This window comes from Gracilinanus agilis, chromosome 3, assembly GCF_016433145.1.
Source record: "Gracilinanus agilis isolate LMUSP501 chromosome 3, AgileGrace, whole genome shotgun sequence".
NCBI lineage: Eukaryota > Metazoa > Chordata > Mammalia > Didelphimorphia > Didelphidae > Gracilinanus > Gracilinanus agilis.
Window position 1 is genome coordinate 312,141,970 of NC_058132.1, and position 72,089 is coordinate 312,214,058.

Consider the following 72,089-nt stretch of genomic DNA (forward strand, 5'->3'; position numbering starts at 1 on the left):
TCAATCAATCCTGAACTTAGATCAATGTAGGCTCTAATATAATAACCAGAGTGTATGTTATTAACATAATACCTGCACTGAGTATGCATTTAAATCTATCTCACTGTTTTTGTTTTGAGTAAGTTCTTTGTAAATCTTAGGCATTATAGGCTGGGACTAGGTAAAATTGGGAAGTCAATGAAAATTTATATTTGGTGCTTTCCCATTGGGTACTTTTCTTTCTCTGTACTAACTTCTCTCCCCAATTTCTCATGGAATCTACTCTGTGTCTCATGGCAACATTTCTGTGTTCAGCTATTATCATATGTTTGTGTAGTGACTCTTGGACATATCTTCAGTCAGAAAAAGTCTTCAGGGACTTGTTGCATACAACATTGGGAGAGGTGGTCCAGGGTCTTACCAGGCTGTTCTCTCAGCCCGGGCATCAAAAAACATGGATTGGAATGAGGATGGGGAATGGGGAGGGAATTTGGACTGTCCTGTAGAAAGCTCAAAGTTGACTGAAAGAGGAGAGAGAATAGAGTTTGGCAGCGTGAGACTTGAACTAAAATGGGGATGGGAAGGGGGAAGACATTTGGAATCCCTATAGGAAGCTCAAATTTCTATGAAAAAGGAGGAAGAACAGAGTTAGGCATGAGACATGAATTGGAAGGAGTGGTGTTGGATTCTGACTTCACCAGGGAAGCTTAAACTGGTGTAGAAGAGGAGTAGGGAAGCCTTTTGGGCAGCAATGACAGTAGTGGGGGTCACTGTGTCTTCCTCTTCTAGGCATTGGAGAGAAAGGAAGACAATTGTAGGTAGAAAGATTTAGAGGCTTCAGTGATGAAAGAGGCTCTTTTCCTGGCTTGGACTTCTGATCATGAGGAAATACTTCTTCAGGAAAGAGGAATGAACTGTATTGTTTCTCTGTGAAAAGATGTTGAAGATCAACAAAGCTCTTCTTTCTCTAACTCTTCCCCCCACCCAATGTGTTATTAATGATCTGTATATGACTTTCCTTGTTATGTTCTGGGATCTTCCTTGATATTGAATTTATTTTTCTTACTCATGATTTTAAAGCTGATCAGGATGTGCATTTCCCAAGTGTGATTTGGTTGGTTGCCTCCACTGAGTACAAATAGGGAAGACTTTGGCTTTTTGGTTCCTCAGAATTTAACTGCCTGGGAAGTTTGTTTGCCAGCTTGGACATTAGATGCTTTTTGGGGGAGGATGATGAGCTATTATTTTATTTCATGACTAATTCTATAAGCCCATTCCAGATAAAACTTTAAGTCGAATCCAATTCCCCTTTACTTCTATCATTATTGTTTTAATAAAAGTTACTAGATAAAAATCTTCAACTCCAAATGTAGAGTATGTGTGTGTATGTGTGGAGTGATGGTGGATTTTGAAAGTATGGTCTAATACCATTAGGCAAAAACTCTACCTTCTGTCTGAAGGTAAGTGGAGAGACAGAGAATTCTGATACTAGAAAAGAAAGTCCTGCTTCTGATCTAGACTATGGACAAAGACAAGTGTAGGAATATAGTTAGGGAGGGTCTGGTTTTCTAAGGTTATACAGGTATTGCCTGAGAGGATTCAACTCCTCTGCCCAGAAAGGAAGATGGAGGAAAATACTCCTTAGCTAGCTAACCTTGCTTGTCATAATGATAGCTGCCGGTTTTAGTGGAATTGAGATGTAGCTTTAGTGTATTATAGTCATCACTGGCTATAAGTAAGAGTTGTTTTCTTTTTTTTTTGTGGGGGTGGTACAGACCTGTGATTTCAGAGATGTATAAAACTCCAAATCCTACGTTATGATGCTGAAAATAATTATGCTTTGTTTGCAAATAGCCAATTTACTCACAAACAGTTATTGGGCTCCTACTGGGAACAATTTAGCAACTATTCTGTAACTTGTGGTCTTTGGGAGTTACCTCTGGGTGCTGAGGGGTAAAGGAAAATTTAATTTAGTTTGATAATTATGTATAACTGGCATATATCTGGAATTTCCTAGTAGGCCCAAGATTCACTCAATCTTATCATATGACAATCCTTTGTATTTATGTAGTGTTTTACAATCTATTTTTGCTTTCTCTGTGTCAACTCCCTCCCCCCCACAAAGGTAGATAGTACAGGTATTATACTCATTTTACAGATGAGAAAACCAAGACTTAAAGAGATTAAGCACTTTACTCATAGATACAGAGTAAGACAGGTGTCAGGGCAAGGACTTGAGGCTAAGTTATCTGAATCCAAATTCAGTAGACTTTCCAGTATTCCACAGGGTCCCTCTATAACAACCCAAGCACCTTGTCTCATTTTGTTATTTATCTCTGTATTATTGTATATCTCTCTTCCCTCATCTGTTTTATGAGACCATATTATCATTGTCATTTTAGTCAAGAAGACTTGTGTTCAAATCCTGCCTTAGACTATTATGAGCTATGTGGCCGAGGGTGTATGAGTGTTTAGGGAGGACTAGCATCTCTGGTGTGAGGGCTTGCTGAGCCCTTTTCATGGCTGCTCATCCACCCTTAGTGTCCACCTGTCACCCAGCTCTCATCTGAGGTTCCCAGGAGTTGGAGCATAAGCAGCAGCCATGCCTCAATAAACTGTTCCAACAGATAGGCGAAACCAGGTTGAGGATAACTGAGAAGGCACAAACGTGTTGGTGAATTAGGGAGGTGTCTACTCTAAGCATGTGAAGTTTTCCCTGGTAGAACGAGTAGATAAGAACAATCTATTCTAATGGCCATGGAGGTGACTGAAGCAGGCACTATGGAGTGCTTAGAGCTTGGTCAGACAATGAAGATGCCAACATCATCTACTGCATCCCAGGCCATTGGCAATCATCCTGACTTTTGTCTTGCCACTGAATTTTAATGCCTGGAAGAGAGAGTGAGGCTGATAACTTTGTGAAAATCTGAATTAAATCCAATTCATATGCAAGTCAAGACCATGAGGTCACTGGTCCTCTTCAAAAAGGAAAGACAAACAACAGCCCTGTGATTCAAGGAAAATTACCTAACTTCTTTCAGTCTCAGTTTCTTCTTCTGTAACATGGGGCTAAAAATAGCCCCTATGTCACTGGTTTGCTGTAAATAAAAATGAAATTATATATAAAGTGTCCCAAAAGTTTTAGTACATTTTAAACTTTAACAAGCTTATTAATAATGAATCATAATAATAAAAATGCATTGACTTTTTAAAGCTTAAGACTGCACTAAATTTAAGATTTTAATTAAGCTTTTAAAATGTGTTCAGACTTTTGGGACACATTTGTGAGTACCATACACACATATACATCTATCTATCTATCTATCTATCTATCTATCTATCTATCTATCTATTATCTCTATCATCTATTAACTATCTATCTATCTTGGCTACTGTATAAATATTCTTTTTATATGTTTTTCCAGGACGTGCTTATTTGTCCTCTATCAATTTGTTACAAGGCTTTCCATATTTCTTTGCATTTCTCATGCTCATAGTTTCTTATAGGAACAATAATATGATATTAAATGAGGCCATGCACAGAAAAAGCAACATGGCATAGGGAAAAGGGGCTGTACTTGGATTCAGAAAGACCTGGGTTCAGTTCCAGTCCTTGACACATACTAGCTGTATGACTATGGGCAAATCACTTGATTTTTCAATAGCTGAGGCAGCTTTTGAAGACTTATGTCAGAGAGTTCCTGATTTTGCTTCACTGGAATGATTTCCCACACCACAGAGTGACTGTTTCCTTTACCAGGAAATCAAAGGACAAAAACATTTCATACAATATAAAAACATTCCTATATGTCAATTTGTTCATCCATTCCCCAACTGATGGATGACCATCTAATTTTCAGTCTTTTTGTTTTCATTTTTGCTACTATAAAAAGGACTACAATGAATCTTTTGTAGTGCCTTTTGGGGGACATGTGATGGAGGGTATTCCCCTCTGCTCCCCTCTAACACACACACACACACACACACACACACACACACACACACACACACANTGCTCCCCTCACACACACACACACACACACACACACACACACACACACACACACACACACACAGAGCAAGGGAGTCTTGTCTGCCACAAGGACACTTTCAATTGACTGCCGAGCCAAGATTCTTACTTAAGGGGAAATCTTCATCTCTCAGATTTCTCCTGCCTACTAGCCTTGAGATGTAAGGACCCTCCAGTAAGCTCCAAACCTTAAAAAGCTGTTATTATACTTGAGATAGACAGGAAGGAAAGGCCTGGGAAATGGAGATTTCTCCTTTAATCTATTATTAGAGTTCTGGCTCAGCAGTTAATTGAAAGTGTCCTTACTGAACATAAGATACAAATACAGGCATTCTCAAGTTGCTGCTACATATATATGGAACCCTTCTTTGTGTCTTTGACCTTCAACAAGTTCATGTACAGTGGTGAGTGGTATAGATGAGTGAAAGGTGGGCATAATTTAGTGACTTTTCTCATTGTTTTCCAGAATGGCTGGAGCAATTCATAGCTCCAACAACAGTATATTAGTATGCATGACTTTCTATAGACCTTATTGACTATGTCATCTTTACTGACTTGATGTATATTATAGGAAACCTCAGAGTTGTTTAAATTTACATTTCTCTATTATCGATTTGGAATATTTTTTTATATGGCAGATGGTATTGTGCATTTCTTCATTTAAAAACTATTCATATCCTTTGGTCATTATCCATTGTGGAATTGATTATACCTCACCCTTCTTCCCCCTCTTGCTGGGGCGAATGGAGTGGCTTGCATTATGAGGTAAATATTACCTAGAGGGCTAATCCCTTCCCAAATTAGCAGGTATTAGTTTATTTTACTAAATCATTAGAACTTATTTTTACCTCTGGAGAGGAATGCTCAGAGGACATATGAGACAGGATTGGTAGGTTTTGACAGAGGAGAAGAAGATACGGATGGATCTTTGACCAGAAAAGGAGGGAATATTAGAGTGTGAAGTTCTAGATAGTCCTAGTACCAGGAAAGACACAGACAAGTTTGGAAATTTCACAAATTTAACAAACTTTTTTTTTAAGTCAATATTCAAAGGATTTCTTCTTCCTTCCTTTCTAACTACTCTGCTTCAGTTCTCACCACAATAGTTACTTGATTATCATGTTAGCTTTTGTTATAAATACACCTCCAGTCAGGTTTAGCCCAGTAACTTTGTGTTCTGATGAACTTTGCTTCAATCAATCCAATCCAGTCTAGTTCATTAAACACTTTTTAAGCACTTACTTTGTGCCAGGTGCTGTACTAAGGACTGGAGATACAATTAGTAAAAAGAAAAACAGTCCCTGCCTTTTCAGAGCTTATAACCTAAGCGAGGGATACAATATACAGGAGTCAGGAAAAGAAGGAAAGAGGACACCAGAAGGTACCCAGTGTGGGGCATGTTGTTCCATGGAGTTGAAGCCAAGAAGAGCAGCCTATGCAAAGTGGAGTAAACTCATAGGCCAGTTTCTGACCTTTTTAAAGGAGGGTATTGGGAAGATTTTGATACTCCAACTTTAATCAGAAAGGAAAGGAGGTTGAGGGAGATGGTATCAATAAAGGCTTGAATTAGTAGCATGATGATGAGTTTATCCTGGGAGGGGTATTTTGTCCCCTAGAGTTGAAACCAGGTGGGGCAGCAGATGCAATCAGAACTATGGAAGGTTGGTGAAGGTAAATGGAGTATTGGAATGGATAGAATGAACAGGATACACAGAAAGCTTTTATCTGACCTCTTGAAATGAGCTGAAAAGGTACTTCTGCTTCTTAGGTAGGTCATAGGGCTCAGAAACAGCTCTATGTAAAATTGTGGATGGCAAAATTTGTCCTTGCACTCTCTGCTTCTTTCTTGACCTTACTTCTCATTTAAATTTCTCCTCTATTTCTAGGCATGGAGAACTCTCAAGGTACAAAGAACTCTCATATGAACTCCATCCTTCCTGTCATGGATGAAAGTGATCTGCGAAAAAGGATATCCCCTAATAGGGACATTTGCATTTTAAGAAGAGCCCAGAGAGAGGACACTATTTCCCTCAAGAGTGAACTCAAGTGACACCTTCATCACAATCCCTTTCCAATTACTTTCACTTCTTAGTGCTTCCCCTGTCTCTCACCAAATTATAAATCTTTAGTATATATTTTATATCTACTTATCCCCTTTCTATCAATAAAATATAAACATTTTGAGGAGTTTTTATTGTTATTGTATACTTAGAATCTGGCATATAGTGGGTGCTTAAATATGTTTATTTAATTGAATTAAACTAAAGGAATCAATTGCAAATAGTGGCAATTCTGGCAATAGTATGTGTAGTATATTTTGGGGCAAGAGTTTTCTTAGCTCCAATCACATTATAACCTATGGCCCAGGGTCAGCCATGATATGACTTCACACAAACCAAGTCCAGACTTGGGGACTGATCCAAAAACTTCATAGTCTTTTCCTTTGTATCTTTATTGTTCTTATCTAAAGTTTATACTGAGAATAATTCTGAAAGGGACTTGTGCCTAAGTTTCTATAAATGTGTGTAATATGGTGCTTCCATAAATTCTTTCAGCCATATCAAGTCTAGATAGTCCATAGACACAAACCCTCAAGGCTGTCAGAAAATTTCTCTTTTCTTCCTGTCTAGAAGGCTAGTTTCTGGGATCATGCTGCCTTAGGAAATATAAAAGAAAAAAACCCCTTTCCTCTACAAAGTAGACTGGATTAGAAACATTGTTCTTGGAGCCACAGGTGAGAGTTGGATGAAAGGTGGCTACCAAAGGTCGATGAGCAGTCCTGAAAATGGTTTGGCAAGTCTTACACCAGAGATGCTAGTGTATACAGTATATAGATCCTACCTGTATACCTCATACACCCCATATACATCTATATCTATATCATCTATATCTATATCTATATCTATGTGTGTGATATGCATATACATATCTAGTATTATTTCACATTGGTAAATTGATGGCTATGGGATCCCTCTCTCTCTCTCTCTCTCTCTCTCTCTCTCTCTCTCTCTCTCTCTCTCTCTCTATTTTCTGTAGCATCAGTCAAGAGAAGAAAACTTAGATGAAAAAATGATGGGAGGCTCAGATTTAATGCAATCAGGAAGGAGAACATCCACAGGGGACCAATCATTGAGTCAATTACCAAGTATTTATTAAGTGCCTACTAGGTGCACTGGGAACACAAAATCTAAAAAAAAGTTCCCTGCTCTAAAGGAACTTAAATTTTTTCAGATAAAATGGAAGTACATGCATAAGTAGGTCATGACTGAAAATAACTAAATAACAACAAAGTATAAGCAAGTAGACAAATAGTATAGATAAATGGAGATAGAGCTAGATAAAGCATATATTAAGAATTTTTGTTTGGTAGGCTAGTGGATAGAGAGCCAGATGTAGAGATGGGAGGTCTTGGGTTCAAATTTGACCTCAGATACTTCCCAACTGTATAACCCTGGGCAAATCACTTAACCCCAGTTGCCTAGTCCTTACTGCTCTTTTGATTTGGAATCAATACTTAGTATTGGTTTCAATGCAGAAGGTAAAGGTTTAAAATAAAAAGAATTTACCATGTTCTAGGTACTGTGTTATCTGTAGGTTTTTGTTGTTGTTGTTGTTGTTGTTGTTGTTGTTGTTGTTGTTGTTGTTTAGTTGTGACCGTTTTGGCGATTTTCTTGGTAAAGATAATGGAGTGGTTTTTATTTCCTTCACCAGCTCATTTTTCAGATGAAGAAATTGAGGCAAATAGGATTAAGGGGCTTTCCAAGGGTCACACACATACTCAAAATGCAGAGTAAATATTTAATAGAACCTTGCTTTCAGTGGAAGAGAATAGTTTGATAGGAAAGTTGTATGTCGAGGGCAACCATTTTCCTGCTCTGAGCATAGGCAAGAGGGAAAACACCCTGATGTAGTCTAGTAGGGGCAGGATCACACTGGCCTATTATAGGAATGAAATCGCACTGGGCCTGAGAGGGGATATCATAGGGTCCAGGTGTAATAGCAGCTGGCTAGTTGGCCATTAGGACCAAATGTTTTCAATTATCCCTTAGTGTTACACATTAGGAGCAGGGTTATTCTAGTTAGAATAGGAGCCAGGACTGATGCTGGTGATCAGGACACTGTAGTTCTTTGGAAATCAGAGCCATTGCATTATTTCACATTGGTAAGGTTGATGGCTATAGATTATATATAGGTCATAGTTGTGGATCCTGGAGAGCTCCTATTCTAGTACTAGTCTTGGAGTTCCATTCTTTTCTTTCTCTGTGTAAGAGGTGTAACTCTTCCAAATTCTTCTTTTAGCATCCAGAGGCCAGGGTGCATGTTTGTCTTGTGGATTTTTGATGGGAAAAACAGAGACCTTAAAGTTAGGGGCTTCTGTGTCTTATTTGTCCAAAGGATGCAAAGAAAAGCTGGGTAGGTGTGAAAAGATTCTAGGTTTTTCTAAATAACTTAGCCTAAGAAGTATCAGGCTAGTTTGCCCCTCTCTTGCCATAAGACACAGTGTTGATTTGGGAAGGCAGCCCATGACATTGTAGGAGAAATATTGATCGTTTCGTTGTAGAATTTGTAAAGAAAAAAATGCATTTTGAAAGAATGAGAAGGTAATTCACTTTCCATTTTGTTCATATGCCATCAGTGATAAAAGTCACTTAGAAAAAAATGATGGAGTAAAATTTTTCTTGCAGAATTGCTAAGCAAGTCTCAGGAAATTGGGAGGAGGGAGGAATTCTTTCAGAAATACAGCAGCAGGTCTTCCAATCATTTTAAAATTGCTGAGGTGACTCCAGTGGATTAATTGAAGGAGTTTCATGGCTTTGTCCAAACCATGAATCATATATTAATCTCATATTTAAAGAATGAACCACTCTTCTGTTTTGTGAAATGATTTTCCATTTGGGGGCTGAAATATATATATTGAGAGAGGTGAAATTTAGAGCTCCCTGATCTGATAGAAAATGACCAAAGTTTCACATAATTCATGTTGGTTGAGCATTTGCAGCTGCACCTCAAGGAGAAATGAAGTGTGTATTGATTAGTTCTTTCTAATAGAGCTTCCATGAGTTCCTAATGTTTGAAATAGGCATGCTACTTAAAGGATTATGGATGGTGTGATTGTTGCTTAACTTTGGAGTGGGATCTTGGCTACTCTGGCATTCAAAACCAAGGCAATATTGGAATGATAGAGAAGAGAAGCACATATTAAACATCAGGAAATCACATCCAATGTGTTTCAAAATATTCTTATTTTGAACAGAAATGACCATCAACTTGATAAAAAATGGTTTTTGTTTTGTTTTGTTTTTTGATGAGCTGGAAGAGATATAGTATGGTGGAGAAGAAAAAAAATCTGGACTCAGGAAAGACCTTGGTTTTAAGTCCTGGTTGAAACACTTAATGTGCTATATCAGCCTGGGTAAGTCCTCTCTAAAACTGCTTTGTCCTTTATAAAATGGGGAATATGATACTTGTACTACCTGCTTCATAGAGGTGTGGTAAGGTCATATGCACTATAAACATCTTTTGATTGTTATTATTTCACTATTTTTAATATTATTGTCTTAAATGTCTCACATAGTTTTGATGGATTTTAGACTAAACACTCCCAGGGTAAGTAATTATCTTGCTAGTATTCTTTTATATTTAATGTTCTGTATACTATTAAGCAGATGGTTAAATGACTACTTTTTATATTTAAATAAAAGTATTGAAATATGCCCTCCACCTTCTTATTATTCTTCTTATTATTTGTCTCTTGCAGTGGGATTCCCAGTTTGCCACCAACTTCTCTGTCAAGACTATCTGTCCTAGGTGGAGAGAGTCTCTATTTGGTGGCCATATTGTCCCAGTGATCAGAATATCATTCAGCCTATATTCTCTATCACAAGAAACTTGGCAAATATCTTTCTAAAATATAGATATACTATATAGCGGTTGTCCAAAGTGGGTTTAATAAGTTTTCCACATTCTTATTTCTCACACACATGTTTTTAGCAAGGAACCAACCTTAACTTCATCCTTGACTCCTTATTGCTCTCATCCCGCCATATTTAATTTTGTGCTAAGACCTGTCAATTTCTCCTTTACAACATCTTTTGACTATACCTACTTTTCTTCTTTGACACTACTACCACTTTGGTGGAGACCCTCATTCTCTCATTCCTTAATATTATGATAGTCTGCTCGTGTGTCTCCCTGCTTCAAGTTTCTCTTAGTTTTACATAATCTGTGGGTCAAGATGGATGCATTTGCCTTCCTCCTCTATTGAGAGGTGTGACTGTGAACAAATTTGTTTTCAGCTCTGATGTCCTGGTTTATTCCCAAGGAAAGGGATCCAGCACTGTTTTTTAGCTATGAGCCAGGAAAGATTATGCTGGCAGTAAGGAGGGGGTTCATACACCAATCTCATTTTAATAAAACACAAAGAATATAGGAAGGAGCAAGTGGTTTGGGGAATGGAGAGGAAGGATGACAGGGTTTTGGGGTCCCATTATTATAGGGTTCTGTTGAGGGAGGGAGAAATGGTTTAACTCTACCTAATATTTGTGACCTTGGAGTTCATTCATTAACATATTGATATCATCTCAGAGTTTTAGTGCCAGATTGGGGTTTCTTAATCAGAATAAGGTGTCTCTGGTTTTACTGGGTATGTTTGGAGCTTATCTGCAGGTTACAGATTGCCATTATTGGGGCCTAGTTAGCTTTTCCTAATTTAGACATAGTCTCTGGATGTAGCCTTAATTTAGGAGGCAGTTTAAGACAAGTGGTTCTATGCTCCCATTTATATTCTTAATTCCTATTTTCTATTGATCGTTAAGGTACACTGACTCTTTATATATATTTACTAACTTTATTAACTGATGGAGTGGTGGTGGTGGAGGGACTGTAATGCCATACAATTCAAACATAACTTTAATTCTCTTAGTGCTTATCTAGCATAGAATTTGAACAAAAGAGGGAACCCCCAATGAAAAAATGCTGTATTTTGATAACTATTTTAATATGTTACATTAAAAATTCCTGCATGTTTTATTTATACATTTAAAATTCTTATTCTGAGAAGGGGTCCCTCTGCTTCACCAGATTGCCAGAGGGCACTGTGAGACAAAAAGGTTTAAGAATATCTTTTATAAGGGGCAGCTGGGTAGCTCACTATATTGAGAGCTAGGCTTAGAGATGAGAGATCTTAAGTTCAAATCTGGCCTCAAACACTTCCTAGGTGTGTGACTCTGGGCAAGTCACTTAACTCCCATTGCCTAGCTCTTACTACTCTTCTGACAGCATCAATTCTAAGACAGAAGGTAAAGGTTTTTTTTTTTTTAAAGAATCCTTGTTATAAAAGTAAAGCACTTCTAGATATTCTTGTTTGTTGATGACATTGTGCTAATTATATCAAACCTTAGAACATTGTGGAGCCACCTAAAATGAGTTCAATAATTATTTAAAAGAATTTGGCTTAACTATCCATACAAGAAAAACTAAGTGGATAAAAAAATGACTGTTATCCAAACTATGATGTACAGTTAGATGCATTAGTATATTAGATAGGAACTATATGGACAATGAGTTGGGTCTTGAGTTAAGTAGAAGGAGGAAGAGAAGGAAGGCAGGCTTAAGCCTTGAGAAGCAAGATAAGCCTGGGGAAATGTAATTGTGCTTTTAGTCCCCAGTGCCTGAGATAAGGCAGATTACAAATATAAAGAATAAAATTGTTTCCAAGAGAAGCATACATTCTAGTAGAGGAAACAACAATTAAATACATAATTAAATATGTAGAGAATAAATTCAAATGGTTAAATATAAGGTAATTTAGGGAGAATGGACATTAGTCATTGGAGGAATCAAATGAGCCTTCATACAGAAGGTGATGCTTGAGCTGCATCTTAAAGGTAGAGAGGGATTCTATAAAGCAGAGGTAATGAGGTAATATATTCCAAACATAGGAGAGGTTCAATGAAAAGATATGAAGATGGAACATAGATTAATGGACATGTGTGAGAAATAGGGAGAAAGCCATTTAGGTTACATCTCTGGGTGAGGAAGGAGTGATAATATTTAGTGAGATTGAAAAAATAAGTTGAGGCCATGTGGTGAAGAGATCTAAGAACTTAATGGGGAGTCTATATTTTATCCTGGAGTCAAAAGGGAGTCACTGAAGTTTATTGATTAAGGGAGCAGCATGGTCAGATCTGCCATTTGAAGAAAATGACTTTGGCAGTTATGTTTAGGATAGCCTTAGGTAGTGAAAGATGAGGCAGGGACACCCATTAGAAAGCTGTTGAAATAATCTGGGCATAACTGAGGAGGGACTGAATTAAAGTGGTGGCTCTATGAATATAAAGAAGTGGCTGGATCTGAGAAATAAGGAAGTAAAAATGACAAGACTTTTGTAATTGACTAAATGTTTGGACTAAGAGAGAGAGATGAGTAGGATAATGCTAAAGTCATGAACCTCAATGACTGGGAGGATGGAAATGTTTTTATGGAAACAGGGATATTTAGAAGGATAGTGGGTTTGATGGAAAGACAAATAAATTTTGCTTTGGATATATTGAACATGAGTTGTCTCTGGGGCATCTAATTTGAAATGTCTAACAGATAGTTGATGTGGGACTGAATTTCAGGGCAAAGATTGGGACTGGCCATATTATTCTGTGGATCATCTATATCAAAATGGTGAGTGGACCCATAGGTACTGTTGGGATCAACAAGTGAAAGTACAGGGAAGAGAAAAGGACCCTGGATAGAATTTGGGAGGACACCCATATTTAGAGAGCATGTTATGTGGCTGATGAAACAGCAAAGGAGATTAAGCAAGGATCAGATGGATGGAAGGAAAGCTAGGAGAGATGAGTGACATGAAAATCCAAAGAAGAAAGAATATCTGGTGGAGAAGATAGTCAACAGTATTAAATGCACCAGACAGGGCAGGATGTATTTCCCTGGGGCATCTAAGTGGCTCAGTGGATAGAATGCCAGGCCTGGAATTGAGAGGAAATGGATTCAAATATGGCCTCAGAAACTTTCTACATGTGTCACCCTGGGCAAGTCACTTAACCCTCTTTGCCTAGTCTTTGCCCTTCTGTCTTATAATTGTTACGAGGACAGAAAGTAAAGTTTTTTAAAAAAGATATACTGTCCCAAGCTTCTCCTTAGAACAAAAATGTATCTTTTTAATATTAATATTCTTCCATTGGTGGTATTTGGCTGTGAGTCATGCAATCCAACAGTCTCCAAATAATTTACTATTAATAACCATTAATATGAATAATATATATTACTATTGCCTCTATATCAATATTAGGCATAAAAGTAATACTTAACTTTATATAGCACCTCAAAGTTTATGAAATGCTTTCTTCACAAAAATCTTGTGAGTTAGACAGTGTAAGCATTAAAAGGCCCATTTTAGAGATTGGAACACATGGCTCAGTGAGGTTAGTTCTTTGCTTATGGCCATATGCTTAGAGGCTCAGACAGATACAGATGCTCTGGCTCCAAAAACAGAGGTTCCCCCCCCCCCACTATACTATGCTGCAAAACCCATTCCTGGAATATTCTGTCAATTTAAGGAATCAAATAAGAAGCATGAGTTCATTTAAAATCAGACAGTCACATTTTAAAGGCAATTTGTCTTTTGGTGAAGATATGGAGGGTATGATGGTGCCATGGAAAGATGGAGGCATTGGGTCCAAATCCGATTTCTTCTATTTACTGTGTGACCTGAAAGTCACTTAACTACCTGAGCTTTAGTTCCTTCATCTGTAAAATGAGGATGTTAGACTCGATGATATTGGAGTTCTTTCTAGCCCCAAATATGTGAGCCTACTTCATTTGTTTCTTTTTAGAAACTATGATTTAAGGGTGGTAGGAAACCACTAGGATATATTACTGAGGGGCAGATTGGTTTGGTGGTTGGAGAGCTGGCCTTGGAAATTGAGACCTACATTTAAAGCTTGTCTCTGACATATACTGACTGTGTGACCTTGGACAGGTCACGTTTTATTTCCAAGATTTCCATGAGCCTCTCAGTTGCAGAGTAGAAATTGATCTGCATGCGTGGGAGGAGTTCCTGCTGATTTCTGGCAGGAATATCCTTTATTTCCAGAATTTTGCCTCATAACTCCCTCTGTGAGTCCTAGTTTTGGAACTGACATTTGATTCTATTTGGTCTTCTTAGTCTGTCAGATAGGAATCTTATAGACCATCATTTGGAAATCTATGGCATATCTAAGGAATGTGGTCCCAGGTCATATTTTTATTGATTTGAAGAATTGTTCTCTCAGCTATGCTCACTCCCTCTGCTTTTTGGGAGAATCATTCACTTGAAGAGTTATCAGCCAGTGTGAACATAAAAAGGGTCAAACCTTGGTACACTTCATTCAAAAGGTTGCTGATCACTTCACATGCATTGTTGACATTGAATTGTTTGCCTTCTCAAGGAGCAGGGATGGGTGGAAAGGAGGAAGAGAATTTGGTACAAAAAAAAAGATTGTTAAATTTTCTACATGTAATTGGGAAATATTTAATGAAATAAAAATAATTTATAAAAAGGATGGTTGCTCATTCCTGTCATAATCTCCCATGGATACCTGTCTGGATTGATCCTGGGGGCCAGATGGTGACATTCACAGTGTCCAAGGGACCAGTACCTCAAACACACATTTATTCTTGTTGTCATGATATAATTAGAATCGTTAATTCCTTGAGAAAATTCTGCCATCTCAGAGGTGGAAGAGGGAGGAAATTGCTTTCAGGTGGGGAATGCCTTCTATTCCCTAGATGCCCGTGGAACTTTCAGCCTTTTCCCAAGGGGACCATCATGGAACAATGTCCCTATTCTTTCCAGAAGCACCATAGTAATGATAATGATGATATCGGACATTTATGTAGTACTTTTAGGTTTGTATACATCTCGTTTGATCATCACAAAAAATCCTTTGAGGTGTCACAGTTACTACTATTCCTTCTAAACAGATGAAGAAACTGAGGCTGAGAGAGGTTAAGTGAACTCCTAAGCAAGCGTCTGAAGTAGACTGTAGCTTGTTCGGAGCAACAGCAAGTACCTAAGGCTGGTTTTTACATCCTACTTCACACAGCACAGAGAATTATAAGAATTTGAACTGTTAATTAAAATTTTATTACAGCAGCATAAATCCACAGTCCTTAAGTGCCTTCTATAGATATGAGGAGGCTTATTTTAAACTTCTCTATAATAGTTATAAAACTACCCCCACTTGACATCACAAGATACTTTGGTCCTTTGACAGGTTGAATGCTTTCCCTTGAAGTGGTGATTGGACAAGTTACATCCTGACATTTGAATGACAGGCACCCTCCTGGGGGAAGAGATCATGGCAGGGAAAAACAAGGAGGGATTGATTTTGTTTGGTTATTATGAATGCACATTTCCCCAACTAAAATAACTATAGATTTCTAGATAGGTTGGGAAAGAAAGGTTACTGATACCCTAAGCTATAGTGTGGCACACAATACAATTCTTGTGGTCAGACTCAAGGTCTCAGTATCCTCTTTGGGAGGAGGCTAGTCCCTCCAGCTTCTAGGAGCCCTGGAATAGTTCCCAAATTTGATAAGTGAGGCTTATCTGTGTGTTGTGAACTTCTCTAGTGTCTATTTCAAAGACATCATCATGGTTGGATGTTTCAGAAATTGCACAGAAGTTATCATGCCTACTAGTGCTGGCAAAAAAGTATTTTTATCCTTAGGGTTACCAAAAAAATATCCATTTAAAAAATCAATGTTCTTGAAGCAGGAAATGTATTGAAGGCAGTTCATGTGAAATTGAGCCTATTATAGTCTCCATGTTCCATCCAATCTTGGGTTCTGTGAGTACTTTAGAAACTTTCCAGAGATCTCACCATAGAATGTTTTCTATTTTTCTTTTTAAATTTATATGTATTTGTTACATTAAAATACCCAGGTAACTTCCTTCCTTCTTCCCATTAGAGAAGGCATCATTTGACTAAAAGATTCATGTATTTATAAAGCTATATCTTACTTATTTCTATTCATCAGTTCTTTCTGTGGAGGTTGATAAACACAAGGCATTCTTCAAACAATATTTCTGTTGGTATATATAATGTTCTTGCCCAGTTCACTCTTCATAACTTCATGTAGATCTTTCCATGCTTTAAAAAAATTAGCTCTGTTCATCATTTCTTATGGCACAGTAGTATTCCTTCATGATCATACACCATGTCATTTTTGTAGACTAGGACTTGGCACATATGCCCATCCTGCACCCATTTAATGGCATTAGTGAAGCATTAAAGAATGCTAGTCTGGAAGTCAGAGGACCCAGGTTCTAATTAATTGAGAGATGGTGGAAAAGAGCAATGGAAATAGAATAAAACTTGAATTAGAATCTTGTGAGATCTCAGGCAAATTACCTAGAATCATAGATTCAGAGCTGCTAAGAATCTTCAAGATTATCCCAGATGAGAAAGTTGAGGTCCTTGAGGAAAAGTAACTTTTCCAAGGTCTCAAAGGGGATAAAAAGTAATGCCAATATACTTAACCTTTCTGGACCTCAGTTTTCTTATCAGATAAAATGAGGGAGGTGAACTAGATCACAAGTGGAATAGATCAGAGGTGTCTAATTCATAGCCAGACCTGTAAAACTTCCAAGTAGGGCCAGAACCAGATTAATATGCAATTGAAAAATGTTTAACAAAATAAATAATAATACAATGCAATGCAATGTTACTTTGAGACTTTCTAAATTAATATGCAGAGAGTTCTCTTTCATATTGGGAATCTGACTAGATGGTTTCTGAACCCTTCCAACTCTTTATTCCTGATTCAATTTAATAATAATATTTTCAGCTCCATTGGTCTAGATCCTGATGGAAACAAAATTTAGAAGTAGCCTTTCCCTTCATGGGGTTTTTAGTCTGTCACTGGTAGAAGTCATACATAAATAACTAAAATACAAAGTAATATGTGACGAATGCCCAAGAGTTACAAATAAGGTCATTCATGAGCTTTGAGAAGGAAAAATGTTACTGTCATCTGGAGGATAGATAGGTGAAGCAGTGGATAGAATACTGGCCCTGCAGTCAAGAAGACTCATCTTCATGAATTTAAATCTGGCCTCAGCTACTAGCTGTGTGACCCTGGGCAAGTCACTTAATGCTGTTGGCCTCACAGTTTCCTAATCTGTAAAATGAACTGGGGAAGGAAGTGGCAAATCATTCAAGTATCTTTGCCAAGAAAACCCCAAATGGAGTCATGATTAGCTGGACACAAATGAAAATGATTGAACAGCAGTGAAAATTGTGACCTGGAGATGGGATCAGAGTAGGTTACATGGAAGAGCACAAATTTCTGCTAGCCTTTAAGAGGAGGCATACACAAGGAATGAGAAAGTGGTAAATTCCAGGTCTAACCTAGAATCAAAAGACCATGAGATCATAGACCTAGAGCAAGCTAGGACTTCAGAGGGCACTTACTCCCACTTCATTTTAAAGATGAGAAACTGAGCACCTGTCTTGTTGAAAGTCATATAGGTAATTAAGCATCAGAGGTGATATTGGATTACTGATTGTCCCTCCCTGATTTTCCCCATTGATAATGACCTTCCCCCAAGACTTCATATAGTATTTAATGTATTATAATAACCTGTTTTAAAAAATTAATTAATTAATTAATTGTATTTAGAATATTTTCCCACGGTTACATGATTCATGTTCTTTCCCTCTCCTCAACACCCCCTCCCCCAGCAAACATTCAATTAAATTCCAATGGGTTTTACATGTATCATTGATCAAGACCTATTTCCATATTATTGATAGTTGCATAAGGGCAGTGATGGGCAAACTACAGCCTGCAGGCCAGATGTGGCCCTCTGAAATGTTCTATCTGGCTGCGTGATATTATTCCCAATCTGACGAATACAACGAGTAGGATACAATACAATGAAACTTGGAAAGAGTTGCCTTAGAAACAGACTGACAGATGAGCATTTCCTTTCCTTTGGCCCCCTCTTTAAAAAGTTTGCCTATCACTGCACTAGAGTAATTTTTAGAGTCTACATCCCCAATTATATCCCTCTCAACCCATGTGTTCAAGCAGTTGTTTTTCTTCTATGTTTCTCCTCCAACAGTTCTTTCTCTGGATATGGATAGCATTCTTTCTTATAATTCCCTCAGAATTGTCCTGGATCATTGCATTGCTGCTAGTAGAGAAGTCCATTACATTTGATTGTACCACAGTGTATCAGCCTCTGTGTACAATGTTCTCCTGGTTCTGCTCCTTTCACTCTGCATCAATTTCTGGAGGTTGCCAGTTCACATGGAATTCCTCCAGTTTGTTATTCCTTTGAGTACAATAGTATTCATCACTAGCAGATACCACAATTTGTTCAGCCATTCTCCAATTGATGGGCATACCCTCGTTTTCCAATTTTTTGCCATCACAAAGAGTGCAGCTATAAATATTTTTGTACATGTCTTTTTCCCTATGATCTCTTTGGGGTATAAGTCCAACAGTGGTATGGCTGGATCAAAGGGCCCTTTGGGCATTGTTCTAAATTGCCATACAGAATGGTTGGATCAATTCCAGCAGTGCACTAAGGTCCCAATTTTGCCACATCCCCTCCAACATTCACCACTTTCCTTTGATGTCATGTTAGCCAATTTGATAGGTGTAAAGTGGTACCTCAGAGTTGTTTTGATTTGCATTTCTCTATAAGAGATTTAGAACACTTTCCCATGTGCTTATTGATAGTTTTGATTTCTTCATCTGAAAATTGCCAAATGCCCTACTTTTTAATCTTATGCTTGTCATCATTTTAAAGAATTAATTGGCATATCTAGGAAATTGTCATATGATTCAAATTTGGGAGGGATGCTGGTATGTTATGATCTTGGTGGAAAGAATTTGGGCAAAGGCTAAAATTTAATTGGGATAAGTGCAAAGTTCTACATGTGGACTAAAAAAAGAACTTCACAAGACTGGGGAGGCATGGCTAAACAATACTTTGTGGGAAATAATGCAACAAAGCAGTCAGAAAAGTCACTACCTACCTATTAGTAATAGAAAACATTATATTGAAAGTGAGAGAGTTAATATTCATTCTGTACTCTACTCTGGGCTGACAATATCTGGAATATTGTGCTCATTTCTGGACAACACACTTTAGGAAAGGCATTAAAAGTTAGAAAATATCTTCAGAAGGGAAACCAAGATGTTAAGTGCCCTTGACACCATACCACATGAGACAAGTTAAAACATATAGGGATATTTAAACTGATGAGAAGATTTAGGAGGGTCACAACAGCCACCTTTAAATTTCAGTAGTGATTCTTCTAAGACTTCTGGATTGTGAAATACCATGATGATCTTTCTCTAGGTAGTCCCTGTTTTCACTCTGAACTTTATAACCTTGTATCTTACTTACTTCCAGCTTTCTTTCATCCAGTGACACTGTTGTACTCCTTGCAGTTTTTTGTACAAGCTACTCCATCTCCTCTAACTATGGGCATCTTCACCAGCCAACACTCATGCCTGGAATCCTTTCCCTCATCACCTCCATCACAATCCTAGATAAAAATTTTACCTTCTAAGGACTTTTCTTGATCCACCTTTATGCTGATGCCTTCCATTGATTACCCCCAATTTATCTTGCCTATATCTTACTTACAACATAGCTGCTTGCATGCTGCCTTCCTCATTAACCTATGGGATCCTTGAGAGGAAGGTCTATCTTTTGTCATTCTTTCTATCCTCAGTGCTTAGCACAGTGCCAACCACAAAGAAGATGCTTATTGATTGATCTCAGTCCCAGCTTTGTCTTTTCTGTTTTTTTTTCCTGACTCCTACATATTGGTAGATTTGATTTTTCGACTTCACCTCTAAAAAACTCACCACTAATTGGAACTTTGCTTTGTGATGCAACAAGTACTTATACAGCCCCAGGGACAATTGATTCTGAAAACTGCCCCCAATAAGCAATGCTTTCTTTGTCTTCACTTTTATACAAAAAGATGTCTGAAGCATATGCAGCCCATTCCTTCCAACTTGTCTTATTAGATATACACAAGGAGCATGCTAGCTAGTGATGTAAAAGATGGATTAGAGAAGGGGAAAAATGGAGGCAGAATGACTTGTTTTGAATAGAAGGCGGTAGTGGGGACTTGAACTACTTTGGTAGCAATGGAAATAATGGAGAAGGGATGAATGTGAATGGCACTGCAGAGCTAGAATTCATAGGACTTAAAAAATCATTATCTTCTATATAGAAGAACAGCAAGGGCTAGACAATTGGGGTAAGTAGTTTGCCCAGGCTCACACAGCTAGGAAGTGTCTGAGGCCAGATTCAAACCAAGGTCCTCCTGACTCTAGGACTGGTGTCCTATCCACTGTGCTACCTAACTGTTCCTCATAGGACTTAAAAAAATAGACCTTTGACTTTTCACTAACAATACACCTAGGTGGCTGCTCCAAAACATAGTTTTAGAGCAGGAGTTCTCTTATGGACCCTTTGACAGCCTGTTGAAGACTATGGATCCCTTCTCAGAATGTTTTTAAATGTATAAAATAAGGCACATAAAGGTAGCACAGTGAATAGGGCACCAGGCCCTGGAGTCAGGAGGATCTTGGTTCAAATCTGACCTCAGATACTTCCTAGCTTTGTGACCCTGAGCAAGTCCCTTAACTCCAATCGCATAGCTCTTGTTCTTCTGTCTTAGAATTGATACTAAGACAGAAGATAAGGTTTTAAAAATATGTAAAATAAAATACATAGGATCATATTTTTAATTTCATTTATTTTTAATTGAAAAATTTAATTTAATTAATTAAGAATATTTTTCTATGGTTACAAGATTTGTGTCCTTTCCCTCCCTCCTCCCGTCCCCCTCCTGGGGCTGATGCACAATTCCACTGGATTTTACATGTGTCATTGATCAGGACCTATTTCCATATTATTGATATTTGCATTAGGATGATAGCTTAGAGTCTACATTCCCAATCATGTCCCCTTTGACCCATGTGATCGAGCAGTTGTTTTTCTTCTGTGTTTCTACTCCCACAATTCTTCCTCTGAATGTGAATAGTGTTCTTTTTCATAAGTCCCTCATAATTGTCCTGGGTCATTGCATTGCTGCTAGTAGAGAAGTCCATTACATTCAATTGTGTCACAGTGTATCCATCTCTATAATACATAGGATTATAAAGGAAACCTGTTTCATTGGAGTGAAGATATAATTTTTCCTCCCTAAATTTATAGACCCCATGGAGTCTATAAAACCCAAATTAAGACTTCTATCTTCGAGAGTAGGCTTGGTCACATAGAGGTTGTGACTTACCCAGGGGTGGGCAGCTAGTATTTATCAGAGACATTTCTTGAACCCAGGACTTCTTGAGTCAGTCTTCAGTTCTCTATTCACCACATAGGCCATATTTCCTCTCATTTGGAGACTGACTATGAGAAAAGAGAAAGAAAAAAGGAATAAAAAATAATGCTAAATTTCAAATATAGAAAACTTTGAGAATGGTGCTATTACTGAGAAAAGTGAAGCTAGAGAAGGAGAAGGTTTTAGGGAAAAAGTAAGTAACACAGTTTTCTAGAATCCTGGCTGTCCAAATAGCTGTGTAACTTTGGTTACTTACTCAGGTCTTTCTGGGTCTCAGTTTTTTTATCTGTAAAATGAAGGGATTGGATAAGCTAATCTGTAGATTCCCTTCCAACTGAAATATTTTGCGATTCTAGGACTCCAGGGAATTCTTAATAAGACAGTCTCTCCTCCTTTTTTTTAATTTGAAAAAGTTTATTTAATTAATTTACAATATTTTTCCATGGTTGCATGATGCATGTTCTTTCCCTCCCCTCCTCTCAACCCCCTCCTATAGCCAACAAGCAATTCCACTGGGTTTTGCATGTGCCATTGATCAAGACCTATTTCCATATTATTAATATTTGCATTAGTGTGATCGCTTACAGTCTACATCCCCAATCATATCCCCATCAACCCAAGTGATCAAGCAGTTGTTTCTCTTCTGTGTTTCCACTCCCACAGTTCCTCCTCTGAATGTGGATAGTTTTATTTCTCATAAGTCCCTCAGAATTGTCCTGGGTCATTGCATTGCTGCTAGTAGAGAAGTCCATTACATTCGATTGTACCACAGTGTATCAGTTTCTGTGTATAATGTTCTCCTGGATCTGCTCCTTTCACTCTGCATCAATCCCTGGAGGTCTTTTCAATTCACATGGAATTCCTCCAGTTCATTATTCCTTTTAAAACAATAGTATTCCATCACCAACAGATACCACAATTTGTTCAGCCATTTCCCAATTGAAGGGCATCTCCTCATTTTCCAATTTTTTTTTGCCACCACAAAGAGTGCAACTATAAATATTTTTGTACAAGTCTTTTTTCTAATTAACTCTTTGGGGTATAAACCCAGCAGTGGTATGACTGGATCAAAAGGCAGTCTCTACTTTCTGAAGCCACCTGGTATCCCAAGGACAGTATTATAGAAGAACTTCTATGTTCTTTTGCATGATTAACTTATTCTAATTGATATATTCTCTCTCAAAATATGTTTAGCAACTTTTCTGGCTATGCATACTTCTTGTGTCCCATTATTATGTTGTAAAGGGCTGATTTTCTGTCTTCCTTTGGTTCTCTTTCCCTTGGCCACATTGGGTAAGATGCCTCACAGATACAGATCAGCCCCTCAGGATTGTTGCTGCCTATTTGCCTTCTTCCTTTAAGTCTTAGACTCTTTCTGTCTGAGAGCCAAGAGCAGCTAGTGAGATTGTTGAGCCCCGCCAGCCTGGAGGGTGTGAGGTAGGAATAGGAAAGAGCTTCTGTGTGGTTTTTGGCAAGACCTGAGGCTGGTGGCTTAATGGGGGCTGAAAAAGGACTGGAGGGAAGAGTTCTGTCCCATATGATCCTCAGGTCAGTTAAAATGTTCCTCAGCTTCAGGAAAGCAGGTCTAAGTGTTATATAGTCTCCACTAGGTAAAAGTACTTTGGGGACAAGCAGATAATACCACCAGATCTTTACCTTTTACTGAAGGGAGGTTTGAATTCAAAGGGAGTTTATGTAAATACATCACTTGTTAAAAGTCTGATCTAGAGTGTTTCAGAATTGGCACTAAATGGGGCAGTTGGTCCATACTTCCTCTGGCATAAAGGGTGATTTGATGAAGAGGTAGTTCAATTATGATCAATGTGGTCTTTTTGTTTTTGCTCAGTGTATAAAGGTATTAATGAATTTCAAGTATTAAGATGCACACTTATAATAATAATTCACACATGTATAGCACTTTAAAGCTTTTAAAACATTTTCTCTAACTTTCTGAGGCAGGTAGAAAAAGTATTCTCATAATCATTTATATAGGGGAGGAAACTTAGCATCAGAGAACATTGTTGACTCATCAGTTCTCCTGATGACTAGCCGGGTTCCCTTTCCAGTCTACCATAGCAGGTGCTTATATCCTGACTGTGCAATGGAGGGTTAAGTGACTTGCCCAGCCAGGAAGTGTTGGAGACCAGACTGGAACCTAGAATGTCCCATCTCTAGGCCTAGTTCTCTATCAAATTTAGCCATCAAGCTTCTCCACGTGCAGATCTTTTTTAACTCATAAATTCACAGTACTTTTTTATTTGGAACAACTTAAATATTTGGGGTATAGGTTTTTATCCTCTAGATTTCAGAGGGTCTATGAAGTTAGATGAGAAAAGTTCCATATTTAATTTAAAAAACTAGCTTCCATTATAATCTGATGTATTTTATTTTATGCCCTTAACAGTCTTTTTCTAAGAAGGGGGCCAGAGGCTTCACCAGAATTCCAAAAAGGTCCTAGGTACACAGAAAAACATTAAGAGCCCTTGAGGGTATCAGGAGAAGCGAATCACTGTTTTCCTTACTAATAATCCTTTTTGGATGTCCTTTGGGGTGTTAAGTTCTTTACTTGCTGTCACCATCAAACATTCCCTGTTCTTTAAGTAGTGACAGTGTCTTCTGGGGCAATCATTCAATGATTGGGCAAAGTGACTGAGAATATTTGATGGACTGTCAGGAAGGGCCAGGTCTCCCATCTCAGGGAAAGGACTTGCATCTTAAAAGAGAATAATGAGAATAGGGCTAGGGATTCTGTGTAGAATGAAAAGCATGATTTCTTTAGCCAGGTAACGTGGTTTTTATCTGCTTTTAAGTTAATTAACTCAGAGTAAGTAGAGTGAACCCCCTCCCTCTCCAGGAAGATTTCTATTTAAACTCTGATTTTTAATGCACTGTTTGAAAGCCTAGGTGGCATTATTTTTAGTAGCTGATGATGTTAGGGAGTAGGTTTGAATATCTTTGGGGTCTAAATGTAGTTTATGATCTCAGAGCTATGATGCTCTGGGTGGTGTTGGAGAATGGACACTCTTTGCCTCTAAGAATAGCCTACTTGAACCTGGGAAGGAAAAAATGGAAAGGTTGTTGTTTTGAGCCTGGATGAAAGGGGAGAGGAGAAATGATCAAGTACCACTTTATTCCCCCCCTGCCTTATCTGAGATTACAGAGCTTGGCAAGTCGAGCTCTTGTCTGTCAGTTTTCTACAGCAATTGCCTTTTGTATACAGTGTCCAGAGCCAGAGAAAGGAGGGAGGAACCAGTGTCCTCCAGTCACCAAGGACTACTACTCATGGAATGCCTTTGACACTTCCAGGGATGTTACATTTTGTCTTCCTGTTTAGAAAAATTCTGAATTCTCAAAAGGCAGAGTAGGTTGTGAACTTGGGCCAGTGATATAAGGTTTATATTCTGCTAGTGGCCTTGGAGAAATCAGGCTGAAGACAGGTAAACAAATGAATGACAGGGGGGAAAATGAGCAAAATCTCATTAATTCATACTTGGGGGAAGGCCTTGACACAATAGTGAAGTAGAGGTTTTCAATTAAGATTTGTTTTTTGTTTTTGGTATCCTACCTCCTCTATTCACTTATTTATTTACCCACACAATTATTTATTATTTATTCATTCATTCATCTATTTATTTGTTTAATTTATTCTTTTTTTAAGTTTCATTCATTAATTTATTGTTCAACAAGCATTTACTAAATGCTTATTGTGTACAATGCACTGTGCTAGATGATGGGGAAAAGTATAAAGATAAATAAGTATTTTTTGTACTTTCTAGGAGCTTTTACATTAGGTTCTCTGTCTTCAGGACCACCGGTTCTCAATCAAATGAACTTAATATGTTACTAACGCCTTAGTGAGATTTCACTCAATACGCTTCCTTTCCAAGAAATTTGATTAAATAGGAAATGGAAGAATTCAAAGAGATGACTAACAGCGGAATTCCAGGTACCTGGATGGGAGTTTTATTTTTGAAGAGGCCATAACCTTTGTCAGCCTGCTCAAATCTACATGGACAACCAATTTGTTCCATGTAAAGCTAACTTGCTCAAACCAATGGAAGCAATGGAGGTTAGTAGGAGTTAGTAAAAAAGAAGAAAGAAAGAAAAGAAAGGTTTGGGCTATGGAATATTTTGAAAGAAATATAGTTTTGATATGCTTACCCTGTCTCAATTCCACTGTAATTTCTAGGAAAGTAGGGCCAATACATTATGAGTCTTTTATATTTCTTTAGTACTCAGAAGAGTATAGTATACATGATATCACGAGGTTATTGAATATTATAGTTGGCAGAGATCAGTTTCAGAAAAGGGATTTAAAACTAGATTTTTCAGATTCCAAATTTGGTTCAGCATCCCCTATATGCCATGCCCTTAAAACCAAATCTTTTCTTCAAGCATGTAGAAGCATCTTTTTACTTATAATGTGTTAATCTAAGGCCTTACAGGTTACTTTTAGTTGGCTAACAGGGCCTAGATTTGTCTGGACTTTTTGAATTGAAAACAGTAGTCCATCAGCAAGTAATGAGAATATTACTGGATTTGGAGTCTGAAGACCTGAGTTCAAATCTCAGTTCTGCCTTTTACTAGCTGAGTAACTTTAAGCAATGACTTTCCTTGGTTTCCTCAACTGTGGAATGAAAAAGTTGAACAAGAGGACTTCCAGGTTCAAATCTAAGCTCTACCACTATGTTGGCAGTGGTAACATTTAATTTCTTTGAACCTTAGTGCTCTCACTTATGTAATGAGGAAAATAATAGCTATGAATTCTCAGGGTGTTTATGGGGAATGCACTCGATGAATTCTAGAGCACTCTATCAACTCAGTTTTGATAGATCCTTTAAAAAAAGTCAAATACCACTGGAAGGGTATGTGTTAGTAGGCAGTCCTCTATACCTTAGTGGAGACGAGTTTATCAGATTGCTTTCCCAGAGAGAGGAGGTAGAGGCAGCAGAATAGCCCTGAGGGAATGGGTATGAATTGAATATTAGTAAAAGGGAACTCATAGGATTATAGTTTTAGAGTTGGAAAAGACCATAGAGGTCAACAAGCCCAACTCACATTTTACAGATGAAACTGGGGCCCAGAGGGGTAAAGTCACCCTAGTAATAACCAGATCTTCTGACCCCAAATCCAAAGCTCTTCACACAATACCACTTTGGGTATGAATGGAGTAGCTGCAGCAAGTCTTAATACTTGACAATTTTGTCAGGAACCAGTCCTGTGTTATTGTAACAGCAGCCTCAGTTATGGTCCAAATGATGGAAAATGATTTCATTCAAAGTACTTTGTTTCTCAGCTTGCATTCTGAATGGCAACCTGGAGAATCATCTCCTCCTGCATTGGGACCAGAGGACTGTATATGTGTACACACACACACACACACACACACACACACACACACACACAGAGTTGGCTTTCCAGCCAGACTTCTGAGCAAGAAAATTGTTTCATCTGTCTGTTTGCTACATTAACCTGTTGGAACTCCAGATAAGGTATAGTGGCAGTAGCTTTTGAAATCTTGATTCCTGGGAATAATGAAGGTATTTATTTAGCCCTTCTGAGCCTTTTCCCCAGTACATTACAGAGGATATTATCCACTTCATGCCCTTTCATCAGATAGCTCAGGTAAAGCTCATTTCTCCCCAGACGATGAGAGAAAATGCACTGAAGGAGATGGGGAGATTTCCCTAATTTGTTTTTAAACAAGTGATTTAAATCCCAGGTGCTGGGAACAGGCTGCTTGTACTTAGCACAAAACTGAAGAGACATCTCCAGCAAGGGAAGAGAATGAAACTGCATCACTTACAATTTGTGGAATTTGTCATCTGCAAAGTTTAAAGGAAAAGAAGCTCCATCAGGAGAAAAAGGAATGTGTACCAGCTTCCCCAGACCCTAACCAGGGAGAAGAGCAGGGAGAAGAAAAGTCATGGGATCATAGATTTAAAACTGGAAAGGATCTTTGAGGTCATCTTACAGAGGAGGAAATCACAACCTGGAGAGCTTGTGACACATTTCAGGTCAAACAGGTAGTATGGAGCAAAGCTCCAATTTGGATCCTGGCTCCTTGCCTCCACATCCGGCATTCTTTCCATTGGATCATGAGATCAGAGTGAATAATGTTGGTCCTTTAGAATATATTTTGTTCTTTTAGCAGCTGACACAAAGGCAAAGACAGAGAGATGGGTGCTTTGGGGATAGCATTGGAGCCCATGAGTGAAAATGAATAGCCCTGAAATTAAACTAGGGGAATAACTATCACGAGGAAGCAGATTCCTTCTGAGGACAAAGGGAAGGAATATATTTGTTGTAGAATAGAGGTCTGTTAGAGGCTAGAATATGAAATCTTTTTTTATTCCAGAATATAAATATATCTAGAGGACAAAGGTAGAATCACATAATTTCATGGAAAAGAAAGAGAAAATTAAAGGAAAGGTGGCTTTAGACTCCTTGTCTCATATAAGGGACTGGCCATCACATCCCTGCAGATAACCAGGCTTATTCTCTCATCTTTCTGACTGGCCAAGTGAGAAGACCCCAAGGCCTAAAGATCTGAAATTATCAAAGAGAAACAGAGATGAATGGAAAATAAGCTCCATGAAATCGGGGATTTCGTTTGTTTCTTTTGTTTCTCTATTTTCCTACCACCATGTCTGGCTCATAGTAGGTCCTTAGTAAATGCTTCTTCAGTTGAATTGAAATGGGCATTAATCACAGTTCTGGTAAATAGAGTTGAAGGGCAATATCAGAGTACAGAATTTTTCCTGTACTCTAGGTTCCTGAGGTCACTGTCTTTATGATCCATGACTTAAGGGCCCTCTTGTGCATAACAGATTACACTTAATGAATGTTCCCTTAAGAAAAGAGCCAGAAGGAAGGTCAAAGAGGTACATGAAGGTCCAGTAGAGGGGAGAGAGCACCAGATCAGGTATCAGAGGCCCAAAAATCAAATATTGATTCTGCTACTATCCACCAGTGTGACCTTGGCTGAATCCCTGAATTGCTTAGGGCCTCAGCTGTAAAAGTAGAATGTTGGATTAGAAGACCTACAAGTTTTTTTCCAGTCCTGAATTCTCTGACTTGACTCATTGACACACACACACACACACACACACACACACACACACACACACACACACACAGCTAGCCAGAGACAGAGCACAGACCCCAGTGTAGGTACCTCCTGGTTCCCAAAATGGTTTCCAATATGCTCTCCTGACCTCTTACCTTCTTCTCTCCTTTTATTACCTACTACCTCTTCTTCCTCCCCTGCCAGGTAAAACAACCTGATTAAACATGACAATCTTTTAAAAATGAAATATTCCAAGAAGAGCTACACATTAGCTACATAGATAGTCCCAACACCTTAGTGGGGATGTTTAATGGTTTAAAAAAAAAGACACTCTAGAAACTGAATTTACGTTCTAGAGTGTCTTTTTTTTTACCATTAAATGGCATAATGGAGAATGTGCTAATCTCAGAATCAATATGACCTGAGTTCTCATCTTGCCTCAGAAACTTACTAGCCGTTTACTGTAGACAAATCACTTCAATTTATTAAAACATGTAAAATTATTTTTTAATTTAAATTTATTTATTTAATTAACTTATTTAGAATATTTTCCCATGATTACATGATTCATATTCTTTCCCTCCCCTTCTCCTTCCCCCCTCCAGAGCCAACAAGAAATTCTACTGTGTTTTACATGTATCATAAAACATTAAAAATTCTTAAAGAAAAACAACATTCTAGTTTTTTTCTTCAGAATTCTTGTTGAATGTGTGCCCAAATTATACTTTTCCTTGAGGCTTTGCTTATGATGTCTTGAAATAATTCTCTTCTGGGTTTGTGTAAGTCACCATAAAAGCTCTTTATGGTAGGATTAATTTTAAATTTGCTCCTTCTCCCAGCTAAGAGTCTTGATTTTGGGCTTTATGTTTAAGCTGGGATCTGTACACTTCTTGAGAGAATGTTTGCCCCCAAATTCTATTCCCTTAAGTCCTTTTGCTGTTTTCTAAGGGTAATGAGTATTGAGTTATTCTAGGATTTCAAGGACAGCTCAGGCTGGGGACCTGCAAACCCAGTCCAGGGCAAAGTCTAAATTTGAGCCTTGCATGTTTCTGACCTGTTTGGGTCTGAGCAACACACTTGTGGGATTGGGATCCAGTAGACTGCAGCTGTACTTGGCCATTATCAGTTAGCTAGAAAGATCTGCAGCTTTAGAGTGACAAGGATTGTGTTCCAGTGGGATCCCTTTTGGTCTGGGATTCCTGCCTTAGTGACTTCCCTATAGGCTTCAGACTAGGCTAGAAACTGGAACTGAGACCATGCTGCTCTTGGCCTAAGCTTCACAGCTACCTCTTGTTTGTGAACTTGCTCCTTGCTCATTATTCAACAGTAGGATGCACCATCATTCCTCTCCATGGAATGTCACCCTTAGGCACAGGTCTTCTTCTCTATCCGGAACTCTGTGACCTGTAACTGGGCAGTGGATGGAAATCTGCCAGGTGGCACTTGCTCTGGCACTGTACCTGAGGTTAGGTCTTCTCTGCTTGATGTGGGACCTCTTCTTGCTGGCACACTCTTTCCTTCTATTGAAATGCTGATCTGAAGGACTGTCTGGTTAGATCCTGTCCCTAGAAGACTTTTTCTGTCATCTCTTTGCCAATTTGGGCTGGAAAAATGATTTTAGGATATTTTTTTCTTGACTTTTCCAATTAGAACTGTGTTCTTTTTTTCAGATTGGTGTGGAAGTGTTATGTGGCAGGTTTCAGCTTACATATTTCTGCTACTTTGCCATAGGGACCTATATTACTGCCTTTAAAGTCTGGCATATTTCATTATAATATGGGGGCTACTCTGGGTTCTTGGAGGGATAAGCTCTGATTATACTCTTGGAAAGGCTTTGAATCTGGGCCCAGGGATGGTGCACATTTGGTGTATACATAGAGTATCTATTTTCCATACACAGTGAAGTTCAGAAAGGTTCATCATTCAGCAGGCTATGGAAGATGGTTTATTCTTTGTTTATTGTGTATGTTGTATTTTGTTTATTGTATGCTATAATTATTATTTATTATAGCATATTTTGCTTATTATTTGGATGCACCAACTCTCAAAGGCTATTTACTTCTACAGAATAAGTGTGAAGTGCATTGGTGGAGGGAGGACTCAGAGCAACAGAATTATAGATCCTGGAAGTCTTGAAGTAAGTGGTTTGTGGCTAGGAAACATTTTAAAACAAATTAAGAATCTTGATGATTGGTGGAATTATTGTTCATTTCTTAGGGGAATGCTTACTATTAAAAATGTAAATATAGTTATCTTCTGTCTTAGAATCAGTGCTGTGTAAGCAGAAGAGCAGTAAGGACTAGGCAATGAGGATTTTCCCATGGTCACCCAGCTAGGAAGTTTCTGAGGTCAGATCTGAATCTAGGACTTCCTAGACCTGGCTCTCAATCCAGGGAACCACCTCACTGCCTGTAAGTGCTTACCATTAACTAAATTGAGAAGACCTTCTCTTTTCTTTCTCTTTAATGCTGGAAGAGGGAGGACAGAACAATTATTTAATAGTAATAATACCTTAAATTTTTACTTGTTTTTTTTTTAACTCAACAAATATTTGTCTTCTATGTTCTCATCTCTGTGCCAAATGCTATGGGAATGCAAAAGAAGACATGCCCTTGTGGGACTCAAGGTCTATTTGAGGAGATAAGACATGAAAAAAAGGCAAATAATAATGTGATACAATAAATAAATATGCCCCAGTGCAATGCTTCCCCATATCTTCCCTTTTCATGTCAGGAACCTTGGACTCTCATGCTTTCTCCCCTTTCCTCATCTGAATTTCTTTTGAGTTCTAGGAGAAGTCCCAATCTTTTAATCAGTAGACCCAGGTTTAAATCTTGTCTCTCCTACTTATTCCCTGTGAGGTTATGGATATGAACCTTAGTTTTCTCATCAATAAAAGGAGATAAACTCACCCTGCTATTGTGTGGAAAATCATTGTAAGCTATCTGGCACCATGTATTGATATTCAGTGGCGCCTGACTCTTCATGACCTCATTTGGGTTTCCTTGGCAAAGATAATGGAGTGGTTTGCCATTTCTTTCTCCAGCTCATTTTACAGATGAGGAACTGAGGTAAACAGGGTTAAATGACTTGCCCAGGGCCACACAACTATTAAATTTCTCTGGCTAGATTTGAACTCAAATTGATGAGTCTTCCTGATTCTAAGACACTGTGTAAATATGAGCTATTTATTGTGACATAAGGAACACTGGATTTAGCCTGGAGAAAAGAAAAATAGTGGATGGTAGATGTTTGCAAGTGTCTGAATAGCTGTAAAATTGTATTCTCTGGCCTTAGAGGAAAAAATCTGGAACGACATCTGGAACTTGTAAAGAAACAAATGTAGGCTTAATGTCAGGAAAACCTGTGTTATAATTAGAGCTGACCTTTAGTAGAATAGACTGCTTCTTGGTGATGGTAATGTTACTATATATTTTAGATATTATATTTTGTTTATTGTATTAGTATTTATTAGAATTATTATCATGCCATTAGTTATTATAATATTGTATATTGTTTATTATTTGGACATGTCAACTCTCAAAGGCTATTTACCTGTATAGAAGTGGTAGGAAGTGCATTGGTGGAGGGAGGACTTAGACCAACAGAATTATAGGTTCAGGAAGTATTGAAGTAAGTGATCCCCCCGCCCCCCCAATAATCAGGATTCTTCATTTGAATTAAAAAGTTTCCTATCCACAAACCACTTACTTCAATACTTCAGGACCTATAATTTAAAGCATCCTCCCTCTTTTGAGGTCTTTAAGGAAGGGCTAGATTTGTTGGTTATATTATAGTGGAGATGCTTTTTTTTTGGAGGGGGGGTATAGTTTGGTATAGATGTCACTAAGGTCCCATCTGGCCTTAAAATTATGTGAATTTGTGATTCTTGTTTGGAGTCATGGGCCTTGGGTTCAGATGTGACTTTGCCACTTATTCCTTGAGAGTCAACTAAGTGGTGCAGTGTTGGCCTGGAACCAGTTGCCCTTTGCCAAGAAAACTCCAAATGGGGTCATGAATGGTCAGAAATGACTGAAATGGTTCAATATCAACCTTGTTTGAATAGCCCGAGGTAAGATATTTCCTCTACCTGGGCTTCAGTTTTCCCTGTATCTAAAATGAGGTGGTTGGACTAGTTGAACTCTGAGGTATCTTTTAGCTGTAAGTCTATGCTTATCCAATTCTGATGAATAAATGATCCCTAAGGCCCATTCTAGCTCTAAATCAATGATCCCATTATTAGTCTTAATTCATACTCAAGTGAAAGCAGTTTATAGTATAACCCTTTTAGGGGATTTACATTTCAATAGAGATAAAGCCATAAACCAAAGGTATGAAGCTTTAGTAGGCAGAATTTAAGATTTGAAGAAACTTGGAAACTACCCTGACTTGCAAATTAAATCTCATAGGTTCTTTCCTTCTCTGCTTACCTTATGGCTAGCCCTATCTCTCTGTCCAGATGGAATATCACTTATGGCCCAGGGGAATCCCCTTTGAGAAAAGCGACTCCTATGGACTATGTTTGGTTCTTGGGGAGCCTGATTCTAAAAAAGAGAAGCAAGCTTTTTAGATTCACCGTAGTGTATTTTCTTGCCCTGGATACAGGAAAAACCTCTTAAATAAAACTTAGCTTTGGCTCTTGTAGGGTCTCCCTTAAAGGAGATTGACAGGGTGCTAAGTGTACAAAGCAGATATCAGGAATAGGACAGCATTTGTTTTCTCTGCTTCAAAAGGAAATGCTTAAAACATAAAAGACCCAGAGGCACACATTAAGAAATGCTGAAATTATAAAACAACAACCCATCACTCCTATTACACTCTAAAAGCCCTTTAGGAGTCTACTTTGAACAGATACTTCACTTTCATCTCTGACCTGTGTTAGCTGTTCTTTTTGTGAGTTCAAGTCTCTTGGCAAGCCTCCATGGGTTTAGTCCAATCAATCTCATCATTCCCCTGGCAATTTCATATGGTCATAATGTATTTTTTTCCCTCTGAAAAGCTGTAGAGTTGTAGGAAGCATCTTTCTCTGGACAACTGGCACCAACTCATGGACTCCTAACCTCTTCAACTCATGCTACCATGTTTGAAAACTTACATTCTCACCATTCATAACCTGGCTTTAGTGAAAGAAACGAAGTAAAAAAAGGTTGCCAAGGATTTGAGATCCAGTCATAAGCTCATAAAAGCAAACATACTCATTTTTTTCAAACCCTAATCTTCTGTCTTAGTATTACTTCTAAGACAGAAGAGTGGCAAGGATTAGGCAATCAGGGTTAAGTGACTTGCCCAAGGTCAAACAGCTAGGAAGTATCCAAGGTCAGGTTTGAACCCACATCCTCTTGTCTCCAGGATACTCTACATACTCTTTTTCTCTTTGTTTTTAAATTCCTTCCTTCCTTCCTTCCTTCCTTCTTTCCTTCCTTCCTTCCTTCCTTCCTTCCTTCCTTCCTTCCTTCCTTCCTTCCTTCCTTCCTTTCCCCTTATCTTCCATCTTATAATCAATACTGTGAATTGGTTGAAGGTAGAAGAGTGGTAAGGACTAGGCAATGGGGGTTAAGTGACTTGCACAGGGTCACACAGCTAGGAAGTATCTGAGGCCATATTTGAACTAAGACTTCCCATCTCTAGGCTTGACTCTCAATCCTCTGAGCCATCCAGCTGCCCCCTCTTTTTCTTTTTTTTAAATTTAAATTAAAAAAATTTAATAACAAATTTCCACATGAGTTTTCCAAAGTTATATGATCTAAATTGTCTCCCTCCATTCTTCCCTCTCCCTTCCCTGACCTGGCAAGCAACTCAATGTGGGTTATACATAAATTATCATGCAAACCATCAAACACATAATCTTAGTGCCATGTGTATATAGCTACCATAGTTACTGCGTGGGAAGGAAAAATAAATTTCCTCCTTCCCCTGCTGGAAGTCCAAGAAAAGTCCAAGAGAAATATCTTACCTGCGTTCCAAACCAGGCAGGATAGCAAACAGAGAGAAGTGGAATTTTTCTTTAACTCATGTCACCTGCTGAGGGGCCAACTCTTTCTGGCTTAATTACCAATCATCTCCAATATGATACTGTGTATGGGGAATAGGGGTAGAGAATAAGAACCAACCAGCAGTTGCTCTTTGCTCATGTCTTTTAGCAAAAGGCTACCAGGAAGGGCCCAAGTATAGACTCAGGTCCATGAGAAGATCTCCAGTCTACGGATCAGGGGCACTCCTCTGATTACTCCTATTTCAGGAATAAAATGAAACCAATGCTATAAAAAGTCATAAAAGTGAAATATGCAAAGAAATGGTAGAATTGAAAATTCAAGGCTCCTCATCTTTTTTTTTTTTTGGTATCCTGAGGATTTTTTAAGCTCATTTTCTTTTGAAACAACCATCCCATCTCCCCTCCTGCCTCCACCTTTTGCCCTTTCTTTCTAAGTTTTCTTTGCTTTAAGTCCCATTCACTAGAAGGAGAATTCACAGTCAGACCAAATGATTCAGCTCACTGAATCCCTTCTTCCCCCTTTGCCCTTGATTCTGGTAGAGGCTATTTCCAGTTGCCAGGCCGGATGGCCACATTCTCTGAGTGTGAAGGTCAACAAATAGCACTAAGTCACAAGAGAATAGGGTTTGGACATTTTTTTTTCTTTCCCTCCTTTCCTCCCTGGCAAATTTGCAGACAAATTCTTCACAGAGATTTAGTTTTAAATGGAAGCAGAGACCTTGACACAAGGAGCAAATTAGAATCGTGTCTTCATGTGCCAAGGCCTGCCAGCTTCTGGGAATTGAAATTTCTGTTTGGACTTCCAGTGTTATGTATTCCTTTGCTGGGTTTTAAGGAGATGTGAAGAGAAGGTCAGGGTCATTTCTGGGGGTGTGCAGAATCTAGGGGAAATCATAGTGTTTTCTTTTCCTCTCCTCAACATTTTTATGAGTAAAATCTGGTTAAAATTTTGACACAAATGTTATATCCTCTTCCCAGGAGTCATAATGTCTGAATTATTCATCCTGACTTTGTCACTAATTTGCAATGTGACCCTGGGCAAGTCATTAAATCTCTTGGAGGACAATTACTTTGTATATACTTTGAGTTTAATTTTTTGTTTATTTGCTATTCTACCCCAAAAGGATGTAAACTACTTAAGTGTAGGTCCTATGGCATTTTTGTTTTGTGTTCTCAGCATATAGCTCAGTGTCTGGCAGGTGGATTACTTAAATTTTCGCTTTTATTCAGTCATTTTTTCAGTCATGTCTGACCTTTCTTGCCCCCATTTGGGATTTCCTTGGCAAAGATACTAGGGAAGTTTGCCATTTCCTTCTCCAACTCATTTTACAGACAGGAAACTGAAGCAACCAGGGTTAAGTGACTTGCCCAGGGTCACACAACTAGTATGTTTTTTTTAAACTCTTAACTTCTGTGTATTGGCTCCTTGGTGGAAGAGTGGTAAGGGTGGGCAATGGGGGTCAAGTGACTTGCCCAGGGTCACACAGCTGGGAAGTGTCTGAGGCCAGATTTGAACCCAGGACTTCCCGTCTTTAGGCCTGACTCTCAATCCACTGAGCTACCCAGCTGCCCTGCTAGTAAGTTTTTGAAGTCATATTTGAAATCAGGATAATGAATTTTTCTAACTCCAGGCCTGGAACCCTATCCACTGTATCACCTAGTAGCCATTTAATAGTAGGTACTTAAAATTCTCATCAAATGAATGAATGAGTGTCAATTTCCTCATTTATAAAGTGAGAGGGGGGATGGCTTATATTATATGATCTCTAACCATACTCCCAACTCCAATATTTGATCTAGTCTGTAGGCAGAAGTATTTATTCAACAAACATTTAATATGCATCGACTTTATAAAATGTACTGCGCTAAGACCATGAAAATGCTAAAATGAATAAGTTTTCAAGGGTCTTAAAATAATAGGATTAGAGACAGTGCTAGAAAGGACTTTGGAAACCATCTAGATCAGTGATTCCCAAAGTGGGCGCTACCGCCCCCTGGTGGTGCTGCAGTGATCCAGGAGAGCAGTGATGGCCACAGGTGCATTTATCTTTCCTATTAATTTCCTATTAAAATTTAAAAAAATTAATTTTCAGGGGGCTAAGTAATATTTTTTCTGGAAAGGGGGCGGTAGGCCAAACAAGTTTGGGAACCACTGATCTAGATCAACATCTTCCTTTTACAGATGAAGAAACTAAGGTCAGGGAGGTTATCTAATAGGTATTATATGGAAAATTAGTAGCTAATGGGGAGGGAGATACCAGAAAAGGGCAAAATGCAATCTAAGTGGTGATTAGGACTAATGGATCATAGATTTAGAGCCAGAAGGGACTTAGAGGTCATGGAGTCCAGCCTGTCATGTTATAGATGATGAGACATACTCAGAGAAGTTGTGACCTGCCTGGGTCACACAGATAGTACTAGTCATAGAAACTAAACTAAGGTGGGAACTGAACAAAGGAAAGAGAAGAAGCAGCATATTGTTACCAGGTTGCCTTGGTGGCATTCAGTCTAGTTCTTGGTTAGTTGGTTTAAATATTGACTATATGCATATAAACACCTTAAAAAAAACCCCTTAGGTCCTAAGTCCCATCTTATGCTTCTTGTGCTTCCTGAAGGGGTTTATATGGCCCTTAAAGAATTAAGACCCAGAGTCCCCCCCCTCCCCATTTGCTGTAATTTAAGTTAAATGTTTTTGAAAAAAGGGAAGAAGGGAGATGTTGCAGCTGAGTTAGGCAAATAGACACCTTGACCTGGAACATTTCTTTTTAATTTCCTCAACTTTTAGTCATTTTCGTAATGCTTTAGAAGGTTTCTTTACAGACTTGGAAGTTGGTAATAAGAAGTCTTTGGAGGTTCCAGGCCATGAAAGTAATTTCCTGGAAGGGGCAACAAGAGATATGTAGTTGGGTTTGTCTTTAGAAGGGTACCTAGCCCAGGGCCATCCTTAGGGATATGGACCAGAGAGAAATTGACCTGTAGGTGCCTCTTCTTCATAGTTTTCCCGTTCTAGTGAATTCAGGATAAAATGATTGTCCCGGCAGAAGGAGGGAATTATATGTGGAAGAGAAGAATGCAAATGCATTTCTTTTGCCTTTAGTCCACTTAAGGAGGATTATATTCTGAGGGAAGTATTAGTTAGGGGATGGGGGAAAGCAATAGTCTAGACCAGTGATGGGCAACCTTTTGAGCTTGGTGTGTCAAAATTCACCAAAAAACTGAGCATAACTTGGGTGGTGTGTCACTTCGAGAAAAAACCATAATTTCATGATATTTATTGTTTAAATGAGAAAAAATGTATAATTGGAATATATAACTATTTAATAAACCAAAATAGGTAAATTAATATAGGTAGAATTGTCATCTATAGTGCACAGAGTGTCTACACTACACTACAGCAAATGTTTCATCCTCGGCATGCGGTCCCATATTTCTCTGTATGCAGCTGCGGGTCATCAAAAATGGCTACGCGTGTCAGTGCTGACACATGTGTCATAGGTTTGTCATCACCGGTCTATGCTAAACCTGAGTCCCAAGTTTACTAGCTAGGTGATCTCAGATAAGCCATCTTGTCTGGAAAATGAGGTTGACAGAGGAACTACCTTACCATTTGACATCTGGGTTGTTCTAAATATAAAATGTGATAATAATTGCAAAGTGCTTTGTAATTGTCACCTTCTATGTAAGGCATTATCATTGAAGGTTCAGTATATGTCTATCTCAGATCTTTTTTTTTTTTCCTTTTAATGCAGCAATGGAAGAAGCAATCACTTTCTGTTTCATCAGCTGTGGTTCGGAGTCTGGTAGGATCTCCCAGGCAGGTTCTAAACTTGGAGCATGGGACAGTTATCCCAATTTATCATACTTTAGGTATGATTCTCAGTGGCATGCTTTGGGTTTCTCCACCTGAGTGGATGAGGGGTTAATGCCAATCAGAATGGTATTATTAATAGATTACATTTATATAGTGTTTTCTTTACAAAATACTTTGCATATATGATCTTGTTTTAGTCTAAAAAAAATCGTGAAGTAGGGTATCATGATAGGTGTTAACAGCCTCATTTTACACATGAGGACATCCAAGTTTTAAAAAGTTGTGACTTACTAAGGTTTGCAAATTAAGTATGCAAGGAAGGAAGTGAATGAAAGTCTTTTTGACTCCAACTCCAGCACTCTGTCTACCAAGTTTTATTGCCTCTTAGGGATGATTCTCAAATATTCATTTTTTTTATTTCCAAATTTCTGGGTAAACAACTGACAGAGCAACAGTTCAGACCATCTTCTTTGAAAAACCTTTCTTGGTTCCCCCTTAAATCTACTGCCTTTCTTTTATTGATTATCTCCAATTACATTGGTTATAATTTATTATTATTATAGACACAAAGATATTTTTTATGTACATCATTGTTTTCATTTTATTTCCCCCATTGACTGTGAGTTCCTTAAGAGTAAGAGCTCTCTTTTTTGCCTTTCTTTGTATTCTATAGCAAAGTCTCTGGCAAATAAGCACTTATTCTATGCTGGAATTAAGAGTGATTTCATTTTTAAAAAAAGTGAGTTCATGACTTCTTTTCCAAGAAGTCTAGGAAGATTGTTGAGCCTATTTCTGAATGGTGCAACACTCCAGCAGCTTGCACAGATGTTGCCCATTGCTAGCCTCCTGCGTGATCATCTCTTAAACAATAATGTTTGAATAGATAGCAGCAAACCTTTCCCTCTGTATTCCTTCCTTGAGATCATTCTCATTTAATTTTTGTACCTTGATGCATCCTCTTCATGCTAGAAGGCTTTAATGGCCCACTTGACATTTTCCATTTTTTGGATGGTTGTTCTTATTAAATTGTTGTAATGAAACAAATGAACATTATAGTATTTCTTTTTTTTTTCCTAAAAAAAATCTGATTCTAAATGGACTGTGTATGAAGTTTGCAACAACAGTAGGTATTTTTGGGACCACTGCAGCTGGTGTTTTGAAAGCAATAGCATCACAGAATGTTAAAGACGGAAGGAAATGAAGAGAACATTTTGTCTATATCTTCACATTACTGATGAAGCTACTGAGATTAGAGGAGGTCTAGGGACTTATCTAAAATTGCATAACCTTATGGGATTGATTTAGAACTCCTGGTTCAGTGCTCTTTCCATTGACCATACAAGACTGCCTCATTTAAAAATATTAAATCTTTGCGCAGTAATTCAGATTGAGGAAGTGAGGAGGAAGCAATCAGGAAATAGCTAGAATTGTTTAAACCTGAATTGGAGAGGTAGGCCTGACTAACTGGGAAACAAGAGATTAATGAATTCACAAGCACACACACACACACACACACACACACACACACACACATCAAATAAAACAAAACTTCAACAATCCTTTCTGTTTTGATTTTCTTAATTGAGAGGCATTGTAATAGAGTAGAGAGAGTGCTAGACCTGGAGTCAAGAAGAGAGGATTCAAATAAGGCCTCTGGCACAACCTGGGTTTTTGATCAAAGATAGTATTTCTCTTTTAAGTTTAAAAAATGAAGTTCAGTCATTTTTTCAGTTGTGCCCAACTCTTCCTGACTCCATTTGACGTTTTCTTGTCAAAGATCTTGAAGTGGTTTGACATTTCTTTCTCCAGCTCATTTTACAGATGAGGAAACTGAGGCAACCAGGGTTAAGTGACTTGCCCAGGCTAAAACAGCTTTGTTTCCTTCATAGAACAGTAAATGTCTGAAGCCAGATTTGAACTCGGGAAGATGAGTCTTCCTGACTCCAGGCTTGGGCACTCTATCTGCTGGACCACAGTGAAGTAGAAAGACATTTAATGAAACAGCACAATAAATTTAAAACAAATGTTAACATGCCCCTGTACACACATAGGGTACATGCTACTGCACATTACTGGACTGCCAATGGGGGAGGGCACATCTGTAGAAAATATACCTGGCTGGGAAGCATACAGAGAAGACACAAAAAGGAATATGTGTGACCAGGAAGCATACACTCTAAAAGGGTACATTACAGAGACATTTATGACCAATTCACATACCTGGCCAGGGGAACTCCCTCCTAAGGATACAGGGCTGCCAATGCCCTTTTTAATATGTGCTTGTATATGCTATTAGAATGTAAGATCTGTATGAGCAGGAATTGTTTCTTTGAATTTGTATTCCTGGCATTTATATGCCAGGAATAAATATAGTTATTTAATAAATGCTTATGCTTTTTATTGAGGCCTGCCACATCATATATTATTTTATTTGTTGTTACTATTTACTTTTATCTTTTATATATAAAAATATAATATTTAATATAATGAAATATTAAACATATGCATTTAAGTATAATAAATATGCTTATCCAAGAGAAACACATTCTCACATTAGCTATGCCCCCAAATCTGTCTCATTCTTTTTTTAAATTTTCCCCTCTCCCCCAACTCTTGTCCCTCCCCCAAGAAGGCAGGTAATATAAGTTGTAAATATATTATCCTATACTTTATATTTCTCTGTTTATCATATTGTGAAACAAGACATATATTGCTTATGTTAGAGAAAAATTCATGGAGGAAATAAAGCAAAGAATGGTATGTTTCAATCTGCATTTGAACTCTATTTGTTCTTTCTTTGGTGGTGGATATCCTTTTTTGCCATGAGTCCCTTGAAGTTTTCCTGGATCCTTGCCTTGTTGATAATATTTAAGTCATTCACAGTAGGTCATTATACATTATTGTTGTCATAGTATAAAACATTCTCTTAGTTCTGCTCTTTTCACTTTGCATCACTTCATATAAGTCTTTCCAGTTTTTCACACTCATTTTGTTTATCATTTCTTACGGTACAATAGTATTCCTTTACAATTATATTTCACAGATTGTTTATTCATTCCCCAATTGATGGACATCCCTTCAGTTTCCAGTTCTTTGCCACCACAAAAAGAGCTGCTATAAATATTTTAGAACATATAGTTTCTTTTCCTTTTTCTCTTGATCACCTTAGGAAATGAACCCAACAATGATATTTTACTGGGTCAAAAGGTATGTGTGTGTGTGTGTGTGTGTATGTGTGTGTGTGTATATATATATATATATATATTTCATTGAGTATAAATCCATATCATATATTTTTATATATTATATATAATATATATAATTTATATATTATATTATACATAATTATATATGCATATGATATATATATAGAGAGAGTATAAATCCAGATTGCTCTCCAAAAAGTTGGATCAGTTCACAGTTCCACTAACAATGTATCAGTGTCTATTTTTTCCATATCCTCTCCATCATTTGCCATTTTGCCTTTTTTAAAATCATTTTGGCCAATATTATAGGTGTGAGATGATATCTCAGTGTTGTTTTGACTTGCATTCCTCTAATCAATAGTGATTTAGAACATTTTTTCATGTAGTTATATATAGGTTTGATTTTTTCATCCCAAAACTATCTGGATGGCAAGGATGCCCATTATCACCTATATTATTTAATATTGTACTAGAAATGTTAGCAATGGCAATAAGAGAAGAAAAAGAAATTGAAGCTATTAGAATAGGCAAAGGTAAATAAAATTATCTCTTTTCACAGACAAGATGATATATATATGTGTGTGTGTATATATATATATATATATATATATATATAATTTGAGAGATTTAACTAAAATTAATTAAAACTATCAATAATTTTTAGCGAAGTAGCAGGATATAAAATCCACATGTACTCAGCTTATATTTAAGAAGGAATTAAAGAGAAAGGCTACCTAATTGAGACTCCTGGGGTCCACAAAATCAGTTTTACAACTAAAAGATGGTGGAGGACTATTGAGAGGGTTTTAGTGGATTGCAAACTCAGTATGAAACAAGAAGACATGGCAGCCTGTAAAACTAATGCAATCTCATGTTACATTATGAGAGGAAGAGAGAATAGAGAGACTAGAGAGGTAATAAGGCTCTTCTATTCTGCTCTGCCCAGACCATTGTGACTGGGGCATTTGTTCAGTTCTGGACATCACATTTTTGGAAGGCATAATCTGGAGAGTGTCTAGAGAAGTGACACCAGGAGGAAGAAGAGCTCTTGAGATTGTGTCACATGAGCATTGTAGGATGTGGAAATGCTTAGGCTGGAGAATATAAAACTTGGAGAGGGTGGTGCAAATCTCATAGCTATTTTCAGGTTTGAGAAAGGTTTGCTGTTGTAGAGAACAGAATCAAGAATGATATGTGAAAGTTGCAAAGAAGTAAATTTATGCTTGAATTTAAGGAAAAACTTTCTTACAGTGAGTACTACTCTATGTTGTAAACAGTCTGTCTTGATAAATAATGGGTTTCTAATCACTTAAAGTCTTCAAGCAAATGCTGAATGAACATTTGCCAGATATTTGTAGAGGAAATTATTGAGGTATGTGTTGGACTAATGGCCTCCGAGTTCCTTTCCAACTCTGACATTCTGTGATGCTATATCTGTGCCTTAGTGAAGTCACTTTGGATTAGGATTTAAGCCTCAGGTTTGCAGATTTAGGAAAGAGACTTTGTCAGTTTATCCACGATAACAAAACTTTACCAAAGTCTACTTGATAAGCCACAATGCTAACGTATTAATTTTGGCTGCTTAATTTATTTTCTTCCCTGTAGGGAAGTCTACCTGGAATATTAAATTAGTATCAAAAGATAGTTTGGTGACCATAGAGATTTCAACAATGTCAATGAATAATATCATCAAATTTTGACAGTTTTCTCTGCCCAACTCGGTTAGTGGAATAGACCTTGCCAAGGAGATGACCATATTTGAGTCAGTTGGTCAGAATATTCTCTTTCTTGGCTGGTTCTACACAAACAAATTCTGACTTTTTAATTTTTCTTTTTTCACATCTCCAACCTCCTGTCATGGCAACATTACCTCAGACAAGTGACAATTAATTGGTTCACAGCTCATTTTTACACTAGTTACATTTTAGTCTCCTTGATGAGATTTGAGAGTTATCCTTAATGAGATCAGGGAGGCAGCCTATCTCCTGGAGGGAGGCTTAGGAACTAGACACCCTGGTTTCATTAGCAGTTCACAAACCATCTTTCGGGTTGTATGACTTCTGAGGCTGTTTAATCTTGCCCAGCATATGTTGCCTCTTTTTCTTGCTTAAATTTCAGAGGGTCACATTTTCTGACCTTGTCCCCAAATTTGGGGAGTGAACCCTATCTGGACCTGGTTTTTATTTTTCTTCCACAGTATAGCAAGCACAGTCTGCTGAGACTGGCATGTTTTAGAGATTGAAGCAGTGACATTTATGAAGTGCTTCAAGCAGCTCGATAGGATGGGAAAAAGGAGACTGTCTAAGTGCCTAGATTTGCTATATTATTGTTTGTTGCTTTGGAGTGTTCCTTAGAAACGGTGCCTGGACCACAAGGCCACTCTTCTGGAAATGATTCTTTCTTTTCCTTGGAGAGCTTTAAATCATTTTCAGTTCATTTAATCATTTATTGTGGCTTAAACTTAGTCAACCTGATGTAATGATTATTTGCTGAGGCTTCCCTCTAGTATTCTTCAAACTCTGTTTCTCTTTCAGGGAATGGTGAGTGGGGATTTTTATGCTTCATAGGAACTGTGGGTTAGGGGTCAGACTTACAAAATTCTCCAGAGAGTCACCTTTCAAGATGAAGAATACACTTGTTCACACAATTCATGCTTCATCCCAGTGCTGCACTGTTGTTGTAAAAGATATAAATATGCCACTTATGTGCTATCTAATACTGGTATCTAATTTCCCCCTTCTGATCTAGTGGTGAGGCTACCTGGTTAACTATGGGTTCTTTTCTCATTCAATTACGCCTCCCAGAATTCTCCACTACTAAAGATAAAAAAGGGGTAAGTGACTTTTCAGTGGGAAAAGGAAAGAAGAAAGCTGCATTTTGGTACCTCCTTTAGCTTGTCAATAAACCAACAAGCAATTATGTAGCTACTATTTGCCAGTTCTGGGGGATAGAAAACAAAAATGAAACTGTTCTTGCCCTTGAAGAGCTTATATTCTTTTGATGGACATATTTACTTTGTGTCCTTGGGGAAGTTATCTTCTCTAAGCCTCAATTACTCAGTTTTGTCTAATGGATGTCCCAACTTCTTGGTTACTTGAAGAGATGAGTTTATCTATATAATAATTCGTCCTATGAAAGAAAGCATTAGGTGATGGTAAAAAACACTCAATATGAAGCTAGAAACCTAGGATTGATGACTGGTTCTTGACTGCTCCAGTCTCTTGACTGCTCTGAACCTTAGTTTCCTCAGCTATAAAAGGAGGAAAGATCTGAAGGATATGTTACAGGTTTCTTAGCTGTTTTTGTGTTATGGAGACCCCTTTGGCAGTCTGGTGAGAGAACTAAGGATCAGTTCTCAGAACACTGTTCTTAAATGCATAAAATAAAATGAAAGGAAGGGAATCAGCCTTTATTAAATACCTACTATGTGTTGAGCACTATGACAAGTGCTTTGCAAATATTATCTCACTCAATCCTCATAACAGCATTGCCTGAGAGTTAGGTGCTATTATTATCCCCACTTAACAGTTTAGGAAGCCAAGGCAAACAGAGGTTGAGTGAATCCAGATTTGAATTCAGGTCTTTCCTTCCTGGCTCCAGACCCAATGTTCTATCTAATATTTTACCTACAAAGGAAATGATTATATTAATTATATCTATAATTATATATTTTATATAATATAAGATATTTAATAATATCATATAAATATATGTATATGTACATATGCACATATATTTATCAGTAAATAAACATTTATTAGATGCCTATGTGCCAGGCACTGTGCCAAGCACTGGAGATACAAGATAGAAAAAAAAGACGGTCCCTACCCTCAAGGAGTTCATAATCTAATGGGGGAGCTAACATTTAAACAAATACATACAAACTAGCTCTATCCAGTATAAGTAGGAAGTATTCAGACAGAGAAAGCACTAGAATTAAAAAAATGTTTGGGAAAGACTTGTAAAAAGATGAGATTTTAGTTGGGACTTAAAGGAAGCCAGGGAAGTCAGTAGATGGAGAGAAGGAGAGAAAACGTTGCAGGCATTGGGGAGAGCTAGAGAAAATGCCCAGAACTGAGAGACAGAATGTCTTGTTTGTGGAACAGCCAGGAGGTGAGTGGCACTGAATCATTGAGTAAGTGGCTGGGAGTAATTTGTAAGAAGATTGGAAAGGGAAGAGCAGGTTAGGTTACAAAAGGCTTTGAATGCCAGACAGAACATTTTGTATTCGATCCTGGAGTTGAAAGAGAGATAGTGGCAGTTGTTGAGGAGAGGGGTAATATGGTCAGATCTTTGCTTTAAGAAAATCACTTTGGTGGCAGAATGGAGCATGCACTGTCCAGGGAAGAGACTTGAGGTGGGCAGATGTTTCAATAGGCTATTTCAATAGTCCAGGTGGGATGGTTTGTACTAGTGTGGTTGAAGAGAGAAGGGAATATCTACAAGAGGTGTTGCAGATGTGAATTCAACAAGCCTTGGCAACAATTTGGATATGGTGGGGTGACAGAGTGGGAGGAGTCCTTGATGATTTTTAGGTGGCAAGCCTGAGGGAGGATCATGTTGTCTTCTCTAGAAATAGAGAAGATAGGAGGTAGATATGGTTTAGGGGAAAAGATAGTAAGTTTTAGCCATGTTGAGTATAAGATATCTACTGGATAGCAAGTCTGAGATGTTTGAAAGGCAGTTGGAGATGGAAGATTGGAGGTCAGCAGAGACATTAGGGCAGGATAGGTAGATTTGAGAATCATCACCAGAGGGAGAGTAATTAAGTCCATGGGAGAGGTTGAGATCATCAGGGGAAGTAGTACAGAGGAAGAGACCTGTCCATGGTAGCATGCTGCACCAACATCAAGAGAGAAGTCTAAACCTCAGTGGACCTCAATTCTCGGCTCTTGTTAATCGCCATGCATTTAAAATCATGCAAATTTCAATATTTCCATGATTTTACAGGTGCAGGTTACCAGTCATCTACATCTTGCCATCCTGGTGCTGATCTTCTGTAAATTTTTCATAGTAGATGTTTCTATGGAGAATCTTCTTCTGGTGCTGATGGCACTTTGTATCTACAAGCTTAGCATTTGCATTTTTTGCTTGTTAATTTTTTAAAATAAGCATTGATTAAATGACTATTATGTTCCAGGCATTGTGCTGAGTGTTTTATAAATTTCTCATTTTATCTTCACAACATCCCTAGGAGTCAGGTGCTAGCATTTAAAAAATTGGGCAGCTAGATGGCACAGTGGATAGAGAGTACCAGGTCTGCAGTCAAGAAGACTCATCTTCCTGACTTCTGGTGTGACCTTAGATACTTACTAGTTGTATAATCCTGGGTAAGTCACTTGATACTGTTTGCCTCAGTTTCCTCATCCGCAAAATGAGCTGGAGAAGGAAATGGCAAACCATTCCAGTATCTTTGCCAAGAAAACCCAAATGAGATCATGAAGAGACAAAACAACTGAAATGACTGAGTGACAATGACATAGATGAGGAAATTGGAGGCTGAGAAAGATGATATATTTTACCCAAAGCCAGACAATTAGTAAATGTCTGAGGACAAATTTGACCTCATATCTTTCTGTCTTCTAGGTCATCTAACTGCCTCTTGTTTCCCTCATTCCCAATAGTCAGTAATCAACAAATATTTATTAATTATTACAAATTACAAATCAACAAATATTTATTAATGTCCACTATGTGATAGGTAATAAGCTTTGAATTTACATAGAAAATAAGACAGTTCCTGCCTTTGAGAAGCTCAAAAGCTAATAGGAAAAGACAACACATAGAAAGAAGCTAAGATGGTAGGGAGGTAGGTAGTGGGGAGATAGTCAATGAGAGAGAGAGTAGGTTGAGGGGAGGAAGAGAAGGAAGGGCAAGGTGGTCTGCCCTGGGGCATAAGAAATTCAGGAGGTCACAGCAAGGTGGGAAACTACAAAATGGTTTTCCTAGGAGCTCTCCTTAAATGGAACATCTAGGAGGATTCACTCTACACCCTCTTCAGACACAGGGAAGGAGGGGTATGGGGGAAGGGGATACTAAAGAATCATGAGTTTCAGAGATGATTTGATTTCTTTATTGCTTATTTTCTTTTTTAATTGTTGTTGAGTCTTTTCAGCCATGTCTGACCCTTCTTGGATCCATTTTGGTATTTTCTTGGCAGAGATACTGGAGTGGTTTGCCATTTCCTTCTATAGCTCATTTTTCAGATGAGGAAATAGAGACCAACAAGGTTGAGTGACTTGCCCAGGGTCACAAGCTAGCAAATGTCTGAGGCCAGATTTGAACTCAAGAAGAGGAGTTTTCTGACTCCAAGCCCAGTCCTCTATCTACTTGCCAGCTAACTGCCCATAAAAGATGTAAAAGGATGGTGGTAACAATAGCTCACATTTATATATACCTCTTTAGGGTTTTACAAAGTGCTTCCTATTGATTATCTCTTTGAATCTCCATCGTCAATATGATCATTATACATATAGTATATCCAGTGATAGTTTGGCAGATCCATATGTTAAAGAAGGCCAGCCTCTCCTTTGGACAGGACAGTAAATGGACAATATTTTGCATATGCTTGCCTGCTGAATAGTTTACCTTCTATTTGGTTGAGAGTTTGAGAAATTCACTAAAGGTGAAGTATTCAGATAGCTCCATTCAGATAGCTCCCTACGGAGCCATTCTTAGAATGATAGAAGCTCATACTTAGGAAGTCCTCAATGTTTATTCAGTTCTTTTCATATGTTTAAGTTCTAACCCACATTCTGCCACCTACTGACCTTCAGCAAGTCTCTGAGTTTTATTTTCCTTAGTTATACAATGTGTCTAATAATTCTTATAAAGCATGTCTCCAAGGAAAACTTTATCCATTGCAAAGCTCTATGTGAAGCAAACTCCAAGACAATTTCATTTGATCTTAATAAGAGCTAGAATTTATGGGGTGCTTTAATTTGTACAAAATATAATTACAAATATTATTTTATTTAATCCTCACAATTTTGAGAAAGGCACTCTTATTTTTCCCATTTTGCAGATGAGAAAAATTAATAGTTAAGGAGAGTTGTCTAAGGTAATGTACTTAGGAATAATATTAATAATTATAATGATAATAGCTGGCTTTAACTTTAATAAACCTCAATGTTTGCCACTAGGGCAGCCAGGTAGTATAGTGGATAGAGTGCTGGCCTGAAGTCTGGAAGACCTGAGTTCAAATCTTGCCTCTAAGACTTACTAGCTGTGTGCCTCTGGACAAGTCACTTAATCCTTTTGCCTTAGTTTCTTTATCTGTGAAATGAGCTGGAGAAGGAAATGACAAAACTCTCCATTCTCTCTTCTGAAAAAAGCCCAAATGGGGCCACACAGAGTTAGACAAGACTGAAAAATGACTGAACACTATATACTATGCCAATTAGCTTTCTGTGAAACAGTTAGTCTAGACATTCTCTTTTTTACAGATGTGGAAACTAAGGCTGAGGAAGATCAGGTAATTTTTTTTTTAAACCCTTACCTTCCATCTTGGAGTCAATACTGTGTATGGACTCCAAGGCAGAAGAGTGGTAAGGGTAGGCAATGGGGGTCAAGTGACTTGCCCAGGGTCACCCAGCTGGGAAGTGTCTGAGGCCAGATTTGAACCTAGGACCTCCCGTCTCTAGGCCTGGCTCTCAATCCACTGAGCTACCCAGCTGCCCCCAATCAGGTAATTTTTTAACATGACAAAGGTTATAAAGCTAGGACTCAGTGCCTGTTTCTAGTTATGAAATCTAGGGATCTTTCCATTAAATCCCCCCTTTACAAACTATTGGACTTTTGATAAGAGAGAAAACTTTAAGTAATAAGTAATAAAATAACCTCAAGGATGCAAATAGTGATTTTTCAAAATTAATTTAGAAATCCAATTGAAATGTAGGCCCCCTCTCAGGAAGGGAAATTCCCTCTGCTCCTTTTCTATGATGTATAACTCTACCTCTGACACTTTGATCAAATAGTTTTGTCTTATGGGATAATTATATTAATTTGAGGTTTGGCTAAACTGCTGAGCTTCCTCTGTTACTTTTGAAGGAGCTCATAATGCACCACTGTACACTGGACACTGTTTCTGAACCTTACGGTTATTTTCTAGCAATGTGACTTTGAGGATCTGGAAAATGAAAGCATATAGAAAAAAGAGGAAAATATCATCTTGCCAATACTACAGAGTCTAAAGTCAGGAAGACTCATCTTCTTGATTTCAAACCTGACCTTAGACACTTGCTAGCTGAGTGATTCTGGGCAAGTCACTTAACATTTGCCTCAGTTTCCACATATATAAAATGAGCTTGAGAAGGAAAAGGCAAATTACTCTGATATCTTTGACTTGAGAAAACTCTAAATAGTGCATTGAATAGTTGGACTTGAATAAAATGACTGAACAACAACATAGCCAAAGGATTCTATAGAATGATCAATGACCTGCCTACTTTCATTTTTTGATTTTTGTATTCCCAGTTGTTTAGCAACATGTCTGGATAGCAGGGTTAGGATAAGAGACTTGTATGGAGGTCCTGGGTAAGGAATTTCTCTACTACTGATCATTTTCCCACAATTTATACTCTTGGAAAATTAACTAGACTCTCAAGGTTAGATGGTTAGATGGATGTTAGATGATCTAGCCTGGAATGTTCTCCTTCCTCTGCTTGGTCTTCTTACTTTGCTAGCCAGCTTCCTTTAAGTCTCAACTAAAACTTCACTTCTCCAGGAAACCTTTCTCAACCTCTCTTAATTCTAGTGCCTTCCCTCTGCTAATTATTTTTTGTTTACCATGGATATAGCTTTTGGGTATATTTGTTTCCCTGATATCTCAACCATTAGATTGTGAGCTCCTTGAAGTTAGTGATTATCTTTTGTCTTTTTTTTTTTCTGTTTGTTTGTTTTACTAGCACATAGTAGAGACTTGATAAGAGTTTATCTAGAAATTGATTGATTGATTGATTGGATTACATGACCAGTATGTGTTAGGGCAGGTCCAGGCCATCTTTGCTTTGAGGCCCATTTTTTTTTTTAATTTTTTTTTTAATTTTTTAAACCCTTAACTTCTGTGTATTGACTTATAGGTGGAAGAGTGGTAAGGGTAGGCAATGGGGGTCAAGTGACTTGCCCAGGGTCACACAGCTGGGAAGTGTCTGAGGCCGGATCTGAACCTAGGACCTCCCGTCTCTAGGCCTGGCTCTCAATCCACTGAGCTACCCAGCTGCCCCCATTGAGGCCCATTTTTAATCTACTATACTACACTGTCTCTGTTAAGTGTATAATTTGTAAGATTAAAAATTAATACCCAAATACTCCAAGTATATTTTACAAAGTTTATTAAAAATAACTTGAAGTAAAGGAAAATAAAGAACTAGAGTAAAGAAGGAGCTAATCCAGCCATGGTCATGAGAGAAGAGAGTGAGAGGGTGAGGTTACAGCAAACTTATAAATAAAACGTGAGGACAAAATGTGGACGAATGGAAAAGGATTCTGGGGAACGTAGTTCAGGGGTACAAAATTTCTATTTACACAAGTTGTTGTTGTTCATCCTTTCTTCTCAGAGAGGACCAATGACAGACATCATGGGTGATGTCTTCACTTGTTCATGAATTGAAGTGAGTTGCATAAAGTCATCAGTTTCTCTCTTCTAGAGTCATTGAAGTCCAGTGGCAAGACTAAAGTCAGGATGACTGGGGATGGCCTGGGATGTAGTGGATGACCTTGGCTTCTTCAAGGTTTGACTAAGCTCTAAGTCCTCCTTAGCTCTTGTTTCAGCCTTCATAGTCATTGGAACAAATTATTCTCATCTGACCGTTCTATTAGGGGAAGTCTTCACAGTCACCTATGGGTTGGTGTCCCATTAGTTATCTTCAACTTGGTTTAGTCCATTTACCAAAATGGTTTACCAGAATGTGGCAATTGTATATGCTACAGCTTCTTGGAGAGAAGGTAAGAGTTGAGTGCCAGATAGATACCAAAAGTGGATGAGCACCTCTGTGAAGGGCTCAGCAAGCCCTTACACCAGAGGCATTATTCTTTTTGAATGCCCATACACCGCTAAACATATCATAAGTACTTAATGAATGCTTGTTGACTGATATCCAGATTCTATTTATCCTCCAAAGTTCCATTTAAGTCCAGCATCATCTGTGAAACATTTTTAAAACCCATGTTTTCTTATTTCTTAGTTTTTTTTTAAACTCATTTCTTAGAATTGAGACTAAATAATGGTTCCAAGGCAGAAGAGTGGTACTGGTGAGTCAGTTGAGATTAAGTGACTTGTCCAGAGTCATGCAGCTAGGAAGTATCTGAGGCCACATTTGAACCTAGGACCTCCTGTCTCCAAGCCTGACTCTCTAGCCACTGAGCCACCTCGCTGCTCCTATCTATGAAACTTTCTAAAACTATATAAGTCCACACTGATGTCTCTTCTCTTGGAGCTCCCAGGACATGAATGTCTGCACTTAAATATTTTCTAATTATTTCTCTTTCTTGATAAAATACTCAGCATTTGAATGAAAGCTCTGAATCAATTGGCCATTTCCCAAGGTTATACTGTGCAAAGGACTCCCCAAGTGTCACCAATAATTCAGTATCATAGATATTCAAAAAAGGGATATGATGTCTGTCCACCCTCCCCCCTTTTCATTTATGCAAGTGGGGGAAAAAGCTGACCTTAAATTTCTGCTCCCTAATTGTCCCTACCCACATGACAAAACCCTTTCACCCAGGAAAGGAAGGTTGCAACATTATCTCTTCAGACCAGATGGGAGGCATTCAAAATGATATTTATGATTCATATGCTTATCAGTATCTTTCATTACATAAAACACCCTTAGGCTTATCTTTTTTTTCTTTTTCTTTTTTTTCTTTTGCCTTTTTAACCTGTGTTGGCAAAACAGCAAAAGGCTAAAATCAAAGCACACCATCTTTTCATTCTCCCAACATGACTGCTTGCCCCATACATCAATCCTTTGGAAGAACATAAAGAAAAAAATGCCATCTCCCTTGCTGGCCTTCCCCAAAGAATACATCATGCCCTATCTCAACCGTACAATGCAAAAGACAAAGTCATCAATCCCCTGACAAGGTAAGTATGCCAGAAGGGATTTTATTTTAACAGGGGACAAATGAAGCCCTCCCTTCTTTTCTGGCCCTTTCTGCCCCAAGTATTTGGATCAATGGAATTTACTAATCCATCCACAAGTATTTATCTGATTTGAATGGTGTCTCTGATATTTAAAAACTAGCTATGTGACTATGAAAAAAATCTCTGTGTCTCAGTTTCCTCAACTATAACACACAAATAACAAACAACATGAGCAGAACTCACCTTATAGGGCTGTTTATGAGGTTAAAATGTGTTAACTATGTAAAGCATTTTCATAAAACTTAATCAATAAGCATTTAAGTTCTGGCAATATGTAATAATAATTGCTAATATTTATGTAGCAATTACTCTGGGCCAGGCACTGTTCTAAGCAAGCACAGTACAATTATTATCTCATTCGATCCTCATAACAACACTAGGAGCTAGGTGCTATTATCATCTCCATTTTATAGATGAGGAAACTAGAGGTAAATAAAGATTAAATGGTTGACCTAGGGTCACCTAGAAGTAGTGACAGTGATCTGAGACTGGATTTGAACTCAGATCTTCCTGATTCCAGGCCTAGTGCTCTATATACTGTGCCACCTAGCTGCCCCTATATATAAATATATAATATTAGATAAATATTTAAGTGTATAATATATGCATAAAATGTTTTTTAATTAATAATAATGATCACATTGCCATTTGCTCTTCATATGGTCCTGCATGTTCTAGGAGATACAAAGACATATAATTTCTGCTCTAACTCACATGAAACAGGATAATTCATGTAAGAACCTTCCTCCCTTTTTTGTATGGGTATGGAATATTATACATGTTGCAAGTCAAAATTGATATGTTTTGATTTACTTTGCCCAACTGCTGTTATTTCCATTTCTTATAGGATTTGCTTAGGGAATGAGAGAAGAGAATATTTAGTGATGTAACAGCAAAAGATAAAAAAAAACAAACCAATTAAGTACAAAACCAATACAGGAAATACATGCCATCGGAAGTCTCAGATTGAAGAGGTTAGTGTTGGATGCTCCCAAGTTCCCAGATGAGTACCATTTAGGTAACAATGTGGAGTATGGATCAGAATGAGGAGACTTTTGAAGAAAGCAGAGCAAATAAGAAGCAATTACAAAAAAACACTAGAATACACTCCATCAAGCTTTCCCTCACTCTGTCTTCTCTAATGTTGGTCTCATCTGTTCCATCCTTCTGAAAATGACATCCTCATTTTATTTCTGATTAAACATCCTTCTTTTTCTCCAAAATCCAATTCAGGTATGATATTTATGAAATTTTCCAAAAGGACACAAGCAATATTATGGCTATTTGTGTGTCTCTGGGCCCTGAGGGTTATCCTGAAGCTCAAATGAGATAATATTTGTAAAGTGCTTTGCACAATGCCTGGCTCATAGTAAGTGCCATATACATGCTTATTCCCTTTTCTTTCTCCTGGAAATTCTCAGGGACAAAAGGACCAGTCAGTATGGGTAAAAAAACAAACAAACAAAAAACTTCCTTATTGGGAGTTTCCAGTCATATGGAAATCACAAATTCAATCAGTCAGGGTCAGTCAATAAACATTTATTCAATGTCTTTCAGGCTCTGTTCCATCCAATAGGGTTACAAAGAAATGTAAAAGTCAGTCCTTGTCCTCAAGAATCTAACAGTCTAATTGGGAACCAATATGTAAACAACTATATGCAAACGAGTTATAGAGAAAATCAGTTGGAGATAATCAATAAGAATAAAGGCATTAGTATTAAGGAAGATCTGGAATGACTGGTTATAGAAAGTGACATTTTACCTGGGGTTTGAAGGAAGCCAAGGAAGGCAGGAAGTGGAAAGAGTTCCAAATATGGTGGACCATCAGAGAAAATGCCCAGAGTTGGGAGATAGAGAATCTTGTTCCAGAAACAGCTGGGAGGAGGTTATTGTCCATGGAAAGGATGGACAGAGAGAGCAGAAAAATCCACCTTTAAATTAACACAGCCCACTCTATCGTAGTCCATACCCTTATAATGGAATCCTAGGACATCAGTGCAATACATTTTTAGGTATTATTAATCGCTAGCATTTATATGTAGCATGTTAAGGTTTCCTAAGTGCTTTACACATATTATCATATTTGGTCCTCACAATAACCTTGCCTGGGAAATAGGTACTATCATTATTCCTATTGTGCAGATGAGGAAACCAGGACAAAGAAAGGTTATATGACTTGCCCTGGATCACACAGCTCCATAAATGTTTGAAGCTAGGTTTAAGTTCAAGCCTCCTGCCACCAGGTCTGGGGCTTTTATTCTTTGATGCTTTTCAGATGATATGTGAATTTATAAGATTGATCTGTCATAAAAATGTACACTCTTACATTAAAAATTATTGATACATTTTGTATTGACTCAACAGATACTTCCAAAAAAATTTACCTGGGCAGCTTCCCTCTACAAAGGACATTCTCTCTAAATAGTCTTTATTTTTAACAGAAAGCAGATCTATGTCCTTTAATAGTATGCCACTAATATTGATCATAGCATTTTGGTAGAGAATTTTGTTTAGCACGGTCTCTTTACTCTCATAGTAAGCCTTTGGGGCCTTCTTTTTTAGGTCCCTCCTAGGGCTAAAATTCAATGTCTCACATTTTAGAGACATTAAGCAGCTGCTGCCTATTGGCCACCTGGCCACTGGCTGCCATGTTTCATTGTCAAGGGAGAAAATGATGTATATAGCTTGCTAGTGATAAAGAATCTAGTACTGATGCCTAAGTTGGTTAGAGATTGGGGCAAATGAAAGCAGTCGTGGGTGAACGATCACACAGCCAGGACATTAATTTCTAGCTTATTGCTCAAGAGAGCTCTCTTCTGCTCTCCCTCCCACCAACCACCACGCAAATGCTTGTCCTTGTTTGCAAGGCAGACCAGAATCCATAATTAGGTACATTTTCCCCCTGAAGTTTCTCATTATAAACTTGATAGTCACCTCAACAAAAACAATCCCATAAACAAACAAAATATGAAATAAGATCATACATAAATCATCAATTCTGAACTATTTACAATTGTCTAGCAACAAATGTCATTTGCTCCACAGCTTCTTCCAATATTTTACTCAGAGAACTTATTGTCTGATCCCCTTATTTTACAGATGAGGAAATAGACCCAGAGGTCAGATGACTTCACAAAAGTCAAGTGGTTTGCCTATCTACAAATATTTAAGTACAAAAGGAAGCAAAGGGGAATTACAGATAAAACTTGATCTTTGAGGGGTTTATAATCTAATTAGGGAATAATAGTACATATGAAAAGTTAGACCAAAATGCTATTCTAAAAAGCATGTGATAGGCATCAGAAGAGAGTCCAATTAGCTCAGCATAAAACATTTTTATTTATGGAAAAATAAGTTAAGTCACAGTGAATTTATTTTATTTTACTCTGGGAGAGAGTCAGCTAGTTAAAAAAACAACATAAAACAACAAATTTACTTTCGGAAGTCCTCCCCTTTCCTTGTCCCCTAAGTCCTATTCCTGGATATGTTCTTGGCACCCTAGGAGTGGAATAAATGAGCGAGGCCAGTATCATTCCCCTTAATCTCCTTATTTTTTTAAATGGGCATCTTGTTCTTTATTTTGGTTGGTTTGCCACTTGTATATATACATTTAATCCTTCCTTTGTGCAAATAAACTGAAATATACCTTGTTTTTTTCTTTTCCTTCTCCTCTTCTTCCTCCTCCTCCTCCTCCTCCTTCTCCTCCTTTTCCTCCTCCTCCTCCTNGGGAGAGAGTCAGCTAGTTAAAAAAACAACATAAAACAACAAATTTACTTTCGGAAGTCCTCCCCTTTCCTTGTCCCCTAAGTCCTATTCCTGGATATGTTCTTGGCACCCTAGGAGTGGAATAAATGAGCGAGGCCAGTATCATTCCCCTTAATCTCCTTATTTTTTTAAATGGGCATCTTGTTCTTTATTTTGGTTGGTTTGCCACTTGTATATATACATTTAATCCTTCCTTTGTGCAAATAAACTGAAATATACCTTGTTTTTTTCTTTTCCTTCTCCTCTTCTTCCTCCTCCTCCTCCTCCTCCTTCTCCTCCTTTTCCTTCTCCTCCTCCTCCTTTTCCTCCTCCTCCTCCTCCTCCTTTTCCTCCTCCTCCTCCTCCTCCTCCTCACCTTCTATTTTAGAATCAATACTGTGTATTGTTTCCAAGGCAGAAGAGTGGTAAGAGCTAGGCAATGGGGGTTAAGTGACTTTCCCAGGGTCACACCGCTAAGAAGTGTCTGGGGCACCTTATTTATTCTTGACTCTCAGCAAAAGGAGGCATGTGACCCTGTGGCTAGAAGGGACTGAATCAGGAGTTAAATCCCGAGGGTACCTGTAGTTAAAGAATCTTCTTCCTTCCAATAGCCTCAGAGGGACTGGTTGAAAGTCTGAAACAGACTATGAAGAGGTGATCCTGACAGAAACTTTTCAGAGAACAATTTTTGGATATACTCAGTTTCAGCTGAATACTTACAATTTAATACTTTGCTCTATTAATTAATGATCTCATTGACATGAGTGTATATTTTCTCCACCCATGGAAATCATGACCACTTATTCTGTATAATTCTTGATTTCACCTGAGAGTATTCACCCAATGTGTTGGAGGGCTTCCTTTTTTATTTATTTATTTATTCATTCATCCATTCATTCATTTATTTATTTATTTATCTATCTATCTATCTATTTATTTATTTATTTATCTAGCTACTTATTTATTCATTCATCTATTCATTCATTCATTCATTCATTCATTTATTTATTTGTTTATTTATTTATCTATCTATCCATTTATTTATTTATTTATTTATTTGTTTGTTTGTTTATTTATTTATTTATGTTTCTGAACTTAAAACAGTTCTTATATCAGTAAGCATTCATTAAGTGCCTATTGTATTAGGGGGGAAAAAGGCAAAAGACACTACCTGTTCTCAAGGAGCTAAAGAGAGAGAAAACGTGAAAACAAATATATGCAAAGTAAGCTATATGGAGGATAAATAGGAAGTAATGAACAGTAATTAACATTAGAATTCAGAAGGGTTGGAGATGGCTTTCTTCAGAAGGTCAGATTTTCATTGGAACTTAAAGGAAACTTTTATATAAGTCATCATTGAGAAAGTCACCAAAAATGCTAATACTTTATGTATCCAATATTGTTGCAGAGGAAAGTATTTATTTATTTCCTTAAAAAAAACCTTATTTTTTGTCTTAAAGTATCAATTTGAAGGCAGAAGAGCACCAAAGGTTAGGCATTTGGGGTTAAGTGACCTGTCCAAGGTCACACAAATAGAAGTATCTGAGGTCAAATGTGAATCCAAAACCTTTTTTCTCTAGGCCTGGATCTCTATCCACTGAGTCACCGAGCTTCCCCCCTCCTAAGCTGAGCTCTCATTTACTTCACATCATCTTGTCATTAGCTGTCTCTCCTCTCCCTACCCCTACAACTTTCTCATTCTGATAACAAAATCCAATTAGTATTGCCATTGCTCCTGGAGAAGAGTGAGCCATTCTCCTCCCTTAGGACTCCACTTATCACATCTATAATTTCCCAAAATGAAATACCTGTCCCTGACCACCATTCTCTTGTACAAGTTGTCTACTCTTATTATACTATACATTCCTTGGAGGCAGGGCCTATCTTCACTTCTATACTTGTATCCCCAGCACTTAGCCCAGTGCCTGGCAAAAAGTTAAGTGCTTAAGAAATGCATTTTTAATTCATTCATTCATTTGATAGTTAAGGGAATGAAATTCTCTGACCCCTTGATTCTTTTTTAATAAGACCCCAGTTATCACAATTAATCTGTATGTAGTCACAATAAATGATTAATCTGGGATAATGATTAGTTAATGATTAACAGAATTAAAGTAAGATTAATAGAATTCTAGCAATTATATTTTATGAGGAAAAAATTTAAAACTACACGGTTAATCTAGATTGTTCCTCTTTTTACTGTAACTCTCTATCAACCCTATCAGGCATGTCAGGGTGATAAGCAATAGGGGCCTTGGAAATGGAAATAGGGCACATCCAAAAGAGTGAGGGTGTCTTTGGACCTCTCACGACTATGAGGTAATGACCTAGTATATCAGTTTGAGGATAAATTTTAACCAGTCAGGACTCACAAAGAAGATGAAGCAAGATAGCACACAACCATTACCAGAAAATGTACCTCCCACCCATCCATCCTAAAAGTATCTTCTGCCCATCCACTCTAAATGGAACTCCTGTCTATTGAGGTCTATGATTGGTGGTTGAATATTGGGGTGGAATCTAAAATTATGTAATTTTAAGGTATAAAAAAGGGATAAAACTTTCATTCAATTGTCCTAGATTATGAGGAAAATCTTAATGACCCAGCTTTGCTGAGAAATACCGGTCTTTCTCAATTAAACCTGTTATTGGCTTGGAGCTTTGCCTCTGATTTATTTCAGATCAGCTGAAAATATTCACCACAATAGCTCAGGTGAGAGATGATGAAAAACTGAACTAGAATGGTGATTGTATGAGGGGACAGATGGAGGGGAATCAACAAGATTTAGTAATCATTTCGATAGTGTTGGGGGGGTTAGTGAGAGTGATAAATTGAGAATGATCCCGAGATTATGAGCCTTGGTAACTGAGAGAATGGTGGTGTTCTCAGCAGAAATAGAGGTAAGGAAGGTGAGTAGTTTATTTAGGGCTGAGTTTTGGGTGGGGAGGAGGGAGGTTCAGGAAAGACTACATAAATAGGAGTAGGAGAGAGAGGAGAGAGGGAGAGAGAGATGTGACTTGAAAATGTAGAAATGAGAGGACATTGAGTAATAGATTAGACAACCAGGTCAATGCTACAGAGCAGAGAAGTCAAGAAGGTTAAGGACTGAGAGCAGATTTAGGTGAATGATAATTTCACAAGCCATGTTGCAAAGGGTTGGAGGAGTAAGTGAGAAGAAAGGAAGTGTAAGCAACTAGTATAGATAGCTTTTTCTATGGATTTGGCTAATAAAGGGAGGAGAGATATAGGAGAATAGCTTGGGGAGGGATTGGTAAAGTCAAGCAAAGTATTTTAGGGTTGGGAAAGACATGGATGTCTTTAAGCAGTTGAGAAGGGGCCATTAGATAGAGAGAAAGACATTAGCAAGAAAAGGGAAAGAAGATTGTAGGGGGAATCTGCATGGTAAAAACTAGGCATGATGCCAAGTATATGAGCAGAGGTTATGGATTCAGTGAGAAGGGCTATCTCTTCATCATAAACTTGAGGAAAGGAAGGTAGAATGTGGAAATGATGTCAAAGGGTTTTGAATTATAGACAAGGGGAAAAGAGGGAGGTTAGAATGAATTTCATTTTTTCCCTTAAAGCAGGAGAAGAGATGTTTTGCTCAGAGACTGAGAAAAAGAGAGAATTGGGATCAGTGACTAGGAGGAATGTGATAGACCAGGGAAAAATGAAATAATTGCCATGTAAAAATGATAGTTCAGTTGACATTAGGTGGCATAAGCTTCTAGTGGACTCATTTAGCACTACTGTGTGACTTTCTTTAGCCTTATTTTTATTAAAAGAAGAGGAGGCAAATAGTGTGAGTAATCCAGGGTTGGAATTTGGAAAGGAATGAGTGGTGATGGGAAAAAGGAGGCAAGGAATTTAAGAGTAGAAGGCAGTATAACATTGAAGAGTATACAATAGGGTCAAGATTGGGAAGGGAAGAAAGAAATGCAGGAGCAGGGGTGAAGACCTGGTAATGCTTGGACTGAGAATCACTTTAAAATGGATTATAGTCTTTCTTTTCTTCTTTGATAAGGGATATTAAACACAATCCAATTTTTTCTCCAAGACTTAGGGTCACAAAACTAATATATGTATGAGTGTGTTGGACAGTAACATATCTCTCTCTCCACTCAGGCATCCACTATCCTAGTTCAGGTACTCATCACCTCTCTCTTGGGCTTCTAATTGGTCCTCCTAATTGGTCCTCCTCCTTCAAATCTCTCCCCTTTTCTACCCTTTCTCTCCTCAGATGCTAACGTAATTTTTCCATAAATCTGACTGTGACATTCCTGCTCCCGTAGTAAAAGCCCATATTATGCCCAGGACCAAATATAAAGTGCTCTATTTGGCATTTACAACCCTTTATAACTTGTGCTTTGAGAACTTTCTTTGTATAACCATCACCTTGCATAGTACTTGATACATATGAAGCACTTAATGCTTGTGGACTGATGAATCTTGGCCCCTTCCCACCTTTCCAATATTGTAATACTATTTCTTTCCATACATTCAATAGCCTAGATCCACAGGAACCTCCTGTTCCTTACAAAAAACATTTTCTTTTTTGTACCTTTTCACTGACTATCCACCCCTACCTCCTCCCTCCAACCCTCCAACCATGCTTTCTTGACTCACAGACTCCTGGCTTCCTTTTGAGGTCACTTCCCTGCTGTATAAGTGTCTTTATCATCTCCCCTTCTCCTCTTCCCTATCCCCAGATGAATATGCCTTCCCCTTTGAGATTACCTTCTATTTCCTCTCTATTTTATGAACTAAATTAGGTAAATGTAGTCTCCTTCATTAGAATGTGAGCTCTTTGAGGGCAGTTCTACTGGGTAGCAATTTTAGTCACGCAGATAGATATTTTTAACTTAATTATGGATTTGTGGCTGTTTTCCAGATAGTTTCATTTCTCTTTTCTGTCCTGCTAAGTGATGTGAGTAATCCCTTTTTATGAAAATTTTTTTCAATTTTATATGTGAAAAAGCATGCATAGCTATCTTTTTTGATATCTTTTATATTATCTTCATTTCTAAATATATTCATATCCCATCTTCTATGCAACAAACCATTATTTCCAATAAAGAATAAAAAAGAGAGAAAACATTTCCACAAAGCTAACCAACATATTAATGGAACCTAATGTATATATACAATGTTCCATGCCCACGGTCCCTCACCTCTGCAAAAAAGAAAAGATAGATATGTGTATGTAATTTATTGTTGAATTTTCATTATAGCACTGTGTGTGTGTGTATTTGTGTGTTCTATAATGTAGTAAACGCATGGTGTGGAAAGAGCATGGTCTCTGGAGTCAGAAGACTCGAGTTTAATTTTCAACCCTTCACTGTATGTCCTTGGGCAAGTCACTTAATTTTTTGATCCTGTTTCTTTATCTGTAAAATGGGGATGGCCATTCTTCCAGTAATCATGTTATGGGTCTCTTTTGAGCCTCAAATAAAACTATGTATTTGAACTATTTTGTAAAGCTCTGTATAGCTATTGGTTCAAATATCTATAGATAAAGAGTTGGAAGAACCTTTGGAGATTTTTAAATTTTATTTTATTTTATACATTAAATGAACTGAAACTCATGAAGGAAGAGTTAACATTCTGTACTCAAAAAACAAAAACTAGGAGGATGTCAAGTTCTTTTCTCAAATTTGTATTATATGTTGTACGTATATATCTAATAAATACGTATACTACATATGCATCTGTCTATCCAAATAATATATGAAAATATGAATCTTAGAACTGCCACTTTGAAGAGCCAGTGTCTGATATATAAGAAATTGTCAGTCTGAGAGAGGACAAGGTTATTCTCCAAGAAATCAACATCAAAAGTGTTGTTATGTCTCCCAAACAAAATCTTTGTAACAAATATGCATAGTTAAACAAAACAAATTCCTGTATTGTCCATGTCCAAAAATGCATGCCTCATTCTGCATTTTGAGTCATGCAAAAACTCTATTTATTGGTCTCTCCCTTTGTATTTCTCTTCCCTTTCCAAGCCATCTCCTGTGTATCCGCCACAAAAATCCTCCTAAAGAACATCTTTAATAATTATATATAATGAACTATCTGGAGAAGAGAAGAGTCATGGAAACTTGATAGCTGTGTTAAAATATTTATAGTCCTTTTAAGTAATAATATACAATTTGTAGGGTTGTTACCCTTGCTTCATTCTAAGAACAATGCATCATTTCAGAGTATTTGTGGCCCTGTCTACTTGTGTTTTAATACTTGTGGGAAATCTTTCAAAAAATATTGCTGTCCCTTTTCCTGACTCAGTCAAAATCTGACCGTAAAGATTTGGTGGGCACTTTCTTTAGTTCTCAGAAACTTGGAAGAGCAAAGTCGTGCTATGCCCTTATTGGTGGTCTGAAATTCATATGGGAATATAGTTCTTAGCATGAAGATGAGTTACTAAACTAGTGGAATCTAGGATGGGGGCCTTTGGAAGAGGCATTTACACAAATAGAGATAAGGCAGGAAAGGTTAGAGCTAGGCAATCATGCACCTATCTAGGATTTTGACATTACCTCTTTTGGTTCTTTTCCAAAAGGGAGTGAAGCTAGGGTTAGACATTTAGATACAAATAGATGAGAGAGTCACAAACAGAGAAACAGAGTAAGAGTATACTTATTATGTGCAAGGCTCTCAGCTAATTGTTCTGGATAAAAATTGCAAGGGAGAAGAAACCCTGCTCTCATGGCATTTATATTCTTGGGGGCTTAGAAAAGAGATCTGGAAAGGGGTCAGAAAATGGTGTGAAATTCTTACTCGGAATTAAATAAAACAAAAACTCTCCTATCAGGTTTGGTTCTCCAGGGAAATAAGTCCAAGGTTTTGGTTAGAAGGAGATGAATATATTCTAATTTTGTGGAAGTTTTGGGGCCTGTTGTTTGTGTTAGTCCAGTCATGGAGGCATGGTTGGTGGGGCCACCTTAAACACAATAATTGGTTATGTGAAAGGATTCCAAGGGCATTAGAAAAACAAGACTTTTCTCAAACCTTTCATGTTTAAAATTCTTAAAGCATTGTATATCGCACTCAGACATGAAGTTTAAGTGTAAATACATCTAGGAAAGGAGATGGGTTGACTTGAATTCATACTAAAGTGTAAATAGCAAATTTAGTACCTTTTTTGAGATGAAGTTGAGACCCTGAAGGAAGTTCCAGGGAGGGGTCTCATAAAACTTCGCTGACTTCCCAATTTAGAAGTTTGTGGGAAAACAGCATGTCATATAGCAGAGTTCCTTTAGAAAGCAGAACAAGGATCAGTGGATTTAATTTCTAAATTTGGACATTGCTCTGCCTTTGTATTCATTTTTCTTAGGTTTCTTTGATAGTCAAGAATGGTTTAGGCAATGTTGCACATTTCAGGGGAAAGCAGAGAGCAGCTGAATATTGCATGTAGAATGGGAATCTCTTCAAAGGGAAATAGGTTACTGGCTTTCAGAGCTGACTGAGGAAGAAAAGTATATATTTTTAAAATTCTTACTTTCTATCTTAGAATCAATCCTGTTTATCAGCTCCAAAACAAAAGTGTGGCAAGGACTGGGCGATGGGGGTTAAATGACTTGCCCAGGGTCACACAGCTAGAAAGTGTCTGAGGCCAAATTTAAACCCAGGACCTCCAGTCTCTAGATCTAGCTCTCAATTCACTGAGCAACCTAGCTACCCCTCTTACAAAGAGGGTAATTCATTTTTCTTAGGCTCCTTTGAGAGTCAAGAATTGTTTGAGCAATGCTGCACATTCCAGAGGAAAGCAGAGAGTAGCTGAATGCTGTATGTAGAATTGGAATCTCTTCAAAGGGAAATAGGTTACTGGCTTTCAATGCTGACTGAGGGAGTCAAATATTAACATTATTGAATGCAAATTTGATGGGTTGCTTCCTTCCCAAGCTATTTTTCTTTGTGAGACTGTAATGGAAAATGACCATGGAGTTGTCCAGTGCTGAAGTGATAAGGCCTTCAAAGGTACGTGCAACAGTTTGTTGCTTTTTTCTTCCTTTTTTTTTTAAAGCAGAAGAGGGAAGAAAAAAAAAAAGATAAGCCCAAGTCCCTTCAGAATTCTATTTGACTTCTCAAATGGGATCATCTATCTTTTCTGTATCTGGTTTTGCCAGTTAAATGCTAATGATGCACATTCTGAGACATGATTGGAAGGTACAATTTATTTCCAAACTCGAGCCTTTTCTTCTTAAGAGTATTTGCTATAATGGATATGCAGGAATAATATCAAGGATTGAAGAAAAGAGGCACTCACAGAAAACAAATAAACCATAATAAGTCAACTGGAAAAACAATTTTTACTTGTCTTTTCTCACCTCCAATATAGCATGCAGTTTCTTTCCTATCTAATGGATCTTAACATTCTAAAATGAAGGGCGCTGATGAAACGACTACTGGTCTATCAGCCTCCAAATGGACACAAACCATTGGCGGTAGACCTGCAAAATTTTGTTGGAGAATTCAGCTGTGTTCCACAGAGAGTATTCTTGCTTGAATGACACCTGAACACAACCATGAAAACTCAACTCTCTTCCTTCGTGAAAACTTCCCTAACTGACCTCATTCAATAGTGACCATTCAGAGGCAGCTAGGTGGCTCAGTGGATAGAAAGCCACGTATCAGTCACCTCATGGCATTGATTCTGAGACAGAAGGTAAAGGATTTTTTAAAAGCTGGTCACTTTGAATTCATCAAAACCTTATATATTTATTTGGTTGGTATCACATTGTCTACAATATATTTTATATTAGAATTGTTCTCTAGTCATAGCACATGTGTCTGTCCTCTCTTCCTAAACTAGGTTTTGAAGTCCTCCAAGATAGGAACCATCCCCTCATGCCCTTGCTTTTTTTCTCTGGCTTTATTTTCTAATGCTTGGTTCAGTCCTGGACACACAGTACACACAGTACACACAGTAGTACACATTTTATAGAATCATATAATCTCAGATTTGAAGGGGATCTCAGAGCACAACTAATTCATTTCATACCTGGTCAAAAATCTTCTCTACCACCCACCTTAACAAGAGAGTTATCTAGCTTCCATTTGAAGACCTCTAGTAATGGGAAGCTCACTATTTCTTGAGGTGTTATACAATTTTAGAGATTATAGTGGCTATCTAGTGTAACATGTACCTTGAAGAAATCTCCTGGGGCAGCAGGATGGCTCAGTAGATTAAGAGCCAGATTTAGAGACTGGCAATCTCATGTTCAAATCTGACCTCAGATACTTCCCAGCTGTGTGACCCTGGGCAAGTCATTTAACCCCCATTGCCTAGCTCTTACCACTCTTCTGCCTTGGAACCAATACACAGTATTGATTCAAAGATTGAAGGTAAGGGTTTAAAAAAGAAAGAAATCACCACCACAATTTACCAATAAATGGTCATCTAATCTGTGCTTGTAGACCTCAGTGAAGGAGAATCCATATCTTCCAACACAACCCATTATACTTTTGGTTAGCTTTAATTGTTAGGAAGTTTTTCCTGACCTCAAGTCTAAATTTGCCTCTTTCCAACATCCACATTTTATTCTGCCCTCAGGGTCCAAATAGAATAAGCCCAATCCTTTAATAGGATAACCTTTCATTTATCAGAACATGGTTACCATGTCTTCCTGACTCTTCTTTAGGTAGTTCATTACATTTTTGGAATGTTCCAATTATTAGCATTATAACATAGTGTAACCTATGCTTTTAGAAAGTTACTTTGGCATCTATGCTGAGAATGATTTGGAGAGGAGCGAGATTAGCAACAGGAAGACTAGTAAATCTATTATAACATTCAAAATACAGAACGAGACATACGTTTTTGGATAAGGCTAATGTGGGCATTTGTTTTACTTGTTATACATATTGATTATAAATAAATTGTTTTTTTATTTTTATTTTTTCAGGTTTTTAGAGGAGGGAGAGGAAACAATAAGATTTTTAAAAAGAAAAAGAAGTGAAGAGAAAGATGGTCATTATTTAAGAAAAATCTATTGCAGTAGTCCAGAAAAAAAAGACGAGCCAGGCCTGGATGAGGGTAGTGTGCATGAAAAGCAGGGAACAGGAGTAAGAAATGTTCTGCAACTAGAACTGACAAGATTTTTGTATTTTATTGGTTATGGGGAAGGGGTGAGGGAGAGAGGCTGTCTGTCAAAGATACAAATACTAAGAGGCCAGTTTTGTGGCCTGTCTATGCATCTGCTTATCACTGTCCAGACAATAGTTATTCTTCATGTAATTGTTTTTTTTCCTGTGTGAATAGTTAGGATGAATTCATAAGTGATTATGGATTTTATTTAGGAGGCTCTGCATTGTTTGGGACTTAATGTAATCAGCACCATATCACATACTAACAGGAGCACCTGGAGGACGTCACTTTGTGTGGGCTATCCCTTTTCCCTTTGGACTCACCACTGGATATCCTCCAAGACAGTGGTAAATACCTTCAACCATAGCATACTTACCTCTATTTTGTGCCTCGCTTGACATTTACAAACCAAGGGTTATCAAAGTCATCTCTGTTACATTTTTCTAGGAATCTTATGTGATTTTGGCATAAGCATGGAAGTATACATTATTAGACTGTGTAATTTGCTAGCTATGTTTAATAATCTATCCTGGAATTACAAGTATAGGAAAAGATTAAATCAAGGGAAGTTTATAAAAGACTCAATGAAAGAGATGATGCTTCAACTGAATGGCTATGCTGTTCCATTCTATTGACCTGAGTGCACTTTGTAGAATATATTCTCTCTTCACTTATATAGATTTTAACATCTACAGATAGAGATTAAAGAGTGGATACAAAAGTTATCCAACCAATTTTTCCTTCCTTCCTTCCTTCCTTCCTTCCTTCCTTCCTTCCTTCCTTCCTTCTTTTCTAGGCTTTCCTGGCTCTAAGTTGGTCCTTTGACTATTCCATACTAACTACTTATACTTCATACAGCAAAACATCTTATTGACATCTGACTCTAAGAAATAGTATCCACCTACTAATTGTGAATTTTTTTGTGGGAGTGAGAGGGAGAGGGAAGTTGGTGGCTTATGGAAGCATTTAAGAAGGATCATTCACAGAGAGTGGCGATTTTAGAGGAATCTGAAGTGGTTTGAAAAACTCTATTAGACTTCTAGAAATGTTGGAGGAGGGAATAGAATATATTTTTTTCTGTGATTTTTTTCTTCTCCACTAATCCCTTGGCTTTCAGGTGAGTAATTTTGCAGTTTGTGCCTCATAGTAAATTTGGGCACCCATATTATTCTCTTATTAGTTTGTCTCAGCTATGATGTTACTTTTAAAAAAACAAACAAACAAACAAACCTTACCTTCCACCTTGGAGTCAATACTGTGTATTGGCTCCAAGGTAGAAGAGTGATAAGGGTAGGCAATGGGGGTCAAGTGACTTGCCCAGGGTCACACAGCTAGAAAGTGCCTGGGGTCAAATTTGAACCTAGGACCTCCTGTCTCTAACCCTGGCTCTCAATCCACTGAGCTATTCAGCTGCCCCCAATGATGTTATTTTTAAATGAAGAAAGATAACCATTTTATTACATTTGTCAGCATTTAGTTCACCACCATGACTTATTATCATTGCCATCTGCAGCTGAGAAGTGTGATGACATTGGAAATAAACTTTTAATAATTAGAAAAGGGGAGGTGGAAGTGAGAACTGAACTGGAAATACTAACAACAGGATCAAAATCACTTCGCTCACTTCTCCACCACTAATCCCACATTAAACAAAAAACAAAAAATCTTCATATCTCCATTAGCAGCATCATGGAAATGTGATAGATTATCTCATCTCCTCTCATCACCCCAAAGGCTCTGAAGAGCCAATCTAATGACATACTCTTAGAGAGTGAGCCAGCAATTTTCAACTAGAATAGAGCAAGCAGAGATAAACATTACCACTTAGGAAATATTGAACAATTTGACAGCATGTTTTCAATTTCTATCTTATATATTGATTAGGTAGTAAATTGTACAATTTCATACTTACAGGAATACCCCCCCCCAACTCATTTACTGTTAAAAAATGGTCTGCAAATCCAAGAAGAAGCATGGATGTCTTATGGGGTATTGGGCCAAGAGAAAGGAAAAGACTCCTGTTGATTTCTGCCATTCCTCATGAATTGGTCTAAGTAGAATTAAACTCTTGATGCTGAGAATTATTTTTTGCTCCTTTGGCTCATTTTTTTTTTGATTAGCTCAAAATTGCATTGCTTTTGCTAGGTAGACTTATTTCTTACATCTTTAGTAAGGTGGTCTTCTGCAGTTTCTGAGGAATCCCTACCTAGTAGGACACTTCAAGTTCTATGTCCTCTATGAAAGTAATCCTATCTTGTCTTAACTTTTAGAGAATTAATAGTTATTTAGCAGATTCCTGTCTCTGCTGAAGATTTGAGTCAACAAAGAGGTGACAGGGTAGGTATGATCCGAGAACAATTGCATGTATTGAGAACAAATATTAAATCCAGAAGTCTTCTTACAACTAGATTATAGATTCATTAACTAAGTAGAAACTTGAGTCTGTGCTTGGGAACAGAGGGTCCAAGGGGATCTATATTTTATTAAAGTCTGGAGTAAGAAGTAGGGGGCTTTCAGGAAAAGCATTATCTGGAAGAATTCATTTGTTATTCAATAAATTTGATGAATATTCAACAAATGTCTATTAATTGACTTCTATATATAGACAGCATTCTAAGTGCTAGGAAAGAAATTTTAGATGATTCTTGGTTTCAGACCTTTCAACAATTACAGTCTTTTTGGGATGATAAAGATAAACCTAGCCAGTCATGATATGCAGTATTACATCTAAGCATATTAGTGTTATTAAACAAGATGTCATGGAAGATTTTAGATTACATCATTATCCAAATTAGGTTGTATATGTGTTTGTATATATGTGTATTTATGAATCAGAGAAGTTGTCATGGAATAGGTGGCTTTTAAGTTGAATTTTGAAGGTTGCATAAGGGTTCAAAAAGTGAAAAAGAGGAGGAAGAATCATTTTGTAGCTAATGCCAAATGTTGGCCATCCTTTGTTTTTGAAGTGACCAATGCAATCACTAGGTAATGTCTTGACTTGAACATGAATTGGATTTAAGTGAGGCAGAGTTGCACAGAGTTGTCAATCTTGCTCTTTCTTCCAGTCATCCAAGACCAGTGGGAGGACAAAAGATAGGATGACTGGCAATGGCCAGGGATGTAGTAGATGAATTTGGCATCTTTGATGTCTAAGCAATCCACAGCACTTGCTTCAGTTTCATGGCCTTTGAAACAAAATATTCTTATCCACTTATTCTGCTGGGGAAATCTTCACATACTTGGAGTAGACATCCTCCTAATTCACCAACTGGTTTGAGGCCAGTTGGTTACCTTCAACCTGTTTTAGTCTACTTTTCAAAATGGTTTTTTTTAAACCCTTGTACTTTGGTGTATTGTCTCATAGGTGGAAGATTGGTAAGGGTGGGCAAATGGGGGTCAAGTGACTTGCCCAGGGTCACACAGCTGGGAAGTGGCTGAGGCCGGGTTGAACCTAGGACCTCCTGTCTCTAGGCCTGACTCTCACTCCACTGAGCTACCCAGCTGCCCCTCCAAAATGGTTTTTATTGGGATATGGCCACTGCTCATGCAATGTGGATCATTACATTGCTTTCGGTAGCAAAATTTGATCATCCCACAATGTTTCTGTTACCATGTACAATGTTCTCCTGGTTCTGTTCATTTTGCTCCACATCGGTTCATGGAGGTCTTTCCAGTTCTTATAGAAATCCATCAGTTCATCATTCCTTAAAGCACATATTCCATTACCATCATATACCACAATTTGTTTAGCCATTCCCAAATTGAGACACACCCCCTCATTTTCCAATTTTTGACAACACAAAAAGGGCAGCTCTAAATATTTTTGTACAAACAGAACCTTTCCCATTTTTTTCTCTCTGGGAACTAGCATTTTTAAAGCACTCACAATGACATTTTGCTAAGAACTTTATAAAGATTGTCTCATTTGATCCTCATGCCAACTCTATGAGGTAGGTACAGTTTTTGCCCTCATTTTATAGTTGTAGAAACTGAGGCAAATAGGGTATTTGCAAAGGTCACATAGCTAGTAATTGTCTAGGGTCAAATTTGAATTCAGGTCTTCCTGATTCTAGGTTCAGTATTCTCTATCCACTGTAGCCATAACTACTCTCAACTTTTTGGGTGCAGCACAATTGTGGGTTCTTCTGAGATCCTGACCAAGTGATCTCCTCCTTCCCAGAATTCTTGAAATAAAACTTATTTGGAGCTTTGCATATGGTATCTCATTTTGATATTTATTTTCCTCCCTGGAGACGTGGTATAGTGAATAGAATGTTGGCCTTGAGTCAAAAAGACCTCACCTCAGACACTTATTAGCTCTGTGATTCTGGGTCATTCACTTAACTTCTTGACCTCAGTGTTTTCCTCTCTAAAATGAGAGGATCCCAAAGTCCTTTCCTACTCTAAATTTACGATCCAGAAAGATAATTGATTTGGTGAAGGTCACATAACTAATAAGTTGTAGAGCAACTGGCCCTCAGTCCATGCTTCCTTCCATTGTACTGTACTGGCTTTCTTGAAAATAAGAGAAATACCTGCCTGGCATAGGCAATCTGACTTAAGAGACGAGATGACAGAGCTGCTAACCTACTGAGATTCTTTTCCAGATGAATGCTTCTATCTTCTATCATAGATGAAAATTAGATCAGTCTGATGTGACTTGCTCTTCAAAAAGCCTATTAGCTTTTACCCAGAACCCTGTGGTTTTATAAGGAGTTGCAAATTGGTGGGTCATTTGTTTATTTCTAGCAACATGATGTGAATAGTTTCAATTATGGCTCAAAACAATGAAGCCTATTATTAAGGATTTATATGAGTGCTTATGTTTCTAGACTTATCCATTTCCATGGCAACCCAGGCAGACAATTCAATAAAGATGGACTCTGCTTTGAGAAAACTGGCTATGAGGAAATCTGAATTTGAAGGACATATGTATTAGAGCATGGTTATATATACAGCATGTCCCAAAAGTCATAGTGCAATTTTAGGCTTTTAAAGCTATTAAACTTTGCATTACCAAAAAAAAAATCATTTTACAATGGAACTAATGGGAAAGTAGGCTCCTATAATGCAACTAGTATAAAAGCATGTTCTCTTTATAGATCAATAGTGACTTTCACAAAGATTCCTAGAACCATGAAATTGCATGGACTCCTAGAGATTAGCTAGTCCAATCATGAGTTTCCCTTGTAGGTGCTCAATAAATATTTATTGGTGGTCTGACTGCAGAAGAGGGAGAAAAAGTTAAAATCAAGGCCTTTAGAAGCTACTGTTGTGCGGCTGTAAATTAGAAATTAAAAGAAGATACCTCTGGTGTGATAGTGTTATTCAGAGGGGAAATGGGGATTAGACTTACAAAAATTTGATTCACACCCAATTGCTAGAAATATATACTTTGTAAGATACAGTGGTATATTTTGTCTTCTGTGGAGCTGAGAATCTCAGAGCTTGAATGATGCTTTGGGTCACACGAATAGACTGAGGAAAAAGGGTAGATTAGAACCAATAGGGCTTAGGTTTCTAAGACAAGAACCTAATCTTCAGAAAATTTTTTTGTTGATGCTTCCTATCTTTATGTCACATTTTTTGTGTATTCTTACTTTCTTCTACGCCTCCCACCCAATCTTCTTTTGTTAACTATAAAAAGCA